Consider the following 69,778-nt stretch of genomic DNA (forward strand, 5'->3'; position numbering starts at 1 on the left):
TGTTGGGGGGGAGGGGCAAGACTAGTCACAGAGACGGGCCAGTAAGATAGTCACTCTGCTTCTTACTCTGTTTAAATTTTCTGCTCTTCTTGAATGTATGAGTGTTCACATAGTCATTGTGAAGTTGTTGGGTCGTTCTGTTTTTATTCTAATACTCCAAGGACTGAGCTCTTGGTGGCGTTGGGTACGTGGTGGTAGGTAGACAGACCTAATCACTTTGGATTCTATAGCTCATGGGTGCATTCTGGTTTTCTTCGGTATCTCAGATTATCCAACTGTTGAATAAAATTATAAATATGTTAATACCAGCTTTTTCAAATAAAATAACAAATGTTACATTGAACACGAGACTCAGAATGCCATTTTTTGCAAATGAGGCCAAGCCCAGGGCGGTGGGTACAGGTTCATCTCCAGGCTCTGTGACCTCTAGCTCTTAAAACATTTTTTAACCTTTCTGAGCTCTGGTTTCATCTCTGGAGAAATGGATCTAACTGCATGAATCGGACTGTGTCGGCAAAGCCATGTCTGGCACATAAATTCTCAATAAGTGATCATTTGCTTTGCCCCTTTTTTGGTTTTGTTTTGAAGCAGGTGCACATAGCCCACCATGATTTCCAGTATTCTCACTCTGTTTTGATCTTTTTCACGCCCACATCAGTGTGAGGGTACGGTACAGATGAGGACATGCAGGTCCAGGGAGGTTAAGGAATTAACTCGAGGTCATATAGCTAGCATGTGCTGGAGCGGGTTTCAAGCTTGGCCTATGGAAGTCCTAGAGCATCCCTTCCTCCCCAGCAGCACCACCCAACAAGTGCCTCGGGTTCCAGGGAACGGGACATCATAGGGCATCTGATTGATTCTAGAATCCAGAGGTGCCCAGCCTGGCCTGCTACAGTGGCTGAGATCAGCCAAAGAATTTGTGGGGCTTTGTGCCCCACCCCCCACAGTTTCTCAGCACCCTTCCTGGGAGCCCCAGGCCTCCCCCATCCCCTTTGCAGATGGCACTTTATGCTTCTGATGCAGCAGGAGGAAGGCACATGCTGTTTGGGTAGGTCCTGCCGGTGGGGCACTCACTGGCTAAGTTCTTCATGATCCTGGACAGTGTTGGGTTGGGGGAGAAAGCTCCCTGGCTGTGCATCCTGGGACTGGGCTGCTGTCTCTGAACCACATGTGTATCTGGGGGGCAATGCCAGATACACATCGGTGTTGTTGGGATAACTGACACAATAATGAAACTGCAACACTGAGCCATGTGGGACTGTCCCCGGGCTGCACGTACACTGTCTCATTCACACGTGTTACCGTGTCGGGCCCACGCACTCGTCTGTGCTTCATGTCATCTCTTTTGCAGGGGAGACGGGAGTCCTGTTATTATACCCACTTTATAGATGCAGAACTGGGGCTCAGAGAGCTGAAGTGATTTGACCTGGGCCCCAAATTCACAGGACCAAGGAGTGGTGGAGTCTGGATTCACACTCAGATGGTGAATGTGCCAGGCACATGGCAGGGGCTCAGAGGATGGTCAGGGATGCCATGGCCTCAGCTCCACCAAATCCAGCCGCAGGCAGTGCTGACTAAGCACCAGCTCTGGGCCGTGCACATGTGACCCTGAGGTGAGAGGTTACCCCAGGTTATCAGGTGGGACCCATCTGTCCCATGAGTCCTTGTCAGCAGAGAACCTCAGGGGGAGTGGAGACCAGGGATAGAGGGTCAGATGTGGCAGGAAGGTCCCGGCAGCCATTGCTGGCTCTGAAGATGGGGGAGGGGGCAGTCCACAGGCCCAGGAACATGGGCATCCAGCTGGCCCCGAAGGACCAGGGTGGATTCCTCCCTGGAGCCTCGGCAGGACACTACCCAGCTGACACGTGGACCTTACAGTCTTGATTCCCCAGAGTAGTTACCTGAATCCCAGGAGATTTAGGACACCTGCCCAAGGCCACCACCCACAAGCTAAGGACCATGCTAGTGACCGCTGATGGCTACCAGCTCCGTGCCAGGCACTGCGTTCAGCTCTTTGCATTCATTATTTCATGCCACAGTAGACCCACGTGGTAGGTAACGTTGCTGCTCCTGTTCTAGAAATGAGGAACTCGAGGCTCAGAGGGGTCCTTGCCCAGGACCACACAGCAAAGGCATAGCTGGAACCCAGGTGTCTAAGACTTTTGTCCTGTGCAGTTGTAGGTTCTAGGGCTGGGGTGTGACTCAATCTTGTCTTGACCTCAGTGCCCAGTTCTCCCGACATCGAAACCCCTATGCCAAAGGGTGGTCGACGGCATGAGGTCTGCAAAATCAAGAGAAAGCTCTAGGATTTCTGCTGGTACTAGATTCCTTAATTATATGCTGCCCCAGAGTTGCCGCATTGGGAACTTCTGCTACTTTTCACTGAAAGGGAGCCCTGTTGCCAAAATTCACATAGCCTGATTTTAACCTAAACATGAAGTCCTCCAGGTTGGAAAGTGCCTGGGGAATGCGTGTCCAGGGATCAGAGCAGCTGTAAGAGCTGGATGGGGGTGGGGGGTCAGTGTGGGGAGCCCTGCTGCGATCAGGGGCCTGTTGGGCACTTCCTTGTTCATCTTCCCCAATCCAGAGAGGAACCCATGAGGAAGTGTGGCTCAGAGCCCAAGTCACATAACTGTTGGCTGGTGGGATGGTGATGCTCAGACCCGCCCTCAAGCAGGACAACAGGAAGTCTCTGATCAGGAGGGCAAATGATTTTGGTGGGAGCGTGGGCTTGAAGAGAGAGGATTGGGGGCCAGCATCCATGACCCCACAGCATCTTTTCAACCTAACTTAGCTCTGGGCTGACTTGGAACATTGCCACGACCCCATAGACAGAAACCCGTGCTTGCCTTAAGCTTCCGTGAAGTAAACTGAGGCTGGAATGGTCAAACATCTAGAAAAATATGGCTGATTAAGGAAAAAGTGTGGGGCCACCACCCTTGGCCAGCAATTCCAACAGCCTAGGAGACTTCATGACAACCTTCAAAGGCACCTGGGGACTTTTAAGGGGCTTGGGGGTGAGATTCTGGAAGAGACAGGGCTGCTGGTCCGGGGTGAGCTGGGGGTGCAGCCCCAGGAGACCCGGGTTCAAGCCGGGCTTTTGTCGCAGCCTCATCACTGACCAGCATATAGGTTGCATCTGTTATGTACTGCAGCACAACAAACAGGCCCCCAGTGTAGTAGATTGAAAGAGTGGCATTTATGGTCTCACGTGGTTTCTGAGTGTTGGGAATCAGGCATCGACGAGCTGGGTGTTTCTGGCTCAGAGCATCATTCATCTCTGAGAACGTACTGGGATGGAGGTTCTGTTTCCAGGGTCACTTACGTGGCTGGAGGCTTTGGTTCCATGCCGCATGGGGGTCTCCCCAAGGCTGTTCCCAGCATGATCTACTCACCCAGGGTGACTGATCCAGGAGAGAGACAGCACCCACGTGGAAAGCCACAGTCTTTCTGTACTCACTAACATGCCACCTTGAATAGGTTACAAAGCCCAATCCTGGTGGCATGGGGTGAGAAGCTGCGGCAGGTGGTGGGGGTCACCAGGGGCCATCTGGAAGCTGGCTGCCACAGGGGTCCCAACAACCCACGGCACTTCTCTGAGCCCAGGGTTCATTTATAAAGCGGTGACAGTAACGACCACATGAGAGGTTTCTGGGAGACTCAAGTGGGCGGATGTCCACAAAGCCACCATCATTGCGTCTGGCTCATGGGAGAGGCTGTATCCCCACCCCTTGTCCTGCGTCCAAGTGGCCTCCTAGGCAAGACCTGTGGAGGGGGAGGGCAGAAGGTGAGATGACCCCCTCACCGCTGGTCTCCTGGGCGTTCTCAGGGTCAGGTGCCCCTTAGCCTCGCCCGGAGCTCTCCCAAACCCCATGGCCCAGCCATTAGCACCTCGGGCCAGGATTCATTCAGCATAGGAACTTTCTAAAGCTCATCAGAAGTGGGGTGTCTGGGTGGTTCAGTCAGCTGAGCAGCCGACTCTGGCTTTTGGCTTGGTTGTCCTCTCAGGGTCATGGGATCGAGCCCGGTGTCCAGCTCCGTGCTGAGCGTGGAGTCTGCTTGCCCCTCTCCCTCTGTCCCTCCCCCCACTTTCTCTTTCTTGCGCTTGCTCAGTCTCTCTTGATAGAACAAATAAATTAACAAAATCTTTAAAAAATACAAAGCTCATCAGAGAACTTAACTGTCCTAAAGAGACAAGTTATTCTGTTAATTAAATAAGAAAACAGTGCCTTTCTGGAGAACAGGACAAGCAAATGATCTCTATTTTGTTGGAAGGAAGCTAAAAGCTGTTTGGCGGGGGGCAGTTGATTTTCACCACTCCTGAAAAGAAAGACCCAGTGCCCCAGTCTTCTGTTTCTCCCAGACCACTTTCTGGGCCACCTGCAGAAGTTAACCACGTGAGGAAAACTTGAACAAAGGCTTATCAGCTATGGGGTCGTTTCCTAGCAACAGAAAAGCTTTTCGTGCTCAAGTCGTGAGTGATTCATTTCAAACAGTCGTGTCCTTTAAAAAAAAAAAAAAACAAAAAAACAAAAAGAAACCAAAAATACCCACACAAAGTCTCATTCTCTCTACCTGGAGACTGTTCACATTCCCACAGGGCCCATGCAGTCAGCTGACATGATGAACTTCAGGAGGGACTGAAATCTGCAAAAAGCAGCGGCAGTATTAGGACAAAAGTAAAAGTGAAAATGGAAAGGAATCCATGATTAAAATTATGCAAAAAAAAAATCTAAACATGCAAAATAGATAGGAATGTTTGGAGCAGTGACTTGTCTGTTTAACCCCTTTAAAGCCTACGAGAGGGGTTGATGATCGTCTTGTTCATAAATGTGCCAAATAAGAGCAAACTTCACCTTGGAAGGGTCACCTGTTCTTTTCGAAAATCTACATAATCATTCGCCCGACGGAGGGCTTTGGAGAACCCACTATGTGAGCAGCGGTGATGCCTTATGGCTCCGAGCCAGGACACTGGAGCCCAGCTGCTGGGACTCACATCCCGGCTTGGTGGTGGATCCTTGGGGATGTTACTCCCAACCCCCCAGCTCCATGCTTCTTCTCAGTTTACTCATCTGCAAAGCACGGAGAATGACTGTTATCTAGCTCGGGGAGGTTGTGTCAGTTCAAGAAGAAAGTCTTTGCTGAAGTGGTCTCAGCCCATAGCCCGAGCTCCCTGGGAGCCCGTTAAGGACATCAGTGCTGGTCCCTCTGACTGTGACCCCTCCCCCACCTTCATTGCAGCCCCTGCCACCCCTGGGAGGACACTGGGGCAGTGGGTGCCTGTGCTGGGAATGAGGAAGAATCTCAATGAGGGAGAGATGGGGGGAGGGAGCATGGGGAGGTGGTGGGTGGCTGGATGGTGTCACCTGCCCCTCTGGTCCTGGGGTTGCTGTGGGACACGTGACCCCCAAGAGCCAGGAGGAGAATGGCCCATGAGGCCCACATGAGCCCAGTGACTGCTGAGTGTCCGTGGTGGCTTCACTCCACAAGGCTGACAAGAGCCAGCAGACACAGAACGTGCCTCTGTCCTTGAGGCTGCTGCCCAGAAGTTGCCTGTGTTGGCTCCCATCCCTCCCAGTGGCCGGAAATGGACTGGAAAATGCGTTATTTCTCGGGTGGCGGCGGGTCCGGCTCCAAGTCAGGTGCCACCACCATAGGAGGGGACTTGGGGGAGGCACACAGAGCGGTTGTGTCTGCAGAAATTTGGGATGGTGCGCCTTCCCTCCAGGGCTTGTGCCCAAACAACTCCCAGAGAAGCCGGAGTCAGCCAGAAGCCACGGCATTTCTGTGACCTGCCACCAAAGGTGTGACTGTCGCCAGCTCCCATGGGCCTGCTTCCAGGATAGCAGTGTCAGCACCTGGTGACTCTCCCACAGGTTAATGACACACTCAGGACAAACAATGGCCACTTTCTGGGGCAGATCCAGGGAGGAGTGGGGGCTGCAGGGCTAGGGTCCTGGGTGTGACCTTTGGCCCGAGGGCAGGTGCAGCTGAGGCCCCAGGAAGAGGGGGAAGGAGGAGGGAGGAGCAGGAACCTGACATGCAGCTTGGCTCTGGCCGGAAGAGCCACGAGCCTCTGCGTGGCTGACCTGGGGTGGTGGCAGGGAGTTTTGGAAAAAGGAAGGAAAAAACCTCCCTTTCAAGGATGCGAAGCAGAGCAGGAAGCACCTGGGAGTGGGGTCTCAGGAGCCATCCTGTGGGCACAGGGAGTGGGGAGTTCCCTGACTGCTGCCCAAGGGCAGTGGGTGCCAGGACCGTGTCGCTGGCCCACCTCTGACACCCTGTCCCTCCTGCTTGGGTGGGCCTGTACCATCAAAGAGCCTGGGCCTTGTGCCCCTGCGTGGCTCGGTCACTTAAGTGTCTGGCTCTTGTTTTCTGCTCAGGTCATGAGCTCAGGGTCCTGAGATGGAGCCCTGTGTCAGGCTCTGTGCTCAGTGAGGAGTCTGCTTCTCTCCATTTCCCTCCCCCTTTGCATGCCCCCCACCCCTTCCTTGCTCTCAAAAACAAACAAAAACAAAAACAAGAGCCTGAGCTTGTTTCTCCCAGCAAGCTGGGGGAGCTGGGGAGAATGGGCCCTGGGACGGGCAGCACGTGGGAGGGCCCCCCAGCGACCGAATGGAGGAGGCAGCCGGAAGTGAAAAGGACAAGCGGACAGAGTCCTCAGGTGCTGGGTTCAAGGAGAAACAGAGAGATCGGGGCATCAGCCGAGGCCCAAGGAACATCCCTGGGCCGGGGTGTCAGAAGAAAGACCACCAGGTTCTGGTGGTAGCCAGGTGGTCCACAATGCTGAGGCGCAGGCCTGGGGGTCAAGCCGCACGGGTCAGCAGTGATGCTGATGTCAGATAGGCAGAATGTGGACGGCGGGGCTCCCCACCCTGGGCTGTGCTGTACTGCCTGAGGATTCGGGGTGCTGATAGGCCCTTGTGTTTCCAAGCCGGATAGGAAGGAGAGTGAAGAAGGAAGAGAAAGTGGACTAGGAAAGAGCTCCAAGGATCCTGGGAGGAGGGGCGCCCACTCCAGCTCCTGCTGCCCGTGGCTTGTCACTCACAGACATATCCGTCTCTACTGTTTGGGGGGACCCGCCTCTGTTAGCTTGACACTCTGAAGGGACTTCCTGTTGTTTGTGCCACCCAAGTTGGTCTTCTGAGAGGGCTTCCCGGTGCCGTTGGTCCCTGGAAGCATGACCAGACCCCCACCACCACCCCCAGCACAGACCCTCACTGGTGCTCCCAGAGCCCTGGACCGTGGGTCCAGCAGGTGCCCAGCAGGTGTCCGGACATGGTGTTGACCAACTGCTGGCTGCCCCTGGTTCTTTCCCCTCAGGTCTGAGAGACAGCCCCTTTGGGTGGTGTGTGGAGAGAGAATTTAAGCCCCAGCACAATGTGATTTCTTCGTAGCCCCGGGGGGGAAGAGCGGGACCAGGTTCCCACCCCAGCTCTGCTCCCTCCTAGCCACGTGTGGTCAGGCGAGTCCTGCTCCGTGATGCTGAACGATGTTATGTGAAATAGGGCATGTCGGGGGGTTACGGGGGACCTCTCTGTGTAGTCCAAGTGTCTTCATGGGAATGAAGTGCCAGACCCACAACCCAGCTCTGAATCCTGTCTCGGGGGACCCTTGGTCCATAGCAATGTGAGCTCGGCAAATGCTTCCACAGCCTGACATCTGGTCCTGGGCCATGGGGCCGCAGCCTGGTTATCCACAGGAAAGCAGGACAGCCAGCACGCTGGGAAGCCCTGGGATCATGGGGGTCAAGGACATACTGATGGTTACAGCTCCTTGGAAGCAGTCCACAGAGCAAGTGTCTGGAACCAAACAGCTCACAGCCGGCCAGGTGAGGTGGAGAAGCGGGGGACGACCTTTCAGCATCTTCATCGGCCCTGGCTTTGGAGCCAAGAGGGCATCCCAGCCACCTGAAGGACCCAGGCGCCCTTCCCTCCTGGCCTCCGGACCTGCAGCTGTGTCTGGGAAGCCATGACCTCCGGGGCCCACGCCTGACACCTTCCAGTGGGTGCCCTGAATGATGTGTAGTCCTCTGACCTCTCCAATTCCAGTCCCTCCCTTGCTATCAGAATTGGGGTGCCCCTTGTACTCCCGGAGCCTCCTGACCCTGATCTCACCCCAGGTTGTGCCTGAAACCAGGGGGACAGTCTGACGGAATCAGGGCCACTCACATCCGACCTGCGTGACTTTCCTGGGGGGTGGGACCTGGGCTTGGCTCAGACTGTGGAATTATAGCGTCTGCTCAACCTCACAGTGCAATAAACATTTGCTCGTGGGTGGCAACAAGTACATTCAAGGCTCGTTACTTAAGTTAAATAAGGAGTGTTTTAGGTATCGGCCAAGCTTTTCTCAACGTGTAGCCATGAGGAATTAAACCTGTGATGTAGGAGGGAAGGTGGGACTGTGTTCTGGGGTGCCTGGAGCAGGCGGGCTGTGGGCAGGTCATCCTGACGCCAGGCCCACTCGATCAGTCCCAATCTAAACATGGTTATTTAAGCAAAGTGGGAGGGGCTGTGGTTGTTGTTTTAAATGAGGGAGAGCAAGAGAGCAGGGGGAGGAGCAGAGAAAGGACAACCCAACCCAGTGCTGAGCAACTTGCCCAGCTCAGGGCTTAATCCCAGGACCCTGAGATCATGACCTAAGCCAAAACCAAGAGTCAGACTCAATCAACTGAGCCATCCCAGCACCCCAAGTGTGAGTTTTTAAAACGCTAGAAGGGGCTTTACAGGTCATGCAGTGAGGGTCCACAGGTACAGGCCTGGAAAGCTTGAACTTTCCCAAGGTCAGACAGCTGGGAAGACACGGGAGTGGGATCCACGCAGGTGGTGGGGCTCCCAATCCCACCTGCCGTGAACGTTGCAAATGAACTTATAAACAGCACCTTCTTCACTCTAGGGGTTGGAGTTCTGTACATTTAGTTGAGAAAGTGTTTCATGGCTAAGTTTTGGAAACCATGGACCTAGCCCAGACTGTTCTGCAGATCGGGGCACAGGCCCGGTGACGGGGACCAAACGGACGGCCGGTTATGCAGGGGTTTGTGATGGAGGCACTAGGTCTGGTGTCCAACTCCCAATCCGGGGTGATCCCCAAGACCGTGTCTCCCCTGCACGGGTCAGGTGGCTCTGCTGGGGGCTGAGTGGCAGCGTGGTGGCCCAAAGGACAGATCTCAGTGCAACCCTTGCCCCACAGCTAGTGTGCAGTGTGCCCCATTTCTGAATCTGTCTTCCCCTCCATGCATCAGGATTGTCCCTGTGTATCCCCCGTCTCCCATCCGAGTGAAAGGATCACATGCTGTCACCGCGTTCTCCCCTCTCCGTACCTTTGGGAGGCAAAGTCACACTGTGAATTCATTCTGTAGCCTCGCAAATCTGTGGGAGCAGAGAGGGGGATGGGCTCACCTTTCACCTCCTCTCACCACCCAGAGAAGGAAGCCCAGGGAAGAAACCCTGGGGGGCAAACTGGGCACAGAGGGATGCCAGCCTTCAAGCACTCCCAGTGTGCGGGATTCCAGGCAGATGGAATCTGCTACCCGCCAGATGGGCCACGTCCACAGAAAACACAGGCAGCCACCCCCAGAATGGTCAGTGCAAGGTCTCCAAATCACAGAAGGCATGTAGGAAGGATTCCAGGTTTCCTGAGCTCTGGCAGACCCACTGCTCACCAGGGGTCCGCCCACTAGGGAGGGGCGGGCTGGTGGCTTTGGCGTCAATGTCACCCCGGAGGGACTCAGACTCAGGTCACTATCCAAGGGGCACTATGTTCACAGAGGGACCCAAGCTGCTCTAGCACACCCATGTGGCTCAAACTCCAGTTGTATTTCTGTGGCATTGTCATCATACATCCCTGGACCCAGAAGATGGCTCCAGACTTCTTGCCCGTGGAGTGATTGCTCCAAACCATGGGGAACCACGTGTGTGCCATCCGATCGGTGACCTGAGTCTCACGGTCACTGGACCACATGGGCTCCCCCATAAGACCTGCTGCACAGCTGGACAGCCATGGGCAACAGTGGCTGTCCATGGAGGAGGGGAGGGCAGGAAGGGGCACCAGGGTCTCCACCCTGATGGGGGTGGGCGGTGGGGGGTAGGTGTCAGCTATTGAGAATGTCAGTTCTGCTCTTTGTAACTCACTTTAGTGAGTTTGGTGCTGGTGTAGACAAAAGTTTTTCTTTAGTAAAGAAAAGAGAGAAACAGTAGACTTCAAGAAATGTTTTTATTTTGGCTCTGTGAGGACCTTCACTTTCAGCTTCCCAGTACTGAACATAGGCCAAGCTTTTCCAAGGGCCAGGAAGGAACTCTCTAGTTTCTTCTCATTTCCTAGTGCTGGTTGATGCCTCAAGACCCTCATCCACTCACCCACACGCACCAACAAGAGAGCTGCCAGGCAGCCGTGGGGCCCAGAGCTCCGCATGAACATGCTCTGCCCAGAGCCGCCACCTCCCACAGCCTCACGTGCAGGCTCTTGGACCTGCATTGGCCCCGGATTGGCTGACAGTGGTCAAGGCTTAGCTGTGACCCAATGAGAAATGCCTCACGGACTTCATACAACAGCACATGCGGTTCTTTAAAAAACAAACCCAACACAAATGGGAACAAGGCCAGGGAACTTGGAAGGGGGTGCGGAGAGCAGCTCACCTGTAAAGTGCTCTTTGGGGCTGGGACCATGGCCGGACCCCGGGCATGCACTCTCCCACGACGCCGGGGGTGTGAGCAGAGGCACGTGATGCAGTCTCCAAGCATGCCATCTGCGCACACACACACACTCAGCGTCGGTGTCGTGCCGTCAGGCTAGGGGGGCCACGCAAGGGTCAGGTCCTGACAGGGACATGCATGGACAGCTCTTCATTTGGGGGGGCGGGGTGGCACGCCCTCACACCGCCGACAGGAACGGGAAGAAGAAGAAGTCGAAGGCGAACTTGACTGCGCCATGCACGGTGCTGCGCCAGTCGCGCTCGATCTTCACGTGCCGCTGCGCCGGTGACAGCTGGGCCATGCAGTTGAGGCAGCTGATGGCCTTGAGCTCGAAGACAGGCCACTTGCTACCCAGGCGGCCCTCGAGGACAGTGCTGAACTCAATGAGGCTGCCCTGGCGCAGGCCGAGCAGCACGTCCTTGAACTCGCCGCTGGCCCGCAGCACGATGTCCTTGGTCACATCCTCCTCCTCCGGGCCGCGGGAGCCGTTGGTGCTGCTGAACGGCATGCCCACTGTGATCTCGAACTTGTAGCGGTCGAACTTCTTGATATGACAGGGGTGCTTGGCCAGGCGCTTGAGGCGGCAGAGCTCCTCCTCAGCTGTAGGGCCACTGCTGGGGCTGCAGGCCGGGTAGGCATCGCCGTAGAGGCAGCGCAGCCAGTCACCCACGAAGAATGGCAGCATGTTGATGGCTGCCTCGGCGCTGTTGTCGATCTCCGTGACACGCACGTACTTGAAGCGGCCCGTCCATGTGACCCGGTGGCCCTCCAGGTGGCTGCACAGAATCTGCGTGCGGGCCATGTTTGTCTCCTTCCAGGCCCGGGGCCCACACAGGAAGCTGTACTGCGGCCAGGTCAGCGTGGAGTTGTATACCTTCATGCCCTCCGAGCGGTACACATAGAACCAGCAGAAGAGCACAATAGCCGTGAGCCACACCAGGATGAGCTTGACGATGGAGCTGCGCGTCAGGGACTTGACCATCCCCAGCACCGAGAAGTTGGCCTTGGTCCACCAGCGGACCAGCAGGGGCACGCTACACACCAGCACAGCAACAGCGATCTTGGTGAGCTCCAGGGCCAGGAACCAGCGGGCGAACTGCACCACACCCACCAGCACCAGGCCGGCCACCAGGATCGGGAGAGCGAACAGGAAGAGGCAGTAGCCTATGGAGGCACGGATCAGCCCCAGGCCGGTGGACTCGAGCAGGATGACCACGCTCAGCTCGCACCACATGAAGCAGACCAGATAGGGCACCAGGTAGCAGTAGGTGCCCTTGAAGTTCCTCAGCTGTGCCATGCGGAAGAAGAGGTACAGCAAGTAGACATAGAGCAGGCAGGGGAGGCTGACGTTCAGGACGATGAGGGGGCCGAGGGGTACGGTGAGGAAGGTCTGGCCCAGTAGCTTCAGGGAGTGCAGGTTGAAGGGTAGCGTGGGCAGCAGGGAGAGCAGGCCAGCGGCCACCTCGGTCACCAGGGCCCTCCTGGTATAGGGCTCAGCGGAGGTGCTCAGGCTCATGTAGCTGGTGGCCGTGAAGAAGACGGACACAACGGCCAGCTCTGAGCAGGGAATGTAGTCCTTGCTGGCAAGGGGGAAGGAGAAGATGACGAAGGCGACGGACAGCAGGAAGTGGAGGTACGGCTCCAGGTGGTTCCAGCCGAAGTTTACCTCCGCCTGCTCCACGTCCAGGTTGGGCTCGAAGCGCAGGAGCAGGCCCGTGAGGGTGCGGAAGCTCTCCCAGGCCCGGCTGTCCTGGAACACCTTGAGTGTACAGATCACCATGGAGATGAAGGACAGGTAGAAGACGACCAGGGGAATAAAGAGGGCGAAGAAGTCGATGGTCAGGTTGCTAATGATGAAGAAGAAGATGAGGGCGTTGATGTGGTGGGTGGGGACGATGGTCGACAGCCAGTGCACGCCTGCCCGGGACGCCATGTCGATCAGGTACTCTTTGATCTCTATGACGGCGTGCAAGGGGTATTTGACCACCTGGTGGGGGTGGACGCAAAGATGGACATTGGAAGGAAGTCAGCACAGGAGCCCCAATGCCGTCCTCAATACCCTGCCAGCCACCTGAGCAATGCTTGAAGCAAACAGCTCACCCTGGATCCTTTGTCCCAGCGGATCCTTCCTATGTCAACACCCTCTGCACACGGTCACATCTTCCCCAGGCTCTGTGGTCCGGACAGACCTTCCCTCGATCCCACCCAGTCCTGCAGGTCCTGGCTCCTCTCCTCTGGGCCCCTGGAGTCCAGCCCCTGGCTCCCCTCTCGTCCCAAACTTCTGCCAGAGTTTCTAGACTCCTGCAAACTAGTGTCCCCTTCCAGACCTCAGGTACCTAGAGGAAAGCACCTGGTTCCCCTGTGCCCTTCCCATCCAGCCTCGCTGATGGAGACCGGAGCCCTGGCTGCCAGTGTGGGGGTGGGGCTTGTGACCTGGCCACCCCCGCGGCAGAGGCTGCCTGGCTGAGCCTTGCTCCCCCCCACTCCCATCCTCTAAAGGTAGAGAAACTGATACTTTCAAACCCATGAAGGGCTCTCTGAACAGTCCCAGGAGCAGCAGCAGATACAGGGAGCCCAGAATGAGAGCTCTGTGCAAACATGAACTGGGACTGCCTGTCCTGTCATAACGAAATGGAGATGATTCACCTGTAAGGGGCCAAGGAGACGTGCTCGCTCGTGGCAGGGGACCCCAAAAAGCAGCTGCCTGCTACCACCCACTCCACACACCTGTGCTGCTCAGAATGGACACCCCCCTCACCACGGTCGCTCCTGCAGTCTGCACCCAGTGTGAAGGGCAGGCTGACCCCCAGACTTCACACAGCAAAGGACAAATGAGGGACATAAGGTTGGTGAGTAAGGGGGCAGCCAAGGGAGGAGGCAGGGGGCTGATTCTGCCCCCTGGGGCTGGACTCCACACCTATGCACAACTCCCCAAGGTGTCCACCGGGCCAGGGCACAGGGAAATGAGAGAGGGGCTGGAGGTGCTGGCGCTCAGATGGTATGGCGTGGGGGAGGCCATGTGTCCGGGCGTGTCTGGAGGGGCAAACGCGTGGACCCCTGACCTCACGAGATACCCACTTGTGGGGGTAGGGAAGCCTGCCTGCTGCCCAGAGACCCTCGGAGGTGGGGGGGATGCCCACCGCCGCCCAGTGAGGTCGGCAGCACAGCCTCTGCCTCGTCTGCCTGGCTAGAGCATGAACCCGGCCAACAAGGTGGACCCTGGGGGAGCACAACTGAGTGATCACACCCGGATGCAGCTGTCTTTGTTCAAGAGCCTTGGCTGTCAGCTCAGAAGGACCTGGAAGCAACAGGATAGTGCACCTTCCACAGATGTGAGGGCGCCTGGCTCACATGCGAGTTGGGATATTAGGGAACATGTATGTGCACACTGTCTATTCATATAAACACACACGTACATGTGTGAAGAGCTGCGTTCCCTCTTACACATTTGTGACAGCCCACTTACCCTTGTTCTAGAACAAGAAAGGAAGTGAATGATTGACCTCCCAGCTCAGGGGTGCCAGTGACCTGCCCTGAGCGCAGGACCACCCTCCCACGGGACCTGGATGGGCCCTAGCAAGTGTCGGTATGTGCTCCTGCTCTGGAGTGGGAGCAGCTGTGAGCAGACTCCTCCAGGCTTCCCCCAGGAGAGCCCCTCTGACACAGACACAGAGCCAGAACCCGCCTGTGTGCAGCTAATCCTCGACGAGGCAGCCCCAGCCAGTGGCAGGACAGACCACAGGTGTCCCCTGGGGCTGTTTAGCTTTCCGCCCTCCTCTATACAAGCAGCCTGTGCCTGAAAACCAAGGATTCTATTCTCCCTTCACCTCCTGAACCATTCACACCTCTTCTTTGAGACTGTGAGGCCACAGAGAGGGGCAGAGAGGAACTTGAAAAGACAATGAAGCTTCTCAAAAAAAAAAAAAAAAGAAAAAGAAAAAGAAATCTGGATGGAACTAGAGGATATTATGCTAAGCAAAGTAGGTGAATCAGAGAAAGATCATTATCACAGGATTTTACTCATAGATGGAATTTAACAAACAAAACAAACAAAACAGACAAAAAAAAAAAAAAGAGCATAGGGGAAAGGAGGGAAAAAAAATAAGAGGAAATCAGAGAGGGAGACAAACCATAGGAGACTTTTAACTCTAGGAAACAAGGTTGCTGGAGGGAGGGCTAGGGTACCTAGGGGACGGGCATTAAGGAGGACAGGTGAAGTGATGAGGACTGGGTGTTACATAAGACTGATGAAGGACTGAACTTCATCTCTGAAACTAGTAATACAGTATATGTTAATTAATTGAATAAAAAATAAACACAACGAAGCTTCTCGAATACAGTGTCCAATGGTGTCTGGCCTCTGCCTGCACACTGAAGTCCCTGGGCTACTAGGACCAGGGAGTCCCTTCCTTTCAGGGCCCCAACTCAGCCCCTGGTTGCTTCCACCCAAGCCCTACTCCTGGGGCCCACCCAACTGGGAAACGGAAAATCTTTTCTGTAGAACAAACCCAACAAATTGAAACAAGCTATTCCCTGAGCAGGAAAGAAATTTTTAAAAAAACAAGCAAGGGATCACTTCTATGATAGGACAGCATCTGTAACCAGGCAGTTGCAGCATCTCAACCTGACTCGGCTCAGACCCAAGTGACAGTGTGCACATGGCAGCCTTCCTGATGATTCAGAGTGAAACTGTGGATTTTTAAATATTACTAAATTGACTCTCGTGAGGGCTTCATCTGCCACAAAAGTCTGCAGCAGCGCGGGGCTTGGAGTCTGGAGGTGCCCGTGGGAGTCCCGGCCGCTCAGAGGCACCTAGTACTTCACGGGGGCAGGAAGACAGAGCGTGTGCCCTCCCTCCTGCTCCGAAAAGCTGAAACAGCCTTGGGTTTTAGAGACGCCTGCCAGGAGTCATCATCTCTTTTTCACAAAAGCCTTTTAACAAGACAAACTGAAAAGGCATCAAAGTACTCTGACAACTTCAGAAACTAAAAGAAAATAGAGCCCCGTGTACTTCTTGTTAGAATACTTTAAATCTCTTTCCCAAAAAGGACTCTCAGAAGTTTTGACAGCACTGAGCTTGTCACCTGTAAGAAGGGTGACATAATTCACCATCCCAACCAGGCTGCCTTGAAAGCAGGCACTGTTAGCAACCAAGCCCCACCACACAACCTGCCTGCAGTTCCCCAGACTCACCCCTTCACCTTTGACCCTCGTTGGCCTCCTCTTGGCCAAGAACCATGGCAAGCACTCCACCCTCCTTCTCTCGCATTTCTAGGGAAACTAACAGCATCCGTCTGTGAACACACTTAGCCCAGGCCTGTCCGAGAGGACCTGCAATAAAGTTGTGAGCTCCCTTGGTCAAGCTCCTGGGTCCTCTCAGCCTGTGGCTGAGAACTTCATCCTGGACGTAGCCCCTGTCCTCGGGGGATCCCTCAACCCTGGGTCCTGAGTGAGGCCTCCATGCCTGCCACCCTGGGTTGTGGCATCTCCATGCACCATTTCTGTGTCAGCCTCCCTACCTGGAGGGTGCCTGATCTGAGCCTCCATAGCCAGGCTCCCAGGAAGGGCTATACCGAGCTGCCTCCACTGGGGGGACTTTGGCACACTTCCTGTCCCTGCCACTCCTGCCCGCTGGTGGCCGGGCCATCCCCTGCCCATCTGTATCACTGATGGTGGTCCACACACGCTCCTGCTCATACACGTTCAGCTCAGAACAAGGGCCTCTTAGACGACTAACGCCATGGGCCTCATGATGATTTATCTGCTCGGGGCCCCTCGTGTAGACAGACCTGCCTGGGTCAGGCAGCCACACTTGAGGAAATCAGGGTGCACTCTGCAAGGTGGGAGAGCTGATGTGGGGAACCCGTGAGAGCGTGGCATGGCCCACGGTGACCACCTGCACTGTAAGTCTCAACCATGGAACCGAGAGTGAGTGCTGTCACAGCAGGGCCATGACCCACCATCCCTGGCTTTCCAGACTTGTTTGTGTGCCCTCATTCCTCACTGCTACTGCTGCTTGCTGGCCGCCGGCGGGACCAGGCTGCCTCCCTTCCTACAGCTTGCCGTGCCTTCCTCGCCCCCGCAGATCTAGGTGAACAGCTACCCTGGCAGGATCCTCGCGGTCTCCCAACATTAGCACTTTGCTTTTGGGGGAAGGCATCTTTGAGAAACCAACCTCCATTCTGTGCTGTAAATGGATCATTTTTCAAAATGACAAAGTCTAAGTGAAAGTCAGACTCCAGCGTGTGGCACCCTGCCACCCGGAGCACTTTGCCCAGGAAGGCTCACCCGTCACTCCTGAGTATGCCCGCCCTCGACAGTGCCCTTGGGTTTGGAGCCTGAATGCCCACAAAAGGCCCCATTTGGGAGAACACATCCTGTTCTCCAGGCAGAGGGAGGGAAGTCTGGGGAGGTGTGGTGAGCAAATGACCACAGGGACCATCCGTACAGAGTGCGCCTCCCCCGACAAGCTGTGCAGTCCCAAAGGCTCCCATGTCACACTGGGGCCTCCCATATACCCCTCCGGAGAGCACCACGGCATGTGGAAGGGCAGGTGGGGGCCCTAGTGGTCAGAGCCCTCCAGCGCACTCACCTTCAGGCGCAGGGGCAGGTCCTCGGGGCTCTTGCCCGCCAGCTCATCGTCATCATCGTCCTGCAGGAACAGGTTGGCAGGAATGACGCCTTTGGCATACTTCTTGGTGATCTCCACAAAGTCGTCCAGCGCTATGTAGCTCTTAGCTGGGCCAAACAGAGAGGGGCACAAGGTCACCCCACGTAGCCACGCCAGGCAGCGAAGGTGGCTGGGGCCCAGTGGAGAGGGAGGCCAAGCAGGCTCGGGAGGAAGCGGCTCTCTGTCCAGGACAGACCAGTGGGCAAAGATAGCCGCAGGGAAAAGAGGTGGGACGGCCTTCATCCCACCTCTTCTCCTTGGTGACATGCTGTCCCTCCCCTGAACTTCCCTCTCCTCAGCACTCAAGCCCAGGGTCTGCCTGAGCAGAACTGGCAGCCACCTTCCTGCCCCGTCCTTCAGCCCTGGCTTCTCACAGCCTTGCTGACGGCCGCCCTACAGCCCCACCACTTACTGACCCCTCCACTCAGTATGCAGCCACCGAGGGCCAACCACGTGCCAGAGACCTGGCCCTAGCACTGGCAACGCCTGGGATCTGTGCATGAACCCAGCGTGTGCCCCAGGCTGGGCTCCTGGGCTAGTGAGGTCATGCTCAACAAGGCCAGACGAGGCCGGCTGCTCACCACGGTCATTTCCATGTCAAAACTGTCCTCCAGGCAGAGGGCAGCTGGGGAGATACGGTGAGCGAATTAACACAGCAATCACATCATAAGCGGGCTGCCAGCTGCGGGGCAGCTGTCACTCACCACGCATTGCTGGGGCCGCCTGTGCAGAGGCTGTGTTCTGGGCACTGGGGGCACTAGGGAAACTGGAACCAAAGCTGATCGTCAGAAGAAATCAATAAGCAGCAGCAAGAGCAGAGGGAACCGTGTCAGGAATGAGGCGAGCACCCCGGGAGAGGGTGGGATGCAGGTAAGGGGCTGTGTGCTAACATGGGGGGTTGGAAGGCATCCAGGGCTGCACCCGGACCACAGGCCACCATGAGATGGGGTAGCCTGGGGCAGGTCCTGCACAGATGGCAGTGGCAGGTGGATACGTGTGGCTTGAGCTGATATGAGAGAGCCGGTGAAGACAGGGCCCAGTGGCCTGGGCCAGGCTGTGCATTTGGTGGCCTGAGACCATGAGACTGGCCACCAAGGCCTGCAGTGTGGACACAGCGGTGTCTGAGGATGGGTCACCGGTGCCTTGGACAGAGCCATTCTGGTGGGATGACGAGGGGGTGGGGAGGGGAGCCAAGATGGTGACTGCAGATGCCCCCCTCCAGCTTTGTTAGCAAGGGGAACAAAGAAACAGGGTGGCTGCTATGGGAGTGAGGAGTCCAGAGAGGGTCTCATACCTTTTTTCCTGAGGTGAGAGGAATAAGCCCATGTTTACAGGCTTTTTGAATGTCCCAGTGGGGAGGGTCCGGGAGCCCGCACCCTAGGGGAGGCTGGCCCGGCTGGCTGACAGCCAGGCAGGGACCCCTGGATGGCACCATTCACACCCATCACGGAGGCCTGGAAAGGCCACATCTCTGTCCAGCTCTCACCTCCAGAGGCCTCAGACCCATCCCTCTGAGCCCAGAGTATGCAGTCTTCCCCCGGACTCTAGGACTTTCTAGCAGTTACCATGTGCACAGGGACGTTCTGAGTGGTTAACCCTAAGGGGACTAGGGCAGAGAAGGCGTTGCTGAGCCTCCTCAGGAGGCACCAGCCCTCCTCGACTTCTGTCCAGAGGCGTCTCTCAACCCAAACACAGTCAGACCCCCAGCACCTCTGTACTTAAAACCCATCTAGAACCTTGGATTCCTCTGGCGCCCACCAGCCACAGGTGTCTCTCCATGTCAGTGTCCAACCCCGCTTTACATCCCCTGAACAGAGCAAGAAAGTAAATCTGTGCCCCCGACGTGCCCGAGGCCCTGGGAAAGCCAGACTCAGGATTCATGGCATCACCAGAGCTCCAACGACACTTTACGGACTGACTGCTCACCAGCCTGGTGGGAAGGGATGTGTGCCCCTCTAATCTTCCCCTCACTGTCCACAAGGGGAAACTGAGGCTCAGAGAGGAAAACCAGGCCTGCCTGAGGTCATGAGGAGGGTGGCAGAGTTAGGGGAGGAGCCGGGCCACCTGTCAGCATGGAGCAGACCCTAGGTCCCTCTTGCTGCCTCCTTGGTGACCAAAACCAAGAGTCTGTCCACGCAGCTGGGCAGCTACACATGGATTGAGGACCTCTCCTAATTGGATGCCCCAAAGGCACCCAGTTCTGCGTGCATCCCGACTCTGCATTCCTCACCTTCCACAGCCTATGCTCTGGGAGTCCCCATACTCCCTGTTGGGTGCCCCCTCACTGGGCCTTTGGGTGCAGTTCCCTCCCCTTGCCCTTCAGGGGCTGACTGCCTCCTCACACTTGCTGACCTGCTCAGGCATGTGGATGCAGTCCCACACCACCCCCGTCTCTCTGTCCTGTGAGGACTGTCCTACTGTCCTGTCCTATGTCTGTTTTCCCTCATACCGTGAGCTCCTACTGGGCAGGCTCCAGATCCCACTGCCCAGAACACAGACAGCCCCATGCCCGGACTTTACAGCCAGGAGTAGACATGGTACCCAGGGTGCTGGGCATAATGGCTTGGTCAAAGGGGGTCACGGGTGCAGGATGGGAGACCATACTCACATTCACTGCTAACCAAGCGCTCCAGCACCCGCCTCTGCTTCTGTAGGGACTTGGGGACTGGGCCTGGCTGTGCCCCTCCATCTGTAGAGGACAGAGCAGAGAAAGAATCAAAGCAGGCTGTTTCAGCATGCTCTGTAGCATTCTAGAAACTGGTACATGTGCTCATGTGGCATCCCTCAACTCTGGGGACCACAGGGCCTGGGGCCTCCACGCAGCCTCTGATGGGGACAGCAACAGCCACCTCTCGGCCCCCGCTGGGTACAGCTGTCCCCTCTACCAACGCAGCCAGGGCAACAGATACATCAGTTTCTGATCAGCACAACTTATCCCCAGGCATCTCTTCTGGCATTGTGCTTGGCAGGATTTTCCTCTGGGAAAGACTGAGCTCTCCGGAGGCCAGGCCTTCCCTATCTCCCCAGCCCTGGTACTGGAAGGGGCTCCACAACGAGTCTGTTCACAGCTGAGTGCTGAGCCTGGACTAAAATATTCTGCCCTTTTGTCAACATCTACCCCCTGCTACACCCCCAATCCATCGAGCATTCAAGTCTTCCAGCAAACGTGCCTTTGCGGGGTCAGGTCAGGCAGGAGTGAGGCAACACGAGGGAAGAGGCGCTGTGACCCAGAGAGACTGAGGGCCATGGAAGTGGCCTGGTTTTGGGGGACAGCAAGTAGGGGCTGCTCTGTGTCACTGCGGGGGCTCTGGGGCTCCCAGGGGCAGCCCTGAGCTCACCACTTCAAGCATGGCTCTCCGGGGTGCTGCCCTCCACGACCCAGGCCTCATGGACACCTCCACTGACCCCAGCACATAGTCTTCCCAGCCCTGTCCCAGCCCTGGCCCAGACAGCAGGCTAGTGCCTGGAGGCTCTAGTCAGCAGGGGTCCTACCGGGAAACTACAGGAGAAGGGCACATTGTTCACCCCACAGCCTTCTCTGCTGCTCTACTGTGTGGGCGGAGGGCCCCAGCCCTGGTGGACCTGAGAGGGCTGGGTGCAGTCCTGGGCAGAAATCACACCTGAACAGAGGGAAGCAGGTGCTCCTCCAGTAATGGGGAGGAAAGGTCAGGTTGGCCCCAGGGCGATAGAGAGGCTGCACCCAGTTGGGGACGCCCATTCTTCTGCCCCATCTGTCCTTCGGGCTGGCTGTGGCTCAGAAGGCTGAGGGAGGGCTGCAGAGGCCGGTGATGAGGCCTGCCTCAGGGAGGTTGGCTGAGCCACAGTCAGCTCAGTGCTCCTGGAAACTCGGGGACTCAGGGACCCAGGTCCCTGCCGCATCTGTGTTACTCTCCCCTGGCTCTGTCCCTTCAGGAGGAGCAGGACACCCTGAAAATGACAAGACCTGTGGCTCTGCCAGCGGACTGCACCAGAGCTCGGGCAGGGTTTGGGAAGGAGACCTCAAGAACAGGATTACACCCCAGGAGGGACCCTCCCTGGGCCTAGACACACAAAAAGATCCCTGGGATCTCCTGGAGTCTCCGCAGGGCTGCCAAAGGGAAGCCCTGCAGAACTCCCCCAGAGAAGCCCACGAGCTCCCTGGGGAAGGCCCGGGGCCCAAAAGGCTCTCGTACCGTGCTCATTGACCTGACCGACATTCTCCAGCAGCTCTGACACAGCCACCTGCTTCTTCTTCTTGGGGTTGAGCTTCCAGTACATGACCAGGGCCGCCTTGCGCACGGCCCGCTCCAGGTCCGTCTCGGAGGAGAGCTGCTTCACCTCCTGCTCGTTCTCAGAAGTGATGCCTACAAGACAAGAGGCATTGCTGGTTTCCTCCCGCCTGCCTGGGTGCCACTGGCGATGCTCCGAGTGCTGACCAGCTCCGCCTGCAGGGGCCTGGGAGGGGACTCCTCGGGTCACCAGGGCAGGAAGAGACATCTGCCCCAAAATGACATCTCGCCAAAAACCCTGCTAGGACCCACACTCCAGATCGGAGCTCAGCCTGGTTCTTCAGTGGACCCGCCCCGGGGTGAGTCTGTGGGCGAGCACATGCCGGGGCCCTTGCCATGCTCCTGGTAGGCCTCTCCCAGCGACCCCCCAGGCAGGCATGTGCTAGACCTTCTTGTGCTCCTGGCCCACTTCCCTGTCCAATTTCCTCCTCACCAGCACCCTCAGGAATAGGAACGGCTCTCCCTCATTTATAGATGGGAAGCCAAGGCACAGGGGCGTCCTGGCCAGCCCCAGGCCGGGAAGTCAGAGACAGGCAGAGCGACAGGGAACCATGGGAGTCAGAGACCGGTAACCACAGTTATCAGCCTGGGTGCTGCCCCTCCTGAGGCAGCTGGGAAATCCGGTTCCTGCACCACCGGCCCTTTCCCAGGGAGATGGAGACTCTCCATGGAGAGAGATGGGCACAGGTTTCACAGGCTGGCCTACGGCCATCTTTCTCCCTTCAACTCCACTGTCAGGGTCATTAGCACCCACCCACCCACCCCCCTCCCCGCCCCGCCAACCAAGGGCAGTAAGACATGAGATGGAGGGGGGACAGAATTTTTTTCTTCCTTCTAAACATCTTCCAAATTTTCCACCTGAGCACACATTTCTCTCAAGATCAGGAAGCACTCGGTGTGAAAAAGGGGTGGGGGCGGTACAGGGCACACAGGGCCCCCCATGGCCCTCTGCAGCACACGTCCTCAGGCCTGGTCCTGACCGGGCTCCCTCCTGGCCTGTGGGAACTGCTGGGTGTGGGTGCACTGACACGCCCCCGCCGGCGTGTCAGTGCACCTCCCAGGGTGGACTGGTGAGAAATCCTGGCGGACAGAAAGCCTCAATTCTGTGTTTCCAATGGCATCAGTCCCATTTCCAAAAAAAAAGAAGATTCTATATAATACATAACTCTTAAAAACATTCTGATACAAAACCAGAAAAAAAAAAAACACTTGAAACTATAGAGCATTTCTCTGGGTTTCAAGGTTATAGGTAATTTGTATCTTTGTTTTCTATACATTCCAAGTTTTATATAATATCCATAAAACACTTCCACCATCTGGAGAAAATCATTAAAAAAATACTTTATAACACACGCTACAGGCTTCCATTTTTCTCTGAGGTCTGAAACTTCCAGAAGCACACTGCTCCATGGCCGCAGGATAATGGAGTAAGTGACCGCGTGTGGCCAGGCTATGTCTCACTGGTCCCCACACCCGTTCGCTTCCTGGCAGCTATCGCACCTGGGCAGGTCTTCACTGGCCTATGGTCCCCCAGCCGTTCAGCCCAGACTGGATGCAAAGTCAGCCCCAGAAGTTCCATCCTGACCTTGCGCTACTGTCACATTGTCCTACTGTACCCTGTTGAAGCTGACTGTCCATAGGCTCTACGATGCACTCCTTGATCTGGATTAGAACCCAGAAGGGATCTACCGACAGACCAACACAGACCGAAGAGGATGACAGTGGCTTTACCAGCTGAACATCCCATGTCATATTCTGGAAACAATGTCTTTGGAACAAAACCACAGTGGAACAGAAATTTACACCTGCCGATTTAGCAAGCAGTGCATGTCCCTCAGGGGCTGTGCCTGCCCCAAGCCTCCCTCAGACCCACCTGCCCAAGCCTCCTGTGGACCCACCTTTCCTGTCTGCCAGGCACCGACGAAGAAGCTTGACAGCCTCGCGCCGGCCCTGCTTCGCGGCAAGGATCAGCCAGCCCACAGCGGTGCAGTTGTTCAGCTCCTCATCTGCGTCACCGGCGAGCTGCAGGTAGTGTTTCCCCACCTGCAGCAAGAACCCAGTCAAGCCACATTCCGCGGCACCCCGTGTGCTGCATCAGGGCTCCTGCTCTGCATCCTGATCCTGACCTGCTCCCCAGAGCCAGGCAAACTGGGGCTTCCCGACCCTCTCCTGCTCTGTCCTCCTGGCCAGCCTGCCTCCCCAACCCGGCTCGCCCAGGCCAGGAAGACAGGGGGTGGGACTGGGGCCCCTGGGGCATCTGCCCTCAGCACAGCAGGGCCTGTGGGACCCTCGGGGCCCTTGATCCTCAGAAAACTGTGTTGAGCGTGTGGGCCCCCCTTCACAGATGAGAAGATGGGGTGGGGGGGCAGGGGCACTGAGGGCAGACAGGAAGGAGGGAAGGCATCCCAGAGGAGGGGGGCCAAGATGGGGAGTGAGCTGAACATGGGCGAGAACATGGGATCTGCAGAGGTGGTGGAAGGCAAGTGACACAGAGAACATGGGAACACAGCAAACAGGGGCCCGGCATCCCTGCTCCCCATTCACACAGTACCGGCTTCCCCCAGGGCCACTGTGCAGGGCCAGTGGGCTGAGCTTCCCACTGACACATGGTCCTCACCTCCGTCTGTGCCTTGGGATCCCCTGCTTTGGCCTTCTCCAGGACTTCTTCAAAGGACACTTCCACATCTCCCCTCACGGGCCCTTTCACACAGGAGAAAAGCACACAGAATGTCACGAGGCTGGTCCCTGTTGTCTGTCTGGGAGTGGAGGAGACTACAATAATGGGCTCGGACCCAGGGCAGCTTGTCAAAATCCAGGTCAGACGCAGACAGATATGCTAGCACGCTGCCTTCCAGTGATGCAGACAGCCCCAGAACATGGACAGCAAAACTGCTACAGAAGGGAGCAGCTCAGAGCAGCAGGAAGGACGAGGATGAGGGAGCATAGACGCCAGTCCCACCCTCACCCCCGAACTCAGACCTGCTTGAGTTGGGCTCTAGAAAGATCCTAGGACTCCGGCATGAAAAGCCCCTGACCTAAATAAACACCTGTGCCCCAATAGACAAACCAAATCCATGTTTTCCAAGACTGCCATCTATACGCACATGAGTTCTGGAGGCCACGATCGGAATGCACACACACACGCATATAGGTTATATTTATGACAGTGAATCATGATTAACTTCCCACGTTACTCTCCAGTGAAAGGCACCATTCCCACAGTTCAGAAACCCGTGGGAGGTACATGCTCAGGCTGTTGGGCCTCCCCCACTCTGCTGGGCCTTTGCATTATTCCCAACACTCACTGATTTTACAAAACAGGGCCACAAAACCACTCTGTGGATATATTTTCTTTTCGGGTCATTCTCCCAGGCAGTCCTTCAGGTGTGTTACTAGGCCCAAGGGCCCAAACATCATACAGCTCATACTATAGACTACTTTCTAAAAAGTTATCAAGTTACAAAAGTATCATGGAAATACACCAACTTTACAACCTTACCAGCAATAGGAAGCCTAACGATAAAAAATTTAAGTTATTTATTTATTTATTTTTTACCAGTGTCTGTCTTTGCCTTATACAACGAATATGCGGGGGCCTCCGTCCTGCCCCACACCTGACCTTGGCAGGTCCTAGACACCTCCAGGCAACTCGTGGGATGTACCGCTACTGACTCCACTGTAGGTGCCTAGTAGGAACTGACAGCCTCTCACTCTCTAGAAGTCTCTGGAAACAAAAATGGTCTCCTGTGACATCACCCAAGGACCAGCCTTCCTGATGGGTTCATCCAGGCCTTTCCCAGAACCAGCTCTTCCAGGCTTGGAGCTGGCTCTGCAGCCACCAGTGCCACCAGGCCCTGCATTCTGGGCACTTGAGTCCACAGGACACAGGACTCTTGGAGGAGGCCGGGCCATGGCTTGGGCCAGCGCAGCCTTCAGGCGCAAAGATGGAGAGGCACGGGGGACCAGGGTCAGCTCAGAGGAAGGAGACTTCTTCTTAAGACCTCACAGCTCAGGTACACACTGCAGCCCTCTTGTGGGATGGCTGGAAGACACTAGGTCACTTCTCCCTGAGATCAGACTGGGCTTCCTTGCCAAGGTCCTTGGGGCCCCTGCCCAGTGTGGCCTCAGCATGCACACCCTTCCCTCGTGCCCAGGACCTTGGTGCTTCCTGAGCCAAGGCCACTGTTCCCTTCTGGCCCCCGTCACACCCCCTCTAGTCCCTGGATGCACACTCTGTCCTCAAACACGAGAGCACAAAGCCTGCAGACTGCAAGACAGTCCCTTCCATGGGTTCCCGGGGAGTTGGAGTGTGCACACGGAGGGAAATCCAGCCTGTGTGTGACTCTGCCGTTAGCCTCAAAGTGCCATGTGACCTAGCCAGGGTCATTTTCAACCGTCTTTAATATCCAACCAACAGGACGGTTATGAAGAACAAGACACTTTGTGTTACATGACTGGGCCAGAGTTGGCACTCCCAAAATGTGGGTTTCTTTTTCCTCCCCACTTCCCTCCTCTTGGCTGACCCCAGGGCCTTTGCCGTTCACTGACACTGCACCTCCCACTGCAGGGCCCACCAGGTACCTCCCACAATTCCAAAACTTTTCTTGATTAACTGAACTCGCAAGCCCATGTTCTTTCTGTGTTCTGACACTGGCCAGTCAGCCCTTGGCCTATGGGAAGGCTCCTGCTTCAAGGATTCAAGCATACATCTGTTGGCTGAAGATGCTGGCCATGATTAATTTTTCATGGAAGTTATCCATAGCCTGGCATTTCAAGAAGTCTCCCCAGTAGACAGAACCTCCTTGAAACATATGCCACACCTCCTTTGTGATTCCAGGTCCCACTTGGCACTGGTAGAAATATTTCTACAACTACTCAAATGTTGGGCCCATGCTGCAGACCAGTCAGAGGGCTCTTGCTTTTTCCATGTAAGCAGGAGCCTTCCCATAGGCCAAGGGCTGACTGGCCAGTGTCATAACCCCCCAGAACTGGCTGAGGCAGTGTGGACCAAGGACCATGAAACACACTATTCCTTGCACATGCAACCTGCATTCCTGGTTTTTTCTGGTCCCAGCACTTTGATGTCCTGTCTGGGTACCCACCGTTCCCTACATTGGTCATCAAGGTCTGGTGCCATTGTCCCTCACCCACACTGCATGGTGGGGGGCGGGGTGTGCCCCCGTCTCCCTGACCATGGTACTTGGGTTTCAGGGTTGGACACAGACCCAGGCCAGGCCACTGGGGTTTGCATTGAACTTCTGGGAAACCAGCACCCTCCTGTCACTAGGTCTCAGCTGACGGACGCCAGTGGGGAGGCCTGGAGGGCCACCCAGTGAGAGAACCCAAGTGAGATGAGGGAAAGCAGAGCTGGGGTTGCTGATCACAGCATCTGAGCCCCTGGATCCAGTCCTGAAACCAGCATGCTGTATACTCTACAGATCCTGGAACTAAGAAATTCCTCTCAACCTGGTTTTTTTTGGCTTATGTCAATTTATATTGTGTCTCTGTGTCATTCACAACTGGAGGGGTCCCGACTCTAACTCATTTTTGAAAGGCTTCCTGTCACCAAGCAGCAATAACCAGAGATGCTGGCCTTGGGCAGGTCTGCACGCCTCTGCCAGAGCCCACGGGAGAACCACATCCATGCCCTTCCCCATCTTTCCGTTGTTTTCTCCACAGATTCCCCACATTAGAAAGCCGTGCATGTGCCCTGCTGACTTGGTATGTGACCCTTGATCTTCTCTGGAGCTGTCCCCTCTCCCTGGCAGGGTCCTTTGCCATTTTCCTTTACAATTGGGACGTGGTATTTCACAGCTCCCACCGGGCTTCACAGGGACACTCTGTCCAGGGGGTGGGTCTGACCCAAACAAGTCCAGCTGCCAGCACTGCACTGGACCCTGCGGCTGGGTAAGCGGTGCAGGATGGAAGGGTGAGGAAGGGGGCCGCCAAGGGAAGGAGGGGGGGCAGGGTCCATGGCACTCCTGTCTCTGCAAATCCCAATACGGGGACATAAGGACATGTTCCGCACGATGACTGCACAGCAAGTTCAAGCCCTCAACCCTGGCGGCCGCTCTGCAGAAAGGGGGAAGGTGGGTGAGCAAGCCTCACACCCACTCTGGACTGCATCAGGACCCTGGGCCGTGAGCAGGAAGCGTGCGCACGAAGCTCTCCCAGACATGGCGGGAGCAGGACAGAAGCCAGCACCCTTGCTCCCAATGGCTGCTGGCCGGATCCGCTGCTGAAGTGGAGTTTTGAATTGTTGAGAGCTTGCCAGAAGCTCTGAGAAGGGGAGGGCCACCTGACACCTGCAGGAGGAGGATGGTGCAATGCTCCTGTCCTCCCGCGGCCACCGCCAGCTCCTTCCTCACTCCCGCATGTCCTCCCTGGTCCTCCCAGGATGCCCGCCACTGGCAGCTGCAGGGAAGGGCAGGGTGAAAAGCAGCCAAGGGTTCATCGTCTGTCCTTGTAGGCGCCTTGCACCAAGAGGCTGTCCCACACACGGGATGGCCGGGTTGTCCTTCACCATCTGGGTGTTCCACACACAGGGGGTGGGGGTCACCTTGTACCAAGGAGCTGTCTCATTAGCCTTTGGGATGCTGATTCTCGTACTCATGAACAAACAGGGTGAACGACCCCTGCCAAGGGCTGGTCAAGCTTAGCTGGGGGATCCAGCCAGGAGTCCACTCTCCTGACAGCCCAGGACAGGGTTGTTTCCTGAGCACTGCCCACGTGCTAAGGGCAGCAAGCTGAAGGAGGCAGGACAGCTGCCCTCAAAGCCCATCCACGGGCAGGGCGAGCATAGTCACATTTTATCAGTGCGGGCTGTGGAGGTGTTGGAAGTCATCAGTCCTGATCGGGGGGGTGGTGCTTCCTGAAAGAAGTGATGCCTGAGGCTTGGAACACAAGTCCATGGTTAAAGGTAACTGATGAGGGCACACAGCCAACTTTCCAAAGGTCTCAGGAAACCACCTGACCCTGCCACCCTGCAGCTCACGACAGGGCGTCCTATAGTGATGAGGTGACCGCATAGGCATGGCTACCACATGGACTTGCGCTTGTACTGGGGTCAGGACAAAATAACCTGTGTGGAAAAGTCTCTGGATTGTCAATGGCTGACACCTTGACCAGAGAACAAGAACCCGAGCTGTTTATCTCTGTGACTTGTCCCCAGGACAGCAGGGCTTCAACGCTCTGTGCCTGCTCACACTCCCACATTGGCATCAGTTCTGACGGTCCAGCTCTGAACCCCCACACTCTCCCGTGGCTCCAGCCAGAGATCTGGGGGCCAGCCTTGCTTCCTCTACCCTCATCTCCACCTGCCTCTCGGCCACCACTCTGGTTGGCAGCTGGGGTTGCCTCCTCTTTAATGTGACACAGAGCATGTCTTCCTCTCATTTAGACCCTCCAACGCTCCCCCAAACACCCTTCTCCTTATCGTGACCCTCGAGGGCCTGCCTGGCTGACCTCCTAACCCTGTACTCTGACTCCTTCCCAGGGGGCCATCAGTCTTGGAGCCCGCAGTCCAGCACGGCCCCACACTGTGCAGGTACTTCTTCATGTACTCACCTGGGATCCCTCCCAGAGGTAGGCTGTGGCCCTGCAGCTGGGAGGCCTCACAGTGCTGGCAGTCCCGCTGGTCATCTGCCCTCACCCACCGAGGTCAGCAGAAAGGGTGCCTCGTGCTCCCCAGGTCTCCATAACATCAGCTGTCCCCAGCACAGAACCTGCCCTCCAGGACGGTTGTTTGCTTCTGGCTCTCCCAGGCCCAGGGCTCCTGGGGGGCAGGGCTGAGCCTCACCAGAGACTACCCTAAGGGCCAGCTGATGAGCCGAGGGTTTCCAGCCCAGCTGTCTCTGCTTCAGTTCTGCACTGGGCTCCCTGGAGAGATAGCCCCAAGCACTGGGCACACCACCTGCAGCTCCCCCACCCCCGCCCCCCGGGTAAGCAGAGAGTCCCTGAGTGTGTTCAAATCTCGACCTCATGGTCACCGGCTGGTGTTCCAATATGTTGGAGAAGCAAGCACGCTAATCCAGATATAACCTAAAGTGGGGCCTGGCACAGAAAGCGTTCCTTCCACACTCATGCTTGTTGCGACCTGTGGGCACCTAATGGGCTCGCTACACCTTTGCAGATGTGCAGGTGAGGGATCCAACACAGGCCCACGAAGCCCCTCCCTGGGCAGATGTGCTCTGGGTTCTGCAGGGCCAGCAGGGCAGGCTGTGTCTGCCTGTGACCGGCGATGGACCCCCAGAGCAGCACAGCCTGGATGTGGGTCTGGGACCCCAAGATGGCAATACTGCCAGGGCCTGCTTCTCTCCGTCTTTTGTCGGGCGGCAGGCAAACAAAGCCCTCGGCTGTTTCCTGACTCCCACCCGAAACTTGCGGGCTTGATGCTGCCCTCCAAGGACAGTTTGCGTGCTCAGATTGAAACCAAGTGTGTTTCCAGCCCTGGTTTCTGTGCCCTGCAGCAGTGAGGCATCTGTAGCTGGGAATCCAGGGTCAGGACCCCTCGTCTGCCCAGAGGCCTTGGAAACAAAGCAGAGAACATGGCGATCTTTCAAGGAGATGCAAAGATCAAAAGTGCCCAAGGAGCGGGTGAGTTTCTGGAATGAATCAGGCACTGGCCCAATGTGAAATGCATAGGGGAGACTCAAGTCGGCTTCCATCACAGCTCCATCTCTGCTGGGCGGGTCTGGTGTTAACCAAGGGGCCTCAGGTCACCTGTGGGCCCATCACTCAGCAGCTGGGCATTTGAGCAAGTCTGTGCCTCAGTTTCCTCACCTCTAAGTGGGGCAACAGCAGAGCACCCCCACCCCCCAGGTCACTGTGAGGGGATCAGATGTGGTCCAGGGAAAGTCCTGAAGACAGGGCCAGCCATATGGTACACACAGATGTGCACAGCAGGTGCCCATCGCGAGCTGGGGGCTTTTGCACAGGTGGCACAGCTAAGCCGGGGGTGGGCATCTTACGCAGAAGCCTCTCTGGGGGAAGGAAAACACGACAAAGCCTGGGTGAGCTGGAGAAATGAAGGGGGGGGTGATCAGGTGGCAGTGGGGGCTCGCCTTCCTGAACTCGTCCAGACCACCTGGCGGAATGAAGCCTCCTCTCAGCAGCCTGGGACTAAGGGAGAGAAGGCCCAGCATCCTGCCCGAGGCAGGGGAGGCGGTCAAGAAAGCACCCCCCCCAACACACACACGACACACACGTGCACACAACTAATGTGCGGCATGAGCCTCCCTTGGGGGAGAGAAGGAATCTGGGGCACGCACACAGAAGCCAGACACACATGGCCCCGAGCTAATATGAAGACCAGTCACCACAGAGGTTCTTGGTGGGTGGGGGTCATAAAACAGCGGGTGCCCCTTCTAGGAGGGTTGAAGAGGATCTCCGTGAAGGAACCAGAGGGCCAGGCTGCTTGGTGACATGAAGCACAAAGTACCCGCTATCTCGGGGCCCCAATGCTGGGTGCCTGCAGGGGACGAAGGGGCCCGTGCTAAGCATGCACACTCCCATACACGCCAGGGCCTGAGGAACGTCTCCTCGAGGCACATGGTCCTGGCACTGGTGTGATCCCCATGTGACCCCATGGGGCCGGTATGATTGTGCCTGCTTTACAGTTGCAGAAATGGGCTCAGTGTGGCCTCCTGACACCCTCAGAGGCACATGGCTCAAGGGCCTGGGCCAAGACGGACCTGTCTCTGGCTCTCCCTGGGCCACTCAGGGCCCTGACAATCATAACAATCCACGGGGACAGACACACGCTCCAGGGAGTCCCAGCTGAGAAACATTCCTGGAGAACTGGCGCTGGAGTCACCTGCAGAAAGCATTTTATAAGTTGTCGGTTTCAACACAGTGAATCACAAAATCCATTTAACTGTCCACAAGCAGCATTGCTTTTACAGAAAAGGCACCGAACGGATCAGACTCCTCTCACACAGTAAGGAAGAACAGTGTTCGGGAAATCTCTGTTCCCACTGTGTGTGTGTTTGTGTGTGTGTGTGTATGTGTGTGCATGCATGCCTGCATGTGTGTGTATACACGCAGGTGCATAGGCACCCAAGTCAGGTGAGGATGGCACAGTGTTTCCTGCTGTGGGTCAAGGTCAGGAAGTTTAGGAGGCAGTGGGGCCCTCAGGATGGGTAGGATTTCAGCAGGGGGAGGGAGAGAGGAGGAAGGCACATTCTGGGTGGGGCAAAGGGAGGTGGGGAAGCATGGGGGCAGGCCCAGAGAATGTGGACCAGTGCTGGTGTGCTGGGAGATGGGGACCTGGTGCTCAGGGTGGGACTGCACAATCCTATCTGTCATCAGAGGGAACAGTCTACACTGCGGGGATGGTTCCATTGAGAGTAAGACATCCAGCATACTGGAAAGCCTTGGGTAAAGTACCACAAAGAACACTGCCAGTACCAGTGACATTTCCCACAAACATCAGAGCCAGAGGCTTGGGGCTCCTTCCACCCACAGGAGTCCCGGGAGCTTGAAGACACTCAGACCAGGCCAGTGCTCCAACTCAGAGACCAGTCCTGCATGCAGCTTCCTCCTGGCGTATCTCCATCACAGGCCAGACCCATAACCATTATCACCCTGAGCCCTCACTTTTCCGCTCCAGACTGGATTCACCTGTGACACCCATGGCCACTCAGGGCCATGCTCAGTGGGCAGGAGGTGGATGGAGGATGGACCAAGCCCTAGCACCCCTGCCTGAGGGTCAGCGAGGCAGTCGGTCCCATGATCAACTGTCCTGTCCCACTCTGGTCCTCACACCAGCTCACTTCTGCCCCTGGGAGGTACCTCTGGGGAAGGCCTCAGGGAGCAGAAACCTGAAGAGGCCCCAGAGTGCCAGGGAGCAGGGCAGCCCTTAGCAGTCCAGCTTGGGGATGGAAGATGATCCCGAGGGCACTGGGGACCCAGGCCTAGGTGCATTCCAGGGTGGCAGCTGGCTCCTGAGGGGAGTGGCCACGTGAGTCCCCAGACCAAGTAGAGCTCCCTGGCCAAATGGCCCTGAGGAGTGGCCATGATAGCCCGGAGACCAAATGGACTCCCCCAAGAACCGTGCGGGACCAGGGCTGGGGTAGGGGGAGAAAGTCTTCCTCTCACTCCTCTTACTCCACAGTGCCTGGTGTGGAACCAGCCTGGAGAGTGCACAAATCAGTGCTGGAGCCATCAGATCGTAAATAAAATAGGGAAACGTGACTTCTGCTACCACCCAAGTCCATGCATCAAGAGCAAAGCTCACTGCACAGGTGGGAGCCCAAGGGACGCGGCCCACAGGAGGAGGAACCAGGCAGGGCACCTGGGCCCGGGACTTGCTGCCCACCTGGCTTCCAGCCCCAGCCCCTTACCTGTTCGGTCTGCTCTTTCTCGGCTCCGAGCACTCGGGGCCCGAGCCATAGCTGGGGCAGCTGTGTCTCCCACGTCTGGTCCAGGGCCAGCCTGGGGTCCAGGAGCTCGGGGCGCCTCACTCTTGTCCTGCTCCAACGAGGCAGTAGCATTGAGCCTCGAGCGGGCCTGGGGCTGCAGCGACGGAGGAGGCTGTGGGCCAGAAGGGCTGGCAGGGGGCGCACCAGGGTCCATCCTGCTGGCAAGAAAAACCAAGGGTCAGACACACAAGGGCGGCCAGGCCCAGCCTGCTCTGGCCTCGAGTGTTGGGCAGAAAGGGAACAGAAAAGAGAACGAGGGTAGGTTGGGGGGAGTAGCGCCTGGGTGGCTCAGTCGAGAAGTGTCTGCCTCTGGCTCAGGTCATGATCCCAGGGTGGGAAGCCTACTTCTTCTTCTCCCACTCCCCATGCTTGTGTGCTTGTATTCCTCTCTCACTGTCTCTCTCTGCCAAGTAAATAAACAAAATCTTAAAAAAAAAAAAAAAAAAAAGTAAAGAAAAGAAATGGGGTGAGGGCCACTTCATGCTCTGTATGAGATCTCACTCAACCTCACAGCAGCCCCAAGACTGTGCCCATTTCATAGATGAGGAAACTGAGGGAAGAAATCCATTCAAGGCCTCTGGCTCAACGGGCCCCATCGCAGTCATGAGCTTGGGCCCTACGTCTTCAGGCCCGAAGTCCCCTGCCTCAGCAGGCACAAGCCCTGTGACCTCAGTGTCCTTGCCTGAGCAGCAGGGATGGTGCAAAGTTGTGAGGGTCCAGTGAGATAATCCGCATGGAGCACTGAGCACAGTGCCTGGCTCAGGGAGCTGAAGCGTGGACTCCACCTTATATGTCCCCCCTCCAATCCGTGAAGGTGACCCTACTTGCAGATGTAATTAAGGATCTTGAAATGAGATCATCCTGGATTAGGATGGGCCCCCATCCAATGAGCAGTGTCCTGAGAAGAGGAGGGGAACACAGAGACATAGAGAGAAGAATGTCATGTGAAGACAGAGCATGGAACAGGAGGTGCGGCTGCAAACCAAAGGCCACCAGGGGTCATCGCCTTCACCACAAGCCAGGAGAGAGGCGGGGAAGGATGACCTCTCAGAGTTCCCAGAAGGAACCAACCACAGAGTAAGAGTTAAATGTTAGCAGGTAAGTGAACGGAGGATTGGATGCAGGGGAGGAGGAAAGGGGTGGGGAGCCAGGAATGGGGGAGGCAAACAACCCATGAAGCCAGGATTTAGGCAGATGAGCCCAACGGCAAAGCCCTCCATGCGAGGCCTGAAAGACAGGACAAGACCCACCAGACTTGGATGCCACCAGACATGAATACGCACTAAAAGGCAGAGTGAGGTGCCCAAGAACAGAGAATGGACTGGAACAGACTAGAGAGATTGGTGCTTCTACAGCCCTCTTATGACAGGGAAAGGGCTCAGTCAGTCAGTAAAAGGGACCTCATGTGCTGATTAGCAAAATGGCAGAAACCACCACTGACGCAATGGAGCTGAAAGCCCCAGCCCCAGGATCCCCAACCTGGGGGCCCTGGATGGGCTTCAGGAGACACAGACCCCTGAAACTGTCGGGACGACTTGTGCGCTGGATAGGGGACCGGGTGGCTTTTCCTTAGACTCCAAAAAGATGCCATGACCCTCCCCAGACTCAAGGCCACGTCCGTCCTTTTCACTGAGATGAGGAAAGCGAGCGCAGAGCAGGGAGAGGCTGCTCATGTGGAGATCTAGCCCCAGGCCCCCCCGCTCTGTGGTCCTGAGCCACAGGGCCATACCCCTCTCTGCTTCCTCCACTGTAAATGGGACAAGTCAGCTCACAAGAGGGCCCCATGAGGACCAGATGAGAGGACAGGCTGCACACGGGGGCCAGGCATCCCCAAACGCCCAGTGCCAAGCAGCAGGCCTGCCACAGTAGGGGCCCCCTGGATGTTTCTGGAGATGACTGTCACAAGAGCTGCAGTGGCCCCAGGAGCCACATGCCTGTTTCCAGGGGCTGCACAACCAGGTCTGCCCTGTCCCCAGCCACAGTGGATCCTGAAGATGGGATCTGTGTCCGCCAAACAACCCCATAGATTTCAATCTGGACATTCCTCCGTCTGAAACACTGAATCCTTATTTTAAAACATCCCCCAAGGGCAAGACAAGAACACAGCCGAGCCACATGAATCTGCTTGGAAATCAACGCACTGCTCGGTGCCGTTTCCAAAGTGCAGGCTTCAGGGAACCCAACCAAGAGGCGGCTTCTATGAAACTCGCCATTCAGCTGCACGTGTAGACCAGAGCGAGCACGTAGCCAGGAATGGGCCGGGGAAACCCGCGGTGACAAGCCACACGGAACCAAGTCATACAGGACACCCACCCCCTGACCCAAGATAGCCAACATGTCAGTTCTTCAGACCACATAGGGCCACGTCCTACCAAGCCACCTCCCATGGCCCGCTGCCCCTAGAATCAAGAGCCATCTCCTCAGAACAGCAGAGCACAGCTCACCTTGACAAGAGCCAACTTGCACCGCCACACCTGTGTCGGGAACAGCAGCAGGAACGGACGTAATATCTGGACTGTGCTCTGCTCAGTGCATGTTCTCGGGGGTGGGGGGCTGCACACAGTGCTGGGAGCCGGGTACCGCCAGTGTGACAGGCAGATGGGTGGCTTTGCCTTCAATCCTCACCCTGTTTCACAGACAAGGAAATGCGGGTCCAGAAAGGTAGGATACGTGCTCGAGGCCACACAGCTCACGGTGTCAGAGCTGGAATTCAACTCCACAAAGCCCGTTTCTGAAAAAGGGACCTCTCACAATCCAACCCCAGTCACGCCTTCCCTTCCCTCCCTGCCCCTCCCAGAGCTGCCATCTGGCCTGTACCGGTGCTCTGGCAGAGCGAGCCCTCCTCCTCCAGTGCTGGGGCCCAACGTGCCTCCTTCCTGGGAGTGTCCCTGCTGCCTCTGCTGAGTCCCATCTCAGGTAGAACCATCCTCTACCAGGAGACCCCAGGCCAGGGACAGTGTTATCTCTAGCCAATGAGACACAATTTTACTAACACATGACAAGGGGAGTGAGTCCCAGGACCTGCAGCCACTAAATCTCGCTCACTGTGTCTCAGTTTCCTCATCTGTAAAATGGGAAAAACACCTCCCATGAAGGGGTGCCATGGATTAGGGGTGTGAAAGAAGAGAAAGTAATCTGCAAACCATAAAACATTAAAATGAACAAACAACCAAGCAAGCAAGCACACCCAAGCTGGTCCTCCTGGGTGCTACACCAGGGCGTGGTTCGTTGAAAAACACATTCTGGGAGGAACCACAGGGAACCACAGGTTCTGGGTGGCCTGTGGGTTAAATATTAGGCATATCATACAACAGTAAAAATAACTGTTTTAAGTAAAACCTCTGCTTAGTAAGAATGGAAGAGTAAAAGAAAATTGATTTTCAGGGTCTCAGAGTTGCTCAAGCCCTTTAGGGAGAAAAGGGCTTATTATTTACAAACGAGACAGCTCACTGCCAGGGTTGGGTCACAGGGAGGATCACAGACCATCTTCTGGTGGAAGGACCCACATGGTGGTCCCACCTTTCCTGCTGTTACACGTTCTCTTGCCTGGGATACTGCGAGCCCTGCAGGCGGGGGCTGCGTCTCCTTACCCTGGAGCACCTGCTGCCTGGCGTGGCACGCATCCTGGATCTCATGTGCAGGGTACATGGGGACAGCCTCCTCTCGGGAAGGCAACAAGCTTAGGGGACCTTATTGTGTGACTTCAAGCAATTCCCACCCTGGAGACCCCAGGACCCTGAAAGCAAACAGGGAGCATCTACCTGCCTCGGTCCCAGCTCCAAGACGCCTCCAAACTGTCTGCTAGGGGGCCACCAATCCCACTGCCTGCTGATGGCCCCAGCAGTAGCCTGGAACCCGTCATTGTGTAAGACCAAAAAAGCAAAGTGGCTGGCATTCTTTCCATGTGAGTACCAAGGCATATTTTTATCCCATCAAAACACAAAATACCAACACTGAGGAGCTCGGCTGAGGAGCTGCAGGGACCATGCCTCTAGGGAGACGTGGAGCAGAATGGCCACGTGTGGCCTCCTGCCCCAAACGCTCTAATCTGGCCCCATTCTGCTCCCCTCCCCGGGCTGAGGGGCAGCCCCACCTCTGAAACAAGCCCCCATGGGAAGGCTTAAAGTTGCTCCAGCACCTTCTGACCAGAGCCTCCACACTAGAATCCCAGCCCCGGCAAAGAAGCAGGGATGCCCACAGGTTTCACACGCGAGGGTGTCTAACGTGGCCACACTTTCTGGCACCGTCCAGAGGGGAGTTAAGAACATTACATCCCCTCGGCACAGTGCTATCCTACAAAGATGTTACCCATGACCCCATATACAAATAAGCATTTAGGGTCAAGGAAAATGTTGGTATAACACTGTTAAGCCAGATTTAAAGCAGCATGAGAATTATCCTGTCTCTTTAGAATGAAAACGGCATCTACCTACAGAAAAAGATGAAAGACAAAATACTGGATCTCTCTGGGTGGAGGAATTTTGAGTGGTTTTATTTTATTCTTTTTTCTGATTATATTTCCCTAATTTTCTATAATAAACGTATAAGGTATTTGAAACGAAAACAAAATATATTTTACAACCTGCCTGTGACTGAGCTCTAAGTGAAAGAAAGGGCCCCGGGGGGTTACCCAGCATCTGGAGTGTCTGCTCCATCATGGCCTGGCCCAGCCCTCTGGCAGAGGGCTGCTCCTCAAGACAAGGGCACAAAGCCCTTGGAGGCTCCCAGATACCTATTTTTGCCCCAGAGTATTAAGGGCCAAACCAAGGAACATTCCGACACCACTCGATGTGCCAAGTTCATAGAAACAAAGTGGGAGGCAAGTTGGGAATGCCCTAGTCCTTCATCAAGGACAGCCACAAGTGTATGCTGAATGGCCGAGTCCGTACTACACACCTGCTCTGAGCCAACACCTAAACAGATAACTACAAAGACAAGCAGCATCTGGGATGCAAACACCCAGTGGGGGAAGGGGGTCTTGCTAGCCTTTGGAAGGCAGGGGAGGGACTGTGGAAAAGAGGTCTTGACTCAGCCTTCAAGTCAAGCGGGTGTGAGCCAGGTGAGGGTAGAAGGAAAGAGGAATGGAGGAGCGTGGGTATTCCAACAGGGGACTGTCCTGTAGAAAATGCAGTGGAGGGACAGTGACCAGCCGTGTGGCCAGGAAGGTGCAGGTGGCTGGGAAGTGACCGCTGGGGATGGGACACAGGAATGAGAGAAAAGGCTGTGTGGGCAGCAAGGGCAGGTCCCAAGGGCCTGAAGGAATGCCAGACTTTGGAGGCAGAGCTGACCCTAGGGCCAGGAGTTTGGGAGGACAGTGCTGAGCAGGGAGGTGACAATTAAAGAACCACAGGGGACAGGATGGGGAGCCCAGGGATGGGGCTGGGTGACCATCTGGGGAAAGGTAAGGAGGCCTGGTCCAGGGCAGGCATCTGACTGCAGCTCCGGGGCTGGGAGAGACAGGAGTATTGCCAACTGAATGTGAGGAGTGGGGGAGCAGAGGGTGACTTGGTTTGTGTCTGGGGGCCAGCACAGCAGTGCTACTTTCTGATGTGGGGACGTGGGAGAGGGCGAGAGCCATATAAAGCATCAAGTTCCCTCCCTCTTAGGATTCTTATCATCACCATCACAGAGCAGGGTTTGGTCTCTGTCCTAGGGCTCAGGCACCTCTGGGAGGGGGGGCCAGGACTGAGCTGGAGTCCCCCTCTTTGACCAGCCCCCAAGGCCGGTTGAGCCCTGGTGTAGGAGGGGCTGGGAAAGCCTGAGCAGGGAGCCCCCCTCCCCCCACCCCCAGTCTTCCATCCTGGGAGAGAAGGTGTGATGTGGTCTCCCAGCAACCTTCCCTGTGCTCAAAGGTCCATCTGCTTGGGGGCGTGGGGGTGCAGGGGTGCAGCAAAGGAGTGGTTTTATAAGCGAAGTTTCCTCTAAATCTCTGGTCAGACACCACGGGGCTCCCATGAGAAGCCCATCCCCTTGGAGACACGGGGCCAGGACCGGGCAGTGGAAGGCGTGGCCTCTGGGCTTCTGCTGACATGGCACCCTTGCTAGGGCCGCAGTAAGAACAGGTGACCAGCACAGAGGTCCCCAGGGCACTCTGCAAGTGACAGATCCTAGCAGAAGAGAAAGCCCTTCACAAACAGGCCAAATGCCAGGGTCACTGTCCAAGGTGAGGAGAGGCAGGACGGGGCTTGCTTTCAATGCAGACCCCGGACGGAAGGCTTCCCCAGGCTCTGTGCGGTCCTGGACAGGTCACCCAACCCCAGGGAGCCTCAGCTCCATCATGTGTCCACTGGGGCTCTAATTCCCACTCCTGTAAGACTGGGGTGGGGGAGGGGAGTGTAACTCTGGTACAACTGTTAGCTCCTTGGAATTCTCAGCATCAACTACAAGCACTGCGCGGGGCGGACATGGCTCCATCACATCCCAAAGGGCCGGGCGAGATTCCTCAGAAAGTTTCCATCTGTCACAATAGAAATTCATGGTGCGGAGGGCCAGCCAAGGGCCGGGTTCACCGGAGTCGAGCCGGGACCGAGAGGTACTGCCTCTGCCCATGCCCATCCCCTTACCTAAGAGCAGCCCCGGGGACAGTGAGCCCCGCACTGATTCTAAGTGGGTGGTGGGGGCCTCAGCTTGACCCAGGGGCTGCCCCCCCACCCCGGTGGGCCTGGTCCCCGGTGTGGGTCGGACCCCCGCCGATCCCCCCCCAACCCGCGCCCCCGCGGGCACCGAGGGCCGCTCTGGGTGCCGCGGAGTCCGGCCGACGGCCGCGGGGGAAGGGCCATGACGGGGCACCTCGGGACTGGCGCTGCGGGACGCAGGGTGGGGCGTCTCCGGCCACCCTCCAGCCATCCGCGGGCTCCCCGCGGCTACGGCCGTTGGCCGCTCGGTGCCCGCCGCGCGCGGGGCTCCGCGACTCCCGAGGGGGCTCACCCCTCCCCCGGAAGTCCCAACGCAGGCCCCGGCGGGGGTTGCCGCGGGGGTCGTCGTGCGGGCGGGACCCCAGCCCCTCGCCTTCTGGGGACCTTGTGCGGGGAGCCCTGGGGGCAGCCGCGCATATGGAGAAACTGAGGCCCGAGGCGGGCGGGGCCTCCCGGCTCCCTTTCCAGTCCCCCACGCGGCCGTCCCCCGCCCCGAAGTACTCACCCGGCCGCAAGTGGGCCGCCCGCTACTCTGCGACGCCTTCGGGCCTCCGGGCCTGTGGCAAAGTTGTTCGCGAGGAGCCGGACACCTAGAGGCGGGAGCTAGGACGCCGGGCCGAGGGAGAGACGCGAGCAGCTGAGGGAGCGGGCGAGCGCGGCCCTCCGCGGAGGGGCGGGGAAGGGGGCGGGGCCGTAGGCCGCGCTCCACTCCCGATGCGTCTCGGAAGACCCGGCGCCCGCTCGGTCCGCTGTGCGGCCGGCAAGCTTGCCAATCATCTCGTGCCTCCGCCAATCACGAGGCGCCTCGCCTGGCTACGGCGGACCGCCCCCTGGTGTAGCCAGGCCCGAGGGCCCCGCGGGGGGCGGGTCCGACCCGCCCACAGCGAAAGTTTCCAAGCCGAGTCGGCCCCCGCCCGGCCCACCGCGTGCTGGCCCCGCCCCGCCCCGCCCCACCCGCAAGGTGTTCAGTTGCAGAGGGAGGCCCTTTGCTTCTCCATCAGTTAACAGGTGGTTGAACTCTTGGACAAGACTCAGACCACCTTTCAGCCACCACTCTGGCCCCAGGGCCCCCAACTTCAGATTTATAATCACTGCTATTGCAGTATTAACTAACAATTGAGGGCCTGCTGTGCGCTAGACCCCTTAATCCCAGCCGTGCCAGAGGCAAAGAGGGCTCCCCCCCTCCACCATACAGCAGCAGGGAAGGAAAACTATGGCTTATTTAAATGCGTACAAGTAACCAAGTACAGCTTTAAATGCACGCAGTCCAATGCAATGTCGCACGCTTTTCACAAGGGAATTATGGAATTCACCTTAAAAAATACATTAACTTGGGGGGGGGGGGTGACGCAAGGCTCAGGCAGTTTGGGAAATCCTCTTCTTTCAGTCCTGTCCTGTGTCTGAGGAGGTGTAGTTTAAAGATGCGGGGGAAGGTCTGTCCTTCAGTCATGCCCTTGGGAAGATGAGGTCCTGGCCGGTGACCCACCCTGGGCTGTGTCTGCTCTGTGTCTGGTCCTCATAGCCAACCTGGGATGCCTGTCCTGGGTCATGGCAGAAGCTGCCTCAGAGTGGCTGCCAGAGATCTGTTACCAACATGTGGGGAGCAAAGATCCTGGTTGGTTTGGGAGGTGGATTCTATATACCAAACACACAGCACTGGGCACTTTAGTCAAAGCTGTGTAATTCAGATGTCACCTCCTCTGATTCATCAGCTGTGCCCCTCGATGTTACCCCATCTCATCTGAGGCTGTGAGGCTCACAGGGGAAGGAAGGAAATGAGCATGGAGCAGTACCTGCTCAGCCCCAAGTTCAGTTTTGGGGAACTTTCATACATTGAAGTTTTCACTGTACCCCTAATGAGTATAGCATTGAAGCAATGCCTGGAGCTCGTTTTTACTGATGAGAAAACGTCTTTTTTGTCTCTTTCTTAGCCCTTTGCCCCTTGAGGAAGGCTTTGCCATTCCATTGCTAAGCTTCTAGAGCATGATCTTAGTTTCTGGCCTGCCCTCCCTCCAATTTGTGCTCTCTCACTATCAAATAAATAATAAAATCTTTAAAAATAATTTAAAAAATTAAAAAATTGTTCAAAGACTATTACTGTCTGTGGTATCAGATCGATGCCTATGGAAGAAAGGGTTTCCAAAGGTCCCTGCATTCCCACTGCATGTGTGTGTGCTTGCCTATTTCATTAGGGCCAAATCCTAAAAATAGAAACATGGATCCTGATAGGATTTTTCAGGTCTCTAGATACAGTTTTACCAAAACAGATTTCTCAATATTGTTTCCACTTCACGTCTGAGAGGTGTACACTGGCCTGGGGAACTAATTTTTCAACCCCTTTCTTACTCCAGTAAATGAAAAATGGCCTCCCTGCCTTTGTAATCTCCATTTCCATGCTAACTAATGAGGCTAGACTTTTCTTGTTCCTTAAGTTTGTTTTTTTAAAAAATATTTTATTTATTTATTGGCTAGAGAGTGAGAGAGCATGAATTGGGCAGGGGTGGGTGGAGAGGGTGAAACAGACTCCCCGCTGAGCAGAGACCCTGACACGGGTGGGGCTTGATCCCAGGACCCCAGGATCATGACCTGAGCTGAAGGCAGACACTTAACCAATTGAGCCACCCAGGCACCCCTCATGTTTCTTAATTTTGATAAGCATCTGCTTTCTCATTCATCTATTGGGTTCCTTAGGCCCTTTGAAAACTCATGAGATGCGTTCTTTTATTTCCAGCCTCCCTTCTTTACCACCTGTCCTCCCCTTGAGCTGGTAAGATGGGGGCCGACCTGAATAGCTCATGCAGCCCACCCTTGGGGCCAGCAGCCCTCTTCACACCTGGGAGGGTGGGAGCAGACAGGCCTTCTCCAGAGACATGGGAGCGCCTTGCCAGTGCTGTCTTCATTGTCTACAAGAACATAAATGACTCGTCATTCACCCTCTTGCTGGTTGGCCACCGCCCCAGAGACCACCATCGCCCTGTCCTCACAGACCTGACAAACAATAACAGAGAGACCAAGACATTCCCTTCTGAGGGGACACAATAAGCAGAGGAAGAGGACAGGTTGAGCAGCCCAGGCCGAGCCTGGACACACTTAACACACTCTGTGGAGCAAAAGGCCTTGAACGTCGTCGGTGGATTCAGAAGAAACATCGAGGCGAGGAAAATGAGCCAACGGGAAGATAAGAGAAAATGCCTCGGAGGGAGGAGGAAAAGCGCATGAAAATCCTGGAGAAAACAAGAGGCTTCGGGCAGTTCCAGGAGGGAGAACCCCTACCTGTTGGGAGAACCAGAGGGAGCTGGTGGGCAGACAGAAGTGAAAGAAAGTTTCCAGAGGAAAATGTCTCCAGCTGCAGCTCTCTGCTGTGAAGGCTCCAAGTCCCAGAAGGGGAGACCATGTCTTGCCAAGTTCCAGCAAGAATCAGTCCCAGACGAAGGCAGGAGAATCAGCATAGTGCCTGCACTTTGGGAACCTAGGAACAACCCAAGGACTCTGATGATCTGATCAAGGAGCCCTCCCCCTGCTGTGATGGAATTCCTCTGCTGGGGAAAAGGAAGGAAAATATCCCAGTCGATAAGACACACAGAAGATCCCTTTTATCCACGGGAGGGCCTCTCTCACCGGGACAGTTCAACTAGAGTAGAGATCTCAAGATAGAGCACAAAGAGAGAACAGATAACGCTGGTGGACAGTGACCCTTGCAAAATACTCGATTTGATCTGAATATCCCTGGGATTTTGTATGATCACTGCTAAGTAAGGATTCTTGAAATTTGTGCCACACGCTGTAAGAGAAACCTGTATTCATCTGGGAGTAAACATAGAATCAATGTCAGCCACCCCGGAGCAAGGGGCCACGGAGAGACTGAAGGGACATCCTGGCATCTGCTGGCAGGGAGAGGAAGGGAGCGAAGGGCTTGCTCTGGTGCGAGCAGGAGGGGTGGGAAAGGAAGAAGCTCGTGGGGGAGTGCTGTTCCTGCTTACTTTTCATACATTCACGGGGGAGGATCGGTGTAATTATGACTATCAGGAGCTGGAAGAGGCGGGGGGTGGGGAGTGGGTGAGGGTGTCGAGAGTGAGCTGGGAAGGAAAATTAAGCAAGGAGGAAAGAAGGAAATGGCAGCAATAACAAAGTTCAGTCCAAGTAAACACAAAGGGAGGCGAAATAAATAAAACCACGGATATCGGCTTTCATACAAAACGGGGATGGGCTGAATTTCCCCTCAAAAGCCCCTAAGGCTGGGGTGAAGATAAAAATCCAGTAAAATGCAATTTACAAGAAATGCTGCTCCCCCAAATGATGAGAAATAGAGGCCCCCAGTGCACACCATTTGAAAATTGAGATTAAAAAATGACAAGAATGGCAAATTAGTCTTGCGTAAGGAAGAATTCAAGGCAGAAAGCATTCACAGGAACAAAGACAGATATTACATAATGGTGCAAGGTACAATCCACAAAGATTCAATAATCATAAATCTGAATGTACCAGAACTACAGCGGCTGTGATGTGCTGTATTTTATGTGATGGGCTACTGTGTATGTCACAGCGGCCAAGCCATGGTATCCAGCTGTGGTCAAACACCAGTCTAGATGTTTCTCTGAGATACCTTTTAGATGAGAGTAACATTTGAATCAGTAAACTGTGTAAAACAGGTGACTCTCTGCAATGCAGGTGGGCCACATCTAATCAATTGAAGTACTTAGGAAAGTAAGGCTGCGGTCCCCCAGTAAAGGAGAATTTTGCCGGCAGATGCCCTTTAGGTTTGAGCTGCAACATCAGCTCTTCCCTGGGTCTCCAGTCTGCCATCCTGCCCAGCAAGGTGGATTGGCCAGGTCCCACAATCCCATGAACCAATTGCTTAAAATATTTTTTTTTCTGTCTTTAGTGTGTGTGTGTGTGTGTGTGTGTGTGTGCGTGTGTGCGTGTGTGTGTGTGTGTGTAGGGCAGGAGGCCTATCCTCATACCCACAGAGAGATAAGCCCAGAGCTTTGCTGTTGAGTTCTGGATGAATGATGAATGAATGAATGAATGAATGAATGAACAGACAAATGAGTTGCCCTATGCAAAAACTCACAACAGCTCTTTCTTGCCCTTAACACAGTGTTCAGACTCTTTAATGCGACATCTAAATATGCCTCCTACACTTCAGCCCTCTGATTTTTTCTACCCGCGGTCAGAGTCTGTGTTCACACCCCTGTCCCACTTCCTTCCCTACTGCTGCTTAATCCTTCTCAATTTATGCAAGAGATCTTTATCAACCTCCTACCCATTCCAAACCTGGGGCTGTACACCAAGCCTACTAAGAAAATTGAAGGAGATTGGTGAGTTATTTCTGGAGGAGAGCAGGGTTGGGGGCTTTTGCAGACCGTCAATGCACTAGACGGAAAACGGCCCCCAGAGATCTAAGCCTACTTCCCGGGACCTGTGCATGCTGGCTAATTTGAGAAAAGGTGGTTGCAAATGTGGTTGGATTACATATCCCTGTGGTCACACAAGATGGGGCAATTCTCCCAGATTCCGAGGCGGGCATCTAGATGCGATCACAGGTGTCCTTAAGGACAGAGGTGGGGGCTGGGGGGATCCATGACACACACAGATAAGGCAACATGAAGATGGACTAGGAGACATGGAGATGCCAACCTTGAAGATTGGAAGGACGGGACCCTAAGCCATGGAGAGCCTGCTGCCATAAGAAACTCGAAGAGGCAAGAAACAGATTCTCCTTAATTTTTTTGGCTCAGTGATCCTGAATTCAGACTTCTGGCCCCCAGAATAAGCAAACAGTACTGACAGTTGGGAGATGCACTCAAAACACCTGACTGAATGTTCCAGAGGCTCTGTGGACCTCAGGACATCTGCAGCACTCAGTGACCTAAGTTCTGGGTGTGTGGGTTGGTCAGATAAGAACGACACATGGGAACATGCCAGCGCCCCCCGCCCAGACTGCTGGCACAGTGTGATCTTAAGGACTGCCCGCATCAGCACCCTCCCACCACTCCCCAGAATGAGGCCCAAGAATCTGCATTTCAACAGTGGCTCGGGGGTGGCGGGGGGAGTTCTAACCTACAGTGGGATTTGGGACCCAAGATTGTAGAGCTGAGTGACTTGCAATGGATCTGTCCCTGGGCATCCTTCACCTGGACAAGTACTCGGAATGCAGAACCCCTCACGCCTCCTGAGTCAGAATTCACATCTTAAAGGGACACCCCCCATGATTTGTGTAGGTATTGAAGTTGGAGGGACCCTGCTCTAGGCGGGAGGCTTCCAGCCCAGGTTGCACAATATCGGAGCCACCTGTGGGGCCTGTCCTGCCCAGGCCAGCAACACCGGAAGTCTGGATTCTGTGAGCAGTCCTAGAGAGAGGGGAGCAGAGGAGCCACACTCAGGATTTAGCAAGGTCTAGAGTGCATGCCGGTCATGCTCCCACTATAAGAAGGACCACTTCCCAGCTTCCTTGCTGGAGGCTGTCCCACCTACCCTTGGCCACATCTAGGACAGGAAGGTCCTCAGTGTCACCTCTCAGTGGATCTTCCTGATGCCCTGCCCAACCAGGTGGCCTCCCTCCAATTCTGAGGAGCTGGGGGCTCCCCGCATTCACACCATGGTCATGGGCAGAGCCTTTGGGCTCCCAAGCCACTGCCCTCTGCTCTCTCTGGCCCTCTGCCCACGCACTCCCATGTCCCGCCAGCAGCTCCCCTTCCCCCTTTCCTCCACTCCCTGATGGAGGGCTTGGGGCTGGTCACAGGGCTCTGTGTCACGAGGACTGGGGGCTCCATCAGGGGTGCTCTCAGCCCTGCTCGCCCACGGCCGCCTCCAGCTCCACCTGTGTATCCACATGTTGCCTTGTGGCCAGGCAGCTGAGGCCCCCCACGAGTCTGAGTCGTGCTTTACTCATCTTTACTCATCTCCGAAGGCAGAGACTTAATGCCACTTAATGGCCTTGTGATGAGTCACCAAGTACATTGTGAAGTTTCATATGGGAAAAAAAAAAAAAAAAAGCATTGAGAACAGGAATGTACCTTTGAGGCAGAAGAAAGACAAATGCCTGGCAGGAAGAGACACGCTTTCCCATGACCTCCCCCGCATCCCAGCACCCCACTGACACGAGCCCTGAATCATCGGTCATTAGTCCTTGTCCAGAGAGAGAACCAATTTCACAAGTATAGATCTGCCGGCACACGGGGGATTGGCTCACACGCTTGGAGAGGCTGAGGATTCCCACGACGGGCCCTCTGAAAGCCGGGGACCTGGGAGAGCCAGGGTGCAGGTGCAGTCCGCCCAAGTCCCAGGGAGCGCTGGTGTCCGAGGGCAGGGAGGAGGGATGTCCCCACTCAAGCCCAGAGTCCTTCCTGCACCTGCGTGTTCTCCTCGGGCCCTGACGGGATTGGGTGGTGCCCCCCACATCCTCACACACTCAGAAATGTGCTTTAACAGCTCTCTGGACACCATTCAGCCCCGCTGAGTCAACGCAGGAGTCTTTGGGGGCTTTTCAGCAGGCCATGGAGCTGTGTGTCATCAGGGCTGGACCCAGGGGCTGTAGTGGTAACGTTGGCTGAGCGTGAACGTGAGCTTGACTCTGCGCCATCTCCCATCTGATGGCCAGGCCACCTCACACGTGTCCCCCAGGGACGGGGGCATGTAGAGGTGTTCACTGAACACCTGCGGTGAGCAGCCTCCCAGGCCTCTCTGGGCCCCATACCTGGCGAGAAAAGAAACACCCCATCCCTGCTCTGGAGGGGCTAATGGGCTGGCTGGGTTCAGAAGCCAGAGCACCCCCACCTGTTAGCAGGCAAGGGTAAACAGGGAGAACCCGTGCTGGCAGATTCCTGACATTGGGAGAAATGACAGCCGACTGAGGTGGTCGGGGAAGGCTTCCTAGAGGAGGTGCAGACCTAAAGAAAATTTTTGTCCTTTGCTTGTTTTATTTATTGATTTATTTCATGTAAATTTAATTAATTAACGTGCGGTCTATTAGTTTCAGAAGAAGTCAGTAATTTATCAGTTACCTGTAACACACAATGCTCATCACATCCTGTGCCCCCTTAATGCCCATCCCCCGGTTTACCCCATCCCTCTACTCCCCTCCCCTCCAGCAACCCTCAGTTTGTTTCCTATAGAGTCTCTTCTGTTTTGTTCCCCTCTCTGATTTCATCTTGCTTTATTTTTGCCTCCCTTCCCCTCTGATCTTTTTTGTTTTGTTTTGTTTGTAACAGACTTTATTTCTTAGAACAGTTTTAGGTTTACAGCAAAACAGAGTGGAGAATGCAGAGAGTTCCCTTACGCTCCCCGCCCTATAGGCAGGCACATTCTTCCTCACTATCGGGGACACCCCACACCACAGTAGCATGTTTGTCACAATCAGTAAGCCTACATCAATACATCACAGTCACCCAAAGTCCTGAGTGTTCATTACGGTCACTGTTGTGGCTGTACCTTCTCTGGGGTTTGCCAGATGTACAATGACACATATCTACCATTATAGCATCCCACGGAGTGGGTTCATGCCCTAAAGCTCCTTGGTGATCTGCCTATTCATCTTCCCCCCCAGCCCCAGCAATGACCCATCCTTTCCTGCCTCCATAGTTTTGCCTTTTCCAGCATGTCATGTTGCTGGAATCATGCTCCTTTCCCTGAGTAATGTACATCCGAGTCTTGTTTCTGTCTTTTCATGGCTCATCCCAACACAGAGCTGAATAACGTCCCATGGGGTGGAGGGATCACAGTTTATCCATCACCTAAGCCAGAGCACAAAGGAGGTGCTGATTTTACATCACAGAACTGAGCATGAGGGGGTCATTAGTCAAGTCTGGCTCAGGTGACTCTCGGACCTCTTGGAGGTCCCCTTCCGTCCCCCGGCTCCCCGCGGGTTGTTTGAACGGTCCATGAGGGCTCAGCAGGACTGGTGGATGCCAGTTCCTTCCACAGCACCCAGAAACGATTGCCATGCTTAATGGTTACTACACTTGGCGATTTATTACATGGACACGATGACCCTGGGAGGCAGGTGCTACCCCAGTTTACAGACAGGGACACAGCAGCTCTGACAGGTCAAGGAACGCACATGAGGTCATGCTACAACCCCTTTTGGATCATATTGTCCCCAATCCCCGGTGGCATGCCGTCCCTCTAACCTCTGCAGATCCACATCTGAAACCCAACAAACCCCCCCATGGGGCAGGGTCCATGTGGGTCTAAAACATGTACACCTGTGTCACTAAGGACCTCACTGAAACAAACACCCCTGGAGCGTGGGCTCCCGCGTTCTTCGTTCTCTGCGGCTTCTGGCGGCCAGAGGAGGGTATGCCTGTCCCTCCCTCCCTTCCCTTCTGAAGCGAAGTATGCTCTCAGTCCCGAGTCCCAGCTGTCATCGTGACAAAACCCAGAGCTGGTAGGAGAGGGGATGGCTTGCTCACTTCACCAGGAAACAGTAGAAGAAAACACAGGCATTTCAGCGCTCAAGAAGTGTCAAGGAGAGGTGAACATTGCCTGCTTCTAACCCTCCCCGAGACTTTGCAAGCGGCGATCAGAGTAACAGATACGTGCTGTGGGGAGACGGACAGGGAAGACTGAGGGGGGAAAGTGCTTCTGATGTTTGTGGGAGCAATTTGGACACTTAAGCTGAAGAGATCCCATTTTCGACAATCGTTGGAAGTATAAATTACCCAGAAAGCTCACTGTGATCACAGATAATTGTTTTCCTTAAAATTTTGATACAATGGAAGCTGTCAGGCTCTGATGGCCTGCTTTGCGGAGCAGGAGCCCGGGTACCAGATGATCCTGGTGCTCACTTTGGGACTGTTAACTGTGTGGGGCGAGAGGTGTTGCATGAAATCACTGAATTAAACATTTTTTCCTGGAGGAAACCCAATATCAGTGGCTAACCTCAATGCTGCTGGCCTTTGTCCTGCCCGAGGCAGGGACCATGAGCTTCTATCATCCTCAGAGTATATCTGCCCTCTGTCCCTGAGCAAAGGAGAGGAGGGTCTGGCCTGACATCAGCATGGAGATGGGCCCAGGGAGATGCGGGGGCCCAGAACACACCATGTCAAGCAGCATGAAAAGTACCATGTGCTTTTCCAAATAAGCCTCAGATGCATATATGAAGGCCTGTGGAGTCCAAGGGTGCCTGCAGGCTGCTGGGGAAAGGGTAACTTCGGAGCTGGGACCTAAAGAAGAAAGGGAGGTTTGCTCTAGGAAGGGGAGAACAGGGTCCTCCTCAAAGAAGGCAGGATGGGATGGGTGCAGAGTCCTGGAGGGTGGCAGACCAGGGGGTCCTGGCAGCTGTTTGGGCTGCTGAGAGCAGAGGTGGGGGGGCGGCTGACCATGAGGCTGGAGAGGACCAGATGGGGGGGCAGTGGTGGAAATTGTCTGATAGAGAAAGGACTAGCACCCTGTCCCCCACACTTGCTTGTCCCAAAGTGGTCCCCTGGGGTGGGCGAAGGCATATTTCATGGGGCTCGGTCATCTGTTACCGCATCATAAACCACGCCTAGACTTAGCAGCTTGAAAAACTGCTTTACTTGCTCATCATTCTGGGGTCAGGAATGTGGGCAGGTGTCCACTGAACTTTTTTTTTTTTCCCCTCTATGTAGCATCAGCTGGGGACTGTTGCTCAGATACGTGGCGCTGGCAGTGAACAGGGCTGGAAGGTCCAAGAAGGTTTCACTCACATGAAGCAGATGCTGGGTGTCCTCCAGATGGCCTCTGGCTCTCCATGGGGCTGCTTGGGCTTCCTGCCGGCGTGGCGATCTGGGGCCGAACAGCACCTGACATGGCAGCTGGCTTCTACGCAGTGGGGGAGGGGGTTTCCAAGGTGTGCAAAGCAGAAGGAGCACATCTCTTATGGCCCTGCCTCACAAGTTAGCATCTATTTCCATAAGGTGGGCATGAGCTTTCATTCAGAGTAGTCACAGAGAAACCAGCCCAGACTTGGTGTGATGTGTGATGCAGGATGTGCAGCCATTTGTAGTGTCCCACAGCCAGGGAGCGCCAGGATGTCAAGTGAGCAGCGCGGTGTCTCAGCCGAGGCATGCAAAGTCAGAGCTGAACTTCCGTCCAGGGCGCCCCACCAGGCTCCCTGTCTGTCACACAGTCCTCCATGGCATGGGGTCAGCATGGGAAACTGTCATCTAAAGAGTCAAATTGCTGGAATCGGGGCTCTGATTTTCTCCTCCACTGAGAACTTCTTCAAGAGTCTTTTTTAGCTGAAGGAAAAGCGCAAGCCGGAAGACTTTGTCTGTGCGGTGGCGGAAGAAATAGGAGACAATGGTACTAAGCAACAAATGGAAGGTAAAATGAACAGCATCAAGTTAAGCAGGGCTTTCCAACCTTTGTCACATCACAGCACATTCAGAAAAAAGTACTTGTGCAGACTGTGGTGAATGGTTGAGGCTACTTGCGTGTGTGCTCACTGGTCTCTGGAACAGTGTATCTCCATGCTGAGGAAACGACTATCCCAACACACAGGAACCCATCTATAATCACCAGTACCAGCAACACCACACTCACCATCATCACCACCATTACCATCATCACCATACCCAGCATCACTATCCCCATCATTATCATCACCATCACCACTGCCATCACCATCATCACCACCATCATCAGCATCACCACTATCACCACCATTACCACCATCACCACCACCATCACCACTATTACCACCATTACCACCATCACTACCACCATCAACATCACCACCATCATCATCATCACCACTATCATCACCATCATCACCATCACCACCACCGTTACCACCATCACCATCATCACCATCATCATATTCTGCCTGACTGTCAACTACAGAGGATGTGTGTCTGTCTCAGCTCTATTCAGAGGGGCAGGAAAGGCAGCCATTACTGCTGAGGGCCTGCTCGATACCAGGAGCTGTGCAACAGGAGCTCAAGGCTCAGAGAGATGAACGGACCACATCCAACACCTTATGCATGGCTGCTGCAGGATTTGAATTTAGGACATTTGGCCATGCCCTAATTTGAGAAATTTGAGAAAGGATGATGTCAGGTCTTGTCACTCCTTGGACAAAACCCTCCAGGGTCTCTGCCTTCCTCAGCATAGAAGCTGAAGTCCTTCCAATTGACCCCGAGGCCCCCGGCGCCATGTTACTCTTGGGCCCCATCCTCTGCTCCTTTCCTTTTGCTCCCTGGCCTCATGCTGGTCCCAGAACACACTGAACCCACTCTTGACTTGGGGTCTTTGCACCTTCTGTTCCCTCTGCCTGGATGCTGTTCCCCAGCCCCATACTTCCTGGTCTCGGAACAGGTGCCACCTTCTCACTGAGAGGCCTTCCCCGACCACCCTGTGGAACATTGCAGCCCTGCCACTCCATCCCCCTTGCTTCGCTCCCTGCTCACTGCCATAGTTTATGGTTGATTTCTTGTTTGCCTGTCCCCCCTTGAACCTGAGCTTGGCCAGGGTGTGATCTTGTCTGTTTGCTCCCTGCTGCCTCCCTGGGGCCTAGAGCAATGCCTAGAACTGGTAAAGGATCTATACTAGGGGTGAATGAAGGCAGGTGGGCAGGCTGACTTGGGCTTATGCACCAATCCAGCCTGTGGGCCCAATCGGCAGGGGGGCTGCATGGGGATCAGCAAGGTGTTTGTGTCCCATCTCTGAAGTATATTGACGTCAAGCTGAGGAGCGGGGATCATCTGCTCCATCACTTAGGCAATAGGTAGCCACTAGGAGCTTTTGAGCAGGGGGATGGCACAGTCAAAGCTGTGACCAAGCTCTACAATGACACAGCCCACCATGTGGCCCCCCCAGGCTAGAGGATCTCCAGTTAATGTCTCTGGAGCCAAGTGGAGAACCGGATGGCACCTAGCTGTGAGCAGAGAGACCTCAGCTCTCTTTTTGACAGAAACCCTGACAACGCTAGGATTGTGGGCAGCCCCTGCAGGCCCCGGCCTGCTTTGCTGGCCAAGGTTCCGAGCTCCTCTCTGGGCAGCAGGTCCCGTGAGGATGTCAGACCCCATGTGATATTTCCCCCCCAGAGATCCAGGCAATGAGAATCCATCCAGCTCCTGCGAAAAGAAGCCTTGGGCAAGTGCATTGCTGCCTTCAGCCCCCGGACCCTTAGGCTCTAGTTGCAGCTTCCCCATTGACTCTGGGCTCTAGGAACCTGGGAGATAGTCACATCCTTCCCTAGACCTTGGTTTCCGCATCTGTGCGATGGCTGATTTGGTACAGCTCTGTTCCTCTGGAATCTTATGCCTCTCCACCCGTGCTCAGAACCCACTCTACGTGGCATGGAGATGAATGGTCCATGACCTCCAGAATGCCAGGTTCCTTAAAGGTCCAGACCTGCAGACACCCTGAATTCCAAGGCACAGCCCCTGGTCTCCTAGGACCCTGAAGGCCTGGAAGAGGACATTTTACCTGTGGATACAAGACTAGAGCTTGTTTCTATTTCTTTAGCAAAGTTGGGGGCCCAGGACAGAAAGCTGCAATGGGAAGTGAGGGGAATCCTGGAAATCTCATGGTCCAACTGCCCACACTTTATGGATGGAGGCACGCAGGCCAAGAGAGGAGAGGCAGCTTCCCTAGGCACTGGTTCCTGGCTCCCCTAGTCCGGCAGGCTGGCCTCTGCCTGGGGTTTCCACTGGGAAAACCAGCAATCTGACTTCAGAAGTGTGCCCTTTGCAGATGCATATTTCTGATTAAACATGCCTTTGAGTAGTTAGGCAGAAATTCGATTCTGGGGAGATGGTTAACTCCCAGCCCCATTCTTTTCTCTTTTTGTAGGTTTTTTTTTTTTTTAACATTTCTTTTCAGTGTAACAGTATTCATTGTTTTTGTACCACACACAGTGCTCCATGCAATATGTGTCTGCCCTAATACCCACCACCTTGTTCATCCAACCTCCCACCCCCCACCCCTTCAAGACCCTTAGGTTGTTTTTCAGAGTCCATAGTCTCTCATGGTTCACCTCCTCTTCCAATTTCCCTCAACTCCCTTCTCGTCTCCATCTCCCATGTCCTCTGAGTTATTTGTTATGCTCCACAAATAAGTGAAACCATATGATAATTGACTCTCTCTGCTTGACTTATTTCACTCAGCATAATCTCTTCCAGTCCTATCCATGTTGCTACAAAAGTTGGGTATTCATCCTTTCTGATAGAGGCATAATACACCGGAGTGTATATGGACCACATCTTCCTTATCCATTCGTCTGTTGAAGGGCATCTTGGTTCTTTCCACAGTTTGGCGACTGTGGCCATTGCTGCTATAAACATTGGGGTACAGATGGCCCTTCTTTTCACTACATCTGTATCTTTGGGGTAAATACCCAGTAGTGCAATTGCAGGGTCATAGGGAAGCTCTATCTTTAATTTCTTGAGGAATCTCCACACTGTTCTCCAAAGATGCAGAAAAAGCATTTGACAAAATCCAGCACCCGTTCCTGATTAAAACACTTCAGAGTATAGGGATAGAGGGAACATTTCTGTTCTTCATAAAATCTATCTATGAAAGACCCACAGCAAATATCATCCTCAATGGGAAAAAGCTCACAGCCTTCCCGTTGGGATCAGGAACACGACAAGGATGCCCACTCTCACCACTCTTGTTCAACATAGTATTAAAAGTCCTAGCAACAGCAATCAGAAAACAAAGAGAAATAAAAGGTATCCAAATTGACAATGAAGAAGTCAAACTCTCTCTCTTCGCAGATGACATGATTCTTTATATGGAAAACCCAAAAGACTCCACCCCCAAACTACTAGAACTCATACAGCAATTCAGTAACGTGGCAGGATACAAAGTCAATGTACAGAAATCAGTGACTTTCTTATACACTAACAATGAAAATACAGAAAGGGAAATTAGAGAATCGATTCCATTTACTATAGCACCAAGAGCCATAAGATACCTGGGAATAAACCTAACCAAAGAGGTAAAGGATCTGTACTCAAGGAACTCCAGAACACTCATGAAAGAAATTGAAGAAGACACAAAAAGGTGGAAGACCATTCCATGCTCTTGGATTGGAAGAATAAACATTGTTAAAATGTTTATACTGCCTAGAGCAATCTATACTTTTAATGCCATTCCGATCAAAATTCCACCAGTATTTTTCAAAGAGCTAGAGCAAATAATCCTAAAATTTTTATGGAATCAGAAGAGACCCCGAATTGCTAAGGAAATGTTGAAAAACAAAAATAAAACTGGGGGCATCACGTTACCTGATTTCAAGCTTTACTACAAAGCTGTGATCACCAAGACAGCATGGTACTGGCATAAAAACAGACACATAGACCAGTGGAACAGAGTAGAGAGCCCAGATATGGACCCTCAACTCTATGGGCAAATAATCTTCGACAAAACAGAAAAAATTTAAGTGGAAAAAAGAGAGTCTCTTCAATAAATGGTGCTGGGAAAACTGGACAGCTATATGTAGAAGAATGAAACTCGACCATTCTCTTACACCATACACAAAGATAAACTCTAAATGGATAAAAGACCGCCCAGCCCCATTCTTGACCACATGCCTCCCTTGGAAAAGCTGTTCATTAATTCTTGGCTCTGGTGACCTCTAGTGGACAGACTTTTAATAGCAACACAGAGGACGCAAAGGGACCAGGAACCTGGACAAGTTCTCCCCCAATCACTTTATCTAGGGTGGTGGGTCTTAGACTCTCACATGCCTACACTTCACCTTAAATACCATGAAAATGCAGAGTCTGGCCCGCAGGTCTGGGGTGAGTTCGAGATTCTGCATCTGTCGTGTTCCCAGTTGGTGTCGACGCTGCTGTTTCTTCTCACCTGTTACCCTCACTTGGCTACATAATTGGTAGGGCTCAGTGGAAAATAAAAATGTGGGGCCCCTTTGACTTAACTTAAAAGCAGGGGAACGGTGTGGTTGAAGGGATTAAATACAAAGATTTTCCCTTTAAAATATTTTATTACTTACGCACTATGGCGGCAACAACAGGGACATGTGGGGAACAACGCAAGCTTGCAAATTGTGAAACCAATATTTTTGGAGTCATAAATTACAAAATACAACAAATAGTAACACCTTATTAATGGGAGAGCTTGATGATAAGATTTTCCAGATTTGCTTTACTGCAAATTCATACATTTCATCGAAATGTATACTTAGAGCAACTTGTTTTCAACCAGTGTAATGGGAAGTGACATCTGTTGCTCTTGGCAACTCAAGATGGTGAATAATTTCCAATAATTTTTCTTTTTGAGGGTCTTTCTGCTGATTGCAACCATTATTGGGGCTCCTGAGGTTTTTTTTTTTCAGGCTGCAATAACATCGGGATAAATTTCAGATCAATTATTGATTTGAAACAAATTTTAGAGCTGACGATTGCTGCAGAACATTTTTCTAAAAAGATGCAACTCTTTTCAGTGAGTCAGTTTCATGTAAATCTGAACTGAGTTTTACATGCAAATTTATACATGGTATTTTAATGTCTAATGTCTGACATTCCCTGTAACTGGGGGAGGTTTTACAAGAAACCACCTTGGCTCCATGATTTGTATATGGTTCATTCTCTTGCTTATGCTTCCTATTACTCCATCTTGAATTACAAGGGAAAACTTTAAAAAATTGTCTTCCTCTTAAAAAAAAAAAAAAGGCTTATTTGAGAGAGAGAGAGGGGAGAGGGAGGAGAAAGAGAGAATCTAATGTGGACTCCCTACTGAGTGTGAAGCCCCACATGGGACTTGATCTCATGACCCTGAGATCATGACTTGAGCCAAAATCTGGAGTCAGATGCCCAACTGACTGAGCCAGAGGCACCCCTAAATTGTCATCCTCTTTAATAATTGGTTCGTCAAACTTTATGTGGAAATAGTGTTTTTTTTCTACCAAATATGACAATCTTTACATTATTTCCAATTCTAAGCCTTCGGATATTCGCTCGGCAATGTTGTAATAGTTTTTAAATCCAGAGATTCTAAACTCATTGAAGAATTCTACTAAGTGGCTCGCTTTATTGCAATGTCCACGGGCACACCTGTATTCTGCAATAACTTACTGACAAGGTTTACTGCCTATGCCTGGCAGATCTGGTCTCGGTGCTCAGGCCTGAGAGTTAACATTTCTGCAGGTGCTGCAAGGACAGCTTCCAGGCAGGGAAGGGCCAGCTCGTTTCCCACTGTGGTCCAGGCACCAGCGCCACACGGAACTCTTCCCTCTCCCTGGGTCACCCACTCTGCCACCGTCACCACCAGTGCCTATCGCCCGACGGCCAAGCCAACTGCTTAGGGCACGTGCCGCCCACCATGTGGGCATAATCGCTTGGCATCTTCCCTCTACTCACAGATGTCCTCTGTTGTTCCAGCAGACGTCACTTACAAGACACAAGTTCAAAGAGAAACGAAGATTTTCAAGAGGACAACAGCTGAGCATGGACCCAGGCGGACCTCTGTGTGATTCCAGAGGCTGCACACCCGTGACGCTGGCCCTGGTTATCATCACGGCCAATACTGACCGAGCTCACCCCACACCAAGCCCTGGTCTGTGGACTCATTCAATACTCTTCCGCAGCAAGATTAGGAGCAGCCTCCTCCGAGCTATCAGGGGCATTTGTGTCTCACCCCAGGGCATCCCTGTGGGGAGGCACAGCCAGATGTTCAGCCCTGGTTTCTTGCTTCCAGCACAAACAGAGGACAGAGTTCAGGCCTGGAACTCCTACCTACCCAGCCATACAAGCTGATAACCAAACCTCAGGGTGCCGGGGTGAGAAGGACTGAGAAAGATTGTAAACTGTGCACAGTAACTGATTAGGAAGTCCTGAAGTCAGTTTGATGGCCTGTGACCAGCACTTTGAAACCGTGAAACTGAAAAGAATACAGAGGGTCAGAGTGCACCTCTGAAGTAGGGCAACTATTGTTTTGCATTGGGGTGAGTTGTAGATCTATTTGTGTATGCTAGGCCACATGTAAATTGCATATATTTCTGTGTCTCCTCAGACATAAGTCTTGCCCAGATTCTTAGTTTCAGCTCTGCTGGCCAAGGCTCAGGGGGAGCACACTGGGCACACTGTCCAAATGTGGCCCCCACTCCTGAAATCAAAGCCCCATCACCTCCAAGCGGTCCCATGGAGGCCTCGGCCCAAAACCAGACCTGCAGGGAGATTGCATTTCAGGGGTGGGAAGGCGAGGTGGTGCAGGTGCATGGTGAATGGAATTGCTTCAGCCAAAAGGTTCGGAAGTAGAGATAAGCCTGAGACCAGCAAGGGCCTGGGCACCTGTGTAGAACCTTTCAGGTGGTTGGTAAAGTTGTCCTTGTCCCCGTATATCCGAGATGGGTCCTGGCGGAGTTATCGTCAGTAATAACAGGACCAACCATGTCTGGAGCCCCTCCAGCAATGGGCAGGCACTGTGCTGGGCACTTTCTAAAACCCAGCTCCTTTTACTCTTATAATAACTCTGCCCTGTCTTACAAGTCAGAACACCAAGGCTCAGGGAACAAGTGCCCTGCGCAGAGCCCCATGGTTGCTACGTAGAGAACATTTGTGTGTGGGTATGTTTTTGGTGTTCAGACGTCAGGTATTAAAGCCGAGCTACTCTAGCTCCCTTGTGGGACGTGAAGATGTGCTCCAGGTCCCGCAGACTTTCAGAGGTAGAGCTGAAGCCAGAACCGAGCCTGCCCAGCATCCCTAGGTTTATCCTTCCACTGCCATCTGAGGAACCCCGCCCTCACCTCCTGGACCCCTGGGTCTTCCCCTTCTCACTTGGGACCTGCCAGTCCCTGCTTCTCTTGGCTGTTCTGTGGGAAAGTAGGAGTCTCAGACCCTGGCAGCCGGGGAGAGCTCAGGGACCGCCACCAATCTGCTGTGTGTCCCGGGAGGAGTGTGTCTGTCTTCCCAGTGATGGAATGAATGAAGGGCTGAGCTGCGGGAGCTGCCTGGTCGGCGAGTCACTCATGCTAGGTTTGCCAGAAAAAATTCAGGACACCCGGTTACAACTGAATTTTAGATAAATAATCAATTTTCAGTAGCAGCATGTCCCAAATATTATGGGATATACTTACACAGAAAGCTATTTGTTGTTTATCTGCATTCAAATTTAACTAGTGTCCTGTGTTTTTTATATGCTAAATCTGGCAATCCTCTTCAGGGTCTCGTTTGGATATTTTCAGTGTTCTTATCCAGTGAGTTTTGCTGAGTGTGTATCTGGGGCCAGCCTCTGTCTGGGGGAGTCTTGATCTGAGGGAAAGAAGTAGAAAAGCCAATGACCATGGGCTGTTTGCAAGTGGGGGGGTCAGGATGAACAGGGGTGAGGTAACCACAGGGAGGGAGAGGCCGAGCTGGTTTGGAAAGAGAAAGATATCCCTATGCCAAGGGTTTGACAACACTGCAGGCTCCAAGGTCAGAGCCAAGAGCTGGATTCCCACAGGACGTGGTCACGAGGGAAACCACACCTGGCCTGCCCACTGATGGCATCTCAGACAAGTTATGGGGCTTCTCTCTTTCCATGCGTAAATAGTTCTATGAGACCTTCCTTGCACTCATATTGGACGTTGTGTACAGAGGAAAGGAAATGATGTGTACAGAGCACGCTGCAAACAAAACTAGTAAAGGGTTATCACCCCAACGTTGAGTCCTGCAATAAACACGCCAGAGACACACCATCTGTGCCCACCCATGTCTGCTGAGTGGAGAATGACACCAGGCTCCTTTGCAAGGACTCCAGCCACACTGCATACAGGCCTTCTTACATTGGCCTTTCCAGTTCTGTTCTGCTCCCTTCTCCCTAACCCACCCCAGCTTTGCTCTGGGAACTACACTTCCCAGCCTCCCTTGCGGCCCTCTTGCTCAAAGGCTGCCATCTTGGTCCCTGAGATGGAAGTGGGAGTTGCTTTCTGGAAACTCTTTCTAGAAAGTAGGGCTCTCTGGAAGCTCTTTAAAAGTGAGGCCTATCAACTGTCACCTGCTTCTTGTCCTTCTTCCTTGCCACCATCTGCCTGGAGTGCAGAAGCAATGCTGGAGCCTGGGGGTCCTCCCTTGGGGACAATGGAAGTACACACAAGAGCCACATGCCAGTGCCTGCTTCCCTCTTGGTAGCTGTTCTCCCAGACCCTGCTGCTCGTAGCTGGACTTTTTGTTATGCAGCAAGGCCACTATGGTCAGGTCTCTGCTCTAGGTGGTCAGACCCAGTCCCTGCTATCTACACCCTGTGTATGGGGAACTCACCATGGCCCCTCACCCCCATCTTCTGGCTGCAAATCCATTAGTAGGCCAGAAAGCATTACAAGAGTCTCATAACAGACACTGTTGATGTCCCAACCACAAGCCCTGTTGTTGCCACCCCAGGGGGCACCCTGGCCAGCCTTGCACCTGTAGCATATGTTTCCCAGCCCTAGGCACTCTGATCTCCCATGTCCCCTTTGCCACCTACACAGCAGGCTGGGAAGGACAGGGGATTAGCCCTCTGGAAGCCACCCTCCAGCAGAGAGTAAAGGGAGCGGTGGCTAAGTAAGCCAGCTCCCTGGCCAGCAGGTGGGATGCTCTCGGGTCCTGTAGGATTCCCCAGGGCTTAGCCTGCATCTGCCCTCGATGGCTTCTTGGTCAGATAGCCCGCCCTTTTATGGCTCTCTCCCCTTCCCTACTCCCCAGCTTGGACTCCTCTCCCCAGTAATCCATTTGCCTGCAAATCCTGATCTCAGGGTCTGTCCCCTGGGGAACCCAAACTCAGACAAGCCGATCATCTGACTTGATCTTTGAGGGTGATGCGGGGGCAACTATTGTTTTTATAACAGAGGAAACCAAAGCGTGCTCCTAGGGGGAGGGCGGGGGGAAAGGCATGTGCTCTGAGAGCAGGAGTGCGCCTGTAGTCCCTGTGGAGCTCACACGTGGAAAGACAAGTGCTCAACCAAAATCTTCCCAAGTCAAAGCCGCTCAGCTCTTAGCCCCCCCAGGAGGAACACTTACAGCGCAGACACTGCCGAGCCCTGGGCACAAAAGAAAGATTGAGTCACACAACTTATTTTCTCCTGTCAGTAGAGCCATTCGGACTGTCCCGTACGTCACAGGATCTTTCTTTGGTCCTTCCTCCGTAGAGAGAGGTGCCTCTGTGGAAGCTGGCCTCGGAGCTGCTGGGAGAGGTCCGGGCTGCTGGTGCAGGGGTGAGGCACTGCTTCAAGCTGCAGAGTTGGAAGGCGCGTTCAGAGCAGTTTACTGCCACAACAAAAGGATAGAGCCCAAGGGCTGTTGCAGATACACAAAGCACACCTTCTCTCACCTGACCTCACCTCGAACTCTCCTCAAGGCCTACTATGCGCTGGGCCTGGGGCAGAGAACACACATGGGGTCTTGAAGGAGGAGACCCCTGCTCCCCAGCTCACCCCTGGAGGAAGGTGTGGGACTCAAGCTCATGCCGGGATGGCTGGGTTTATTTCCCGTGTGCCACACCTCTGAGCCTGCCAGCTCAGAGAGGTCATAAAACATCTCTGCTAATTTCAGGATTCCTGGCACCGGGCCCAGAGCTTGGCAGGTGGGATGGACTCAGATGTCTTAGGAACGAATTGAGTGTGTGGTCTGGAGGGCGGAGAGGCTGGGAGCTGAGAGTGGCCTGAGCAGAGAAGGTGCTGGGGCCGGTGGTTTAGGAACACTGGGCTTCATGTCCGGTAAAGAATGTGTCTCCTATCTGCCACCCACGCCCGATGCAGACCCATGTCTGTGTGATCCTTTTCTTCAGTAGGAGCCCTTGAGCCTGGTCACCTGTCCTTAATCTCACCTATCCTATGTCAGCATAAGAATTCACGAGGAAGTCATCCCAGGGCAGGTGATCTCAATCAGAGTAAAAGGCTGGGAGGAGAAGGGAGGGGAGGGGAGGGGGAGGGTCTCCAAGTTTCTAAAGCAGCAAGACCCATTCCCCATCTGTCAGTGCCAGAGCCCTTGGGCTGAGGCTTTGCTACTGAAGAGAGAAGGAGTGCTCCCCCTGTTCCCAGATGTGGTGCCTTCTGGACTCCATGCATCCCAGTGATGGCGAGGGATCATTGTACAGTCACGTACAGATGACAGGAGAGGTCTCGAAGACACATACAGGTCAGTACCCTGATGGTGATGTGCACATGGCTGTCCCGTTAGTGGAAGATGGACAAGCTGTAGCTAGGTGACTCTGTATCTTGTCTACACAGTGTGGGCGGCTGCCCCCTAATGCCAAACTGGGTCTGAAAATTCTGAAAGCTGCCAGATTGGTTGGTAAACAGACACTGTCCAAGGGTCCCCTAACTGCTAAGACCCCACCACCAATCAAGCAGGAGCCCAGGGACCCTGCAACATGGTCATGGCCAGCCGGTGTCCGCAAGAGTTCCTATTGTTAATTTTTAATATCACCCATTCATGGATATATAGCGAGATACTTGGAAGGAAGGAGAGGCACAAAGATGCCGACAGTCACAGCCTCGGGACCCAGAAAGGATTTGATGGGGATCCGGAAAGAGTGAAGGGGAGTGCTCATGTGTTAGATTTCCTACAAATAGTTGTATTTAAGTATTTCACAGTGGAATGGTATTCATGAATTTTTTCTTTAGAGAGAAAAGTACTCCATAAGTTATTGCCTGAGGATACAACCCTCTCCTTGCTACGTCCTGCTCTCCCCCTACATTCCCAAACCTCCCCCTCTCTGCAAACACAAGGCCTCCTGCCCAGTGTGCCTGTGACCCCTTTTCTGCCTAAGGGGTTTGTGATTGGCTTCTTGAGCCCAGATGAAAATGCCTCTTCCTCTACCAGGCCCTTCTAGAAGCCCTCATTCCATAGATAAGGAATCACCTCCCTCCTGAGCCCATGCCCTCTGTCCATGGAGGGCAGGCCACTCCGGGACACCGCTCGCCAGCAGCCTAGTAAACCACGGTCTGTCTTCCTGACTAGTGCTCAAGGCTGGGGCTTTTGTCTCTTCCTCTCCGAGGTGCCCAGCCCAGGGCCTGGATTTGGGATCATCAACACCTTTCCACCCGCTCACCCGGCACCCAGCGCAGAGGCCGGGTGTGCTCCACACGTGGGAAAGCACGCTGCGTGAAGAAATGAGGGAATGCAGGTGTGAACATGTGAGTGGCCAGGAATCCCCCATGGCCTTGGTTTTGCTGGCCAGTGAGGACCTAGAGGGGCATGGGGAGTGGGGAGGGGCTGCCTGGGGCGGGGGCTCACCCGTGTCCATCACTTGCAGGCCACAGTGGGACAGCATCAGCACCGTGTTCAGGTTCTCAAACTCCTTCTCCAGGATGACCCCGTAGGTCTTCAGGCCCGCCAGCTCCACCTCCAGCCTCTGCTGCTGGCTCTGAAAGGGGCACCTAGGGGTTCAGCCCTCGGCAGGAGCAAGACACGCCAGGGCATGAATGCGTGAGCATGTGGACGCGTGAGCACGAGAAGCAGCAAGCAGACAACAAAGTGAATAAAGAAGTACATAAACATGCTTGTAAGTGAATGGGAAAGCACGTCAGAGAAAGAGGAAGTAGATACATATATAAGTAAATTAAAAGTCCATACATAAGCAAGGAAATAAATAAGGAAATAAAGTACAAAACAAGTATATGAATAAATAGGTTAAGTAAATAAGTAAACTCCTAAGTCAACAGTTAAACAGGGAAGGTCTTGCAGCCGCTCTCTGCAAAGGCATACACTCAAATCTCCAATGTCCTGGATCTCCCCACCCTAGCCAGCCACAAACACAGCCCCCACCCATTAAAATCCTTCTACTGCCCTCCCTCCAGACCCATTCTGCCTCACAGTAGCTCATTCTACCTGCTGGGGAAGCACAGTTCCCAGGGATCAATGCTCAGCCTGGCTCCACAGCCAGAGAGCGGGCGCCCAGAAGCACAATGGGGCTGGACTTCTGAGTTGGCTGTTTCCAGGCTCCCCCAGACACATGGCCCCACGGCAGAAATCAGGCCTGGGCCAGGAAAGATGAGGGGCAGCCTCAGGGTGAGGCGTGCACAGGAAGTGGGCTCCCACCCATGGAGAAAGGGCATCTGTATGCCAGGGCCTCGCCAGCATGGGGCACAGTGGTTTTTCCCTGAAGATGTGGATTGGGATCTAGGTGACCCGCCTGGCTCACAAGGTCATGGACACAAGGGGGCAGGCCTCCCCCCTCACCATGTCACACCCCCTCTCTGCTGCCTTGGTTGCTGGGTTACACTGTGGTGGCTTTGGATAGCTAGGTGTTTTCATTCCTGTTGTTACTATTATTTTTTTATAATACATTTTATTTACTTATTTGAGAGAGAGAGAGAGCAAGAGAGCACAAGCAGGGGGGGAAGTGTAGAGGGAGAGGGAGAAGCAGACTCCCTGCTGAGCAGGGAACCAGATGCAGGACTCGATCCCAGGACCCTGGGACTGTGACCTGAGTGGAAGGCAGATGCTTAACTGACTGAGCCACCCAGGCGCCCTGTTACTATTATTATTTTTAACATTCACTGTTCTTTGGGATTCTTTAACGAGCTGCAGGAAAGGCGATGAGCAACACTCAATGGAAATAGGAATTGGAGCGGAACTTTGGGAAGCATGAAAGTCAGGGCTGATGACCCAGCTGGAGGGAGCATGAGGAACAGCCCCCAGAGGGCAATCACTGGGCACCAGGTACCCGTCTGGGAATTCCACATGCAGTCAGGCATTTCATGGCCCCTGACTACCCTGGAGGCAGGTCCACTGTGATAGCATCCGCCCCCCCGCGGCCCCCACCCCACCCCGCCTGGCAGACGCATGAAAGACCAAGCACACAGCTCCTGAGGTCCAGAGCCCAGCTCGATCCCCAAGCACCTGCACATGGCCCTTGCAGGTGTCTGCTCACCAGGGGAGCCACTGAGGGTGAGCAGAGCTGGACGGAATGTCCGGCACGGCGTCATTTATAGAATACCTGGGTGTGACCCACGAGCTCAGTGACTGGGAAACAGGGAGTCAGTTATGGTTCATCCGTCTGATGAGACATTATATGGCCACGAGAGGCAATTCATCAAAGAACATAGAAGGAAACGTGCAAATACTTACCATGGAAAAAAATGGAAGCCATGGGAGTCAAAACTATGGTTTTGCATTTCGGTCTTTTCCGTCAGTCTGTCTGTCTGTCTCTTTCTACCTCCTTCCCCTCCTCCCTCCATACTTACTTACTTACAGAGAGAGACACTTACTTACACACAGGGATCCATGATAACATACAGATGACATAGATTCCTTTTTCTACACGAATCGACAGATTCAGATGTGCATAGAAAGCAGCCCAGAGACCGCCACACTGAGATGCTAACGAGGCTTCTCTAATGATTGGGTTTAAATCGTCTTCACATGCTCTTCCAAATTTCAGAATTTTCTTCCATGAATATGTTAATTTTATAATCAGAATAACATAACACATTTAAAAACTGTGACTTTCTGCACGGTTTCACCTCGTTTTCTTCTCGTTGCTTTCATTAAAATAGATGCCACCCGGCGATGCCTACATTTATGCATACTTGCCCAAGGAAAAGCACCTGCCAGCCGCCCTCGAGACACCCTTCTCGGGGCATGTGGTCCGGACCACGGATCCCATAACAGGACACTCATCATGTCCTCAGCTGTAGTCGGGAGGGGCTCGGGACAGACTGGGTGGGGGGGCGCCTTGAGGGAAATGGGGACGGACGATGGCCCCAGTGGGAAGAAATGGGCCAAACGCCACTTGGCAACACAGTGAACACAGATCACCATGTGGAATAAGCATGCAGGAAGGCTTGTGGCAGGATCTCTGGGCACCAACACCAGACAGAACACCACATTTTGTAAGGATACCTAACACCGAGACTCGCGGCTGCACGGGGCAGAGGGGAGAGACACCGGGGTTTGTGACACGGGGTTTTAAGCAGACTATGGGGTCTCCATCCCCTGCCTTGTTGACACCTCAGGGCCCTGGGCTGAGCACAGGGCCAGAATGTGGGTGCTCCCTTCCCCCAGGGGGCCTCACCTGGAACTCAGCCAGCTGTCTCTGCAGGGCGTCCTCCTCTACTCGGGCTCTTTCCAGAGTCCTCCTCAGCTCTCTGAGCTCAAATTCTTTGACTGGGAGGAAAGGTACAAGAAGGCCATCTTTTTCTGTTCTTTACCATCGAAAACCTCCCCTTCTCTTTGAACTGAACTCCACCTCCCACTGTGGGCAACAGCTGATGCCCCACTATGGGCAGTTCATCCCCCAAATCCTTTCTAACAGTGTTCTCTCTTTCTCTGATAACAGGAAGGACATTTCTGTCCATTGGGGGAAAATGCGCAGACCCAGAAAGGAATAAAGACAAACATAATTCCCTCCTCTTGCCCGCTAGAGATAAACACCACTAATAATCACATGGATTTACATGTGTGTAATTTCACATAGTTGAGACTGTGGGGAAGTTGTGTAGAACACAGGTTGGGGAATCCTGTGACCTGGGTTTACATTCAGCTCAGCCATCAACCAGCTGTGCAACCACAGGCAAGTTACTTAACTTCTCTGTGCTGTGCTTTCCTCATTTTAACTTTTTTTTTTTTTGGAATCTCTATACCCAACGTGGGGCTCGAACTCATGACCGTGAGATCAAGAGGCACATGCTCTTCCAACTGAGCCAGCCAGGTGCCTCCCGCTTCCCTTTTTTTCAAAAAAGAAAGGGATACTATTACGAACCACACAGTACTTGTACAAGAATTAAAAGAGGTAATTTGTCTACAGTTCTTAGACCTGTGTTTGGCTCCATGGATGTTCCTGGCGATTTCCCATCTGATTAGGATTTTTACTTATTGTTTATTCTCCTAGATGGTATTTTGTTTTTTGTTCCACTTAATATCATAATTTCTTCTTGCAGGTTATTCTGACTAGGATCGTAAAACCGAAGATCACAAAGTTACCAGGAAAGTGCTGAACTAGACTGCTTACTTTTCAGAAGTTTAAAGATAAACTCTTGCAAGAAACACAAGTCAAATGAGGCAAAAGGCTTCCCTGGAATCAGGCCTCCCAGCAGAAGTGGATCAGGGCACACGGCTTCCTCCTCCAAGTCCCCTTTGTGCAAATTCTGACCTTCTTTTTGCTCTGGCAGTTCCATGTGCTTTAAGTACTCTGTGGAATCTTTTTCGAATTTCCCTAAAAAGCAGAGAAATCCCAGGGTGAAGGTCAGCCCCACGAACAAAAATGAGCAGCATCTCTGGGTCTGGCCCTGTGTCCAGACGCGAGCAAGCCAGACCCTGCTCCGTCCCCACCCCCGTCCCTGTCCCCAGGGAAACAGCAGATAAGCAGAATGCTCCAGGCCTGGGGCCAGATAGGTGGCAATAGGGGGGCCTCCTGCAGGAGGGGTCTTTGGCTAAGCTCTAATGCAGGTGCTCACGATTTGTCCATTTGAAATGCTGAATTCAGTGATTTGTAGTATATTCAGAGCTGTGCAATCATCATCGCGGTCAAGTTTAGCGCCTGTTCATCACCCCAGAAGGAAACCTGGTGCCTTTAGCCGCCCGTCACCCCCACCCCCACATGCTCCCGCCTCCCCCAGCCCCAGACAACCACTAATCTGCTTCCTGTCTCTGTAGATCTCCCTATTCTGGACCTTTCATACCCCTGGGACCAGACACTAGGTGGTCCTCTGTGACTGGTTTTGTTCGGTTAACCGTGTTTCCAAGGTTCACCCACACTGTGCCGTGCACCAGTCCATCATTCCTTTGCAGGACTGAACACTGCTCCAGGGCACAGGCCCACGGTTTGTGTATCCACTCATCCGGTGATGGACGTTTGGGTCTCTCCCACTTTGGGGCTCTCATGAATAACGCTGTTATCCATGTTCCCGAGGTCGTGTGAACATATGTTTTCAGTTGGCTGGGGGTCCACACCCAGACGTGGCTCTCCTGGGTCATTTGGTGACTTGAGAGTTAACCTGCTGAGGAACCACGAGGCTGTTTCCCCCTAGCAGTGAATCGGGACTACGATTTCCCCATATCCTCACCCATCTTGCCTTTCTGAGGGTCTCGGGAAGGATGAACAGGTGTGAGACTGATGCGTGGATTGGGGACAAGGCAGCCAGCGGAGGGGCGGGGTGGGCACGCAGACGTCACAGGGCAGGGGCCGTGGGAGGCAGGGCGCTGAGGACACACTCGGCCAAGCTCCCCATAGTGCCACGGGCACCCAACGTGTGTTGGCGTGGATGGGAGGCTGCCCCAAGACCCTCCAGCCCTTACATCAGCCCCATGAGGTCCTCGGTAACTGTTTCCATTCTGCATTTGTGGAAACAAAGGCCATAGGTGGAGGTTTGCTCAGGGCATGGAAGGGAGTAAGGGGCAGAGCAGGGATTCGCACTCAGGTCCTTTGTGGCTATGGCGCTGCCCCCCAAAGGTGTCATTGGGGCGGAGAAGCCTGATGGATGCTCCACGCAAACAAGACATCAAATGTCAAAAGCTGTGCCCAGCTACGAGGACAGAAGGCGCCTCAGTGTTTGCCTGGGGCGGCAGATGGCTGCTAATGGGCATGGAGCTTCTTTTTGGGGCGATGAAAACTTGCTAACCTTAATTGTAGTGATGGCTGACTATATCTGAATATTCTAAGAACCACTTTGAGTGGGTGAACTTGAAGGTATGTGAACTCTGTCTCCACAAGGCCATCTAAAGACAGAGCTCTGAGGCTATGCCCCTGGGAGCAGAAGCAGAGGTTGGGGACAGGACAGCTCAGGTTCTTTCGGGGCGGGGGCATGAGGCCAGGTGATCTCAGGGCTCACCAACCCTTGGGGGGCTCCAGCTTAACAAAGCTGGGTGAAGCCTGGCTCCCCTCTTCCCGTAGGACCCGAGCCTCAGAGACTCAGAGACGGCGCTGCCCAAAGCCCTGCTCCCCAACAAAATCACAGTCATACAAGCAGAAACGGAAAAGGTCTCAAGAGCCTGGCCATTAAGGTAAAATTTGTGGGCGCTTTGGAAGGAAGATGGAGTGAGGTTTGCCCACGTCTGGTTCCTTTTAAATAACTGCAGAGGTCGTCGGAGAGTCACACGGATCGATCACAGCCACACGCAGCAACAACCTCACGGTCCCCCAGCACAGGATTTTATAGATGGTGAAATGAGCCTTAACCCTCTCCAGCGGGTAATTCACACAGCCTAACTCCAGGCGTCCGCTCGCTCGGGTTATGCTCAGCAGGAGGAAGTGAGACGCATTTTTATCTTCATTGCCATTACTCACCTTCAATGAGACATGAGTGAAAGCGGCTTATTTCCTTTCACAGCCCAGCCTTCCAGTGGGCCTGCGGGCCATTGGTGCACACCCTTGTCCAGGGCTCACTATCTGCTCAGGGCCAGAGAAAAGTCCCGACTCACCCCGCTTCCCACCCAGAGCGCGGACCAATGCGTGTGCGTGTGTATGTCGTGGGGTGGTGGGAACAATAACGGGATGGTCTGCACACAGCCTCGGCTCTGCATGGAGCCTCAGGAGGCCCAGGGAAGCCCCCTCCCAAGTCTGTGATCGGGAAGACATCGTGGTGGGGGGCATCATCTCGGCCTTGTCAGGCCCGCACGGGTCACTGATGTTGGTCCTCAGAAGAGTGCTAAGCGGTGGGCAATTTCAGCTTTCCTTTACAGAGGATGCAGTGGACGCACAGAGAGGTTCAGTAACTGGTCCACAGCCACACAGCAAGCACGGTGCCAAGTAGGGGCTTAGGTCTGATCTAGTTCTAACCCCATGAAGGAATGGTGAAAAAAAAAAAAAAAGAAACAAAGGTCACCCGTTGCTACAGCACTTGACAGAGCTGTTCTCGTTCTTGGGGGATCTTGGCCAGCCCCAGGGCACACCTGCGATGCTAAGTGGTATAATCCATGCAGGGGCCCTCTGTGCTGTGGGACTCATTTCACTTGAAAGCAAGACACCTTAATGGAACACTGTTGTATGAACCCGTACTCTTCGGTTTCTTTGGGATGGAGCTCTGTCATTCTGTCTGTGTCCCCAGTACATGGCTCAGAGCCTGGGAAGGAGGAAGCCTCAAGGGTTGTATGTTGGACACATCGACTCATGCATTCATCCACTAAACAAAAATGCACGCAGAGCCCACCGTGAGTGCGAGGCGAGGTTCTAGACCTGGGAGGTACCGTGTGGATGAAAGGGAAACATCCCCAAGCACAAGGGGCTTATATCCAGGAGGGAGACAGCAAACAACCTTGAGGACAAG

At 54.3% G+C, this 69,778-nt stretch overlaps 3 protein-coding genes across 9 annotated transcripts in view; 1 reads left to right on the plus strand and 2 right to left on the minus strand.

Annotated features, from left to right (window-relative positions):
* Positions 1–343, plus strand: part of PPP2R2C (protein phosphatase 2 regulatory subunit Bgamma) — a 126,868-nt gene extending 126,525 nt beyond the window's left edge. For both annotated transcript variants that reach the window (XM_059380499.1, XM_059380508.1), the window contains exon 9: positions 1–343. This exon is cut by the window's left edge and continues 2,424 nt beyond it. The gene's annotated coding sequence lies outside the window, so the exon portion shown is untranslated.
* A 9,850-nt stretch (positions 344–10,193) lies between these two features.
* WFS1 (wolframin ER transmembrane glycoprotein) lies at positions 10,194–40,373 on the minus strand. 3 transcript variants are annotated; one of them, XM_059380531.1, is made up of 9 exons: positions 40,190–40,373; positions 35,494–35,675; positions 32,972–33,204; positions 24,247–24,329; positions 23,528–23,672; positions 21,534–21,704; positions 19,970–20,050; positions 17,284–17,429; positions 10,194–12,678 (listed from the first exon to the last, which is right to left on the minus strand). In XM_059380531.1, exons 3-9 carry the CDS (start codon positions 33,201–33,203, stop codon positions 10,870–10,872), a joined length of 2,667 nt encoding a protein of 888 aa, XP_059236514.1. In that variant the 5' UTR covers position 33,204; positions 35,494–35,675; positions 40,190–40,373; the 3' UTR covers positions 10,194–10,869. The 3 variants fall into 3 exon arrangements, with proteins under 3 accessions (XP_059236514.1, XP_059236505.1, XP_059236522.1); XM_059380522.1 differs by lacking the exon at positions 35,494–35,675; XM_059380539.1 differs by lacking the exon at positions 35,494–35,675 and having other exon boundaries at positions 32,972–33,207.
* A 9,817-nt stretch (positions 40,374–50,190) lies between these two features.
* The window catches only part of LOC132004294 (high mobility group protein 20A-like), a 55,979-nt gene continuing 36,391 nt past the window's right edge, over positions 50,191–69,778 (minus strand). For 2 of the 4 annotated variants that reach the window (XR_009400484.1, XR_009400476.1), the window contains exons 8-12: positions 66,526–66,729; positions 65,590–65,681; positions 62,808–62,937; positions 60,591–60,836; positions 50,191–50,917 (exon numbers count right to left, since the gene is read on the minus strand). Coding sequence is in view for 2 of the 4 variants with exons in the window: in XM_059380585.1 (XP_059236568.1) it covers positions 60,643–60,836; positions 62,808–62,937; positions 65,590–65,681; positions 66,526–66,729 (620 nt within the window). In the remaining 2 variants the exon portion in view is untranslated. Of the gene's footprint in view, positions 50,918–55,620; positions 60,837–62,807; positions 62,938–65,589; positions 65,682–66,525; positions 66,730–69,778 lie in introns of those variants that run through there. The other 2 variants (XM_059380585.1, XM_059380594.1) reach the window with 2 other exon arrangements.

Source organism: Mustela nigripes, chromosome 1 (assembly GCF_022355385.1).
Source record: "Mustela nigripes isolate SB6536 chromosome 1, MUSNIG.SB6536, whole genome shotgun sequence".
NCBI classification, from domain to species: Eukaryota; Metazoa; Chordata; class Mammalia; order Carnivora; family Mustelidae; genus Mustela; species Mustela nigripes.

Excerpts from the sequence above, each read along its gene's own strand:
- WFS1 (XM_059380522.1), bottom strand. The coding sequence starts at position 33,203 with ATGGACCCTGGTGCGCCCCCTGCCAGCCCTTCTGGCCCACAGCCTCCT. Across the intron at positions 20,051-21,533 it reads CGGTCAGGTCAATGAGCACG|ATGGAGGGGCACAGCCAGGC; the intron begins GTACGAGAGCCT and ends TGTCCTCTACAG. Across the intron at positions 17,430-19,969 it reads GCGCTTGGTTAGCAGTGAAT|CTAAGAGCTACATAGCGCTG; the intron begins GTGAGTATGGTC and ends TGTTTGGCCCAG.